Source organism: Hydra vulgaris, chromosome 13 (genome assembly GCF_038396675.1).
Source record: "Hydra vulgaris chromosome 13, alternate assembly HydraT2T_AEP".
Taxonomy (NCBI): domain Eukaryota; kingdom Metazoa; phylum Cnidaria; class Hydrozoa; order Anthoathecata; family Hydridae; genus Hydra; species Hydra vulgaris.
Genome location: NC_088932.1, coordinates 22,844,344 through 22,910,000, shown reverse-complemented (window position 1 = coordinate 22,910,000; position 65,657 = coordinate 22,844,344). Strand labels below are relative to the sequence as shown.

The following is a 65,657-nucleotide window of genomic DNA, read 5'->3' as shown; positions in this document are numbered from 1 at the left end:
CCCTATGAAAGGAGATTGCAGAAAAACAAATGTAATCTATAAATACATTGCATCTTTTCCAAACACACCCGACAAAACGTATATTAGTTCAACAGTGGGCGAGTAGAAAAATAGATGGGCAAACCACAAGCAATCGCTCAAAAATAAAAATACTTAAAAGCACAACCACGCTTTAATTATAACAATGTTTAAATTACCTAACGGGATACAGAGGGTAAGTTAAAAGCAACACCCATTTTATCATGGTCCATCATAAAAAGCGCCACCCCCCACCTACAACAACATATCTAAAAAATGCCTATTACAATTATATGAAAAGCTAATAATTTTATTGTATATAAAAATCCCAAAGATTTAATAATCAAAAAAAGCGAACTAATATCCAAGTGTCGCCATGAGAACAAATTTTTGCTGGATAACCATAAACCGAAAAATTAGATTTTTCTAACGCATTTTTCGCGTGTACAGAATTATTTTTCTACGAAGAAAAATTACATTAATTACCTGATTGATTGCATTAAACTTATTGTAAAACTTATAACTTATTGTAAAACTTTTATTATTGTAAACTTATTTATCATTGTAAACTTATTGTAAAACTTATAACTTTTTGTAAAATTTATAACTTTTTGTAAAATTTATAACTTTTTGTAAAATTTATAACTTTTTGTAAAACTTATAGCATAAAACTCATTGTAAAAAATAAGTAGTTTTATTTATAAAAAGTATATAAATACAGCTCTGTTTTAACTTAATTTTTTTTAATTTACTTTAATTCATTGAGCTCTCTCCTGAAGATATATGCAAGCACAAATACGAATGAACACACACACACACATGTTTGTGTGTGTTGGTGTGTGTGTGTGTGTGTGTGTGTGTGTGTGTGTGTGTGTGTGTGTGTGTGTGTGTGTGTGTGTGTGTGTGTGTGTGTGAATGCATTTACCCAGTGTGCACGGTACCAAAAAAATACGTCTTTTGAACGTTTAAAAGACGTTTAAAAGATTTTTTTTACGTCTTACACTCGTCCCTTACTTTCTAAGTATTTATAGTTGTATGTATGTATGTATGTATGTATGTATGTATGTATGTATGTATGTATGTATGTATGTATGTATGTATGTATGTATGTATGTATGTATGTATGTATGTATGTATGTATGTATGTATGTATGTATGTATGTATGTATGTATGTATGTATGTATGTATGTATGTATGTATGTATGTATGTATGTATGTATGTATGTATGTATGTATGTATGTATGTATGTATGTATGTATGTATGTGTGTATGTTTGTTTGTATGTATGTATGTATGTATGTATGTATGTATGTATGTATGTATGTATGTATGTATGTATGTATGTATGTATGTATGTATGTATGTATGTATGTATGTATGTATGTATGTATGTATCTATGTATGTATGTATGTATGTATGTATGTATGTATGTATGTATGTATGTATGTATGTATGTATGTATGGTGTATGTATGTATGTATGTATGGATGTATGTATGTTTGGATGTATGTATGTATGTGTGTATGTATGGATGTATGTATGTATGTATGTATGTATGTATGTATGTATGTATGTATGTATGTATGTATGTATGTATGTATGTATGTATGTATGTATGTATGTATCTATGTATGTATGTATGTATGTATGTATGTATGTATGTATGTATGTATGTATGTATGTATGTATGTATGTATGTATGATGTATGTATGTATGTATGTATGTATGTATGTATGTATGTATGTATGTATGTATGTATGTATGTATGTATGTATGTATGTATGTATGTATGTATGTATGTATGTATGTATGTATGTATGTATGTATGTATGTATGTATGTATGTATGTATGTATGGATAAGATAAAAATTTTATATTACTTTAAGGTGGTTAGGGTGCAAATTATTCTTTGTAAAACAAGCCGCAATGGTAATCCTCATTTTTTTCAGTTTAAAAATCTACTGTTAAAAAATTTTTTAATTATTTCTATAAATTTATATATAAATATTTGTAATTTTTACAAACATATATATATATATATATATATATATATATATATATATATATATATAAATATATATATATATATAAATATATATATATATATATATATATATATATATATATATATATATATATATAAACAAATAAATATATATATATATATATACATATATATTAGGTAACCAAAAAAGTTCGTGCGGTTTTTGGTAATTGAATTGTTTTTAGCATTTTTTACAACACCCACATCGCACAAGGCAAGTAGCTTTGTTGCGTAATAGAACGCGTGTGTCACGCGCGGTTGCTGCATATATAGTGTAGGCTTGTAACGAGCTTACAGGAAAGGTTTTGTGTATAGAAAGGATGGCAACCCAACCAACAATTATTCGATCTTGCTTACTTCACGAGTTCAAACTTGGAAGGAATGCAACACAAGCGGCCAAAAACATATGCACAGCATTTGGAGAAGGTACAGTAAGTGAACGCACAGCACAGAAGTGGTTTCAGCGATTCTCTTCGGGAGATGAGTCCATCGAAGACCTGCCGCGTTCTGGACGCCCATTGTTGGTTGATGAGGATGAACTGAAGGACGCTGTCGAGTCTGACTCCAGCCAAACTTGCCAAGAACTTGCAGTGAGGTTTGCTGTGAGTGTTGATACCATCCGCCTGCATCTGCATGCGATTGGGAAAGCGTGGAACCTGAGTCGGTGGGTTCCGCACAAATTGTCGATCGACAACAAGAAGCAACGGCTTACGATCTGCACATCACTCTTATCACGCCACAATGTTGAGCCTTTTCTTGATCGTTTATTGACATGCGACGAAAAATGGATTGTGTACAACAATACCAAGCGTTGCTACCATTGGTTGTCCCCCGATGACCCCATCCCAAAGACACCCAAGCCCAATCTCCACGAGCGGAAGGTTTTGCTCTGCATTTGGTGGACTACAGCTGGTCTGGTGCATTACGAGCTGCTCCCAACAGGCCAAACCATTACTGGACTGGTCTACTCAGCACAGCTGCAACGAGTTCACGACCTGTTGCTTGTAAAGCAGCCTGCACTGGTGCACAGGAGAGGAGTTCTGCTTCTCTACGACAATGCGAGACCGCACACCGCTCGCGTGACTCAGGACAAGCTCCAAAGCCTTGTTTGGGAGAGTTTGCCTCATCCACCATACTCGCCAGACCTCTCCCCTACTGATTTCCATTTTTTCCTTTCCCTGGGAAATCATTTAAAAGGACAGCAGTTCCGAGACCAGGACGCGGTTAAAATGGAGTTGAAAGCTTTTATAGACTCAAAGGACCGAAAATTTTTTAGAAGTGGAATAAATAAGCTTGTTTTACGTTGGGAAAAGGTTTTAGATGCTAATGGTGACTATTTTGATGAATAAATGTACTTACTTTTGTCGTTTTGTGTGTTTTTATTATATACGGAAAAACCGCACGAGCTTTTTTGGTTACCTGATATATAAATATATATATATATATATATATATATATATATATATATATATATATATATATATATATATATATATATATATATATAAAATTGTATCTTTTTACATTTATATATATATATATATATATATATATATATATATATATATATATATATATATATAATTAAATATTAGAAAAAACAACTTTTAATGGAACTTCAAGTTTCATGCCTATCGGCAATCATCAGCCATGAAGTAGAAAATCAAAAATATAAAAAACCGTTTAAAAATTACAAACTACGGTAGAATGAGTTCTGACGTTATATTACAAGAAGACGTAATGGAAAACTAATCTCCGTTATCAAATAATGAAAGGAGAAATTTATTTTTGTGTCTGCATTTAGAAACTAATTCACCTCTTTTGTTTAGCAGATTTTTCCCTTTGTAAAACAATATTTCGAATTTCTCATTTAAACAAAGCTTACAAATTTTTGACGCAGGATTGTATGATTTACAGCGTTTAATAATTTTCCATTTGATTGAAGTTGTAAAATTGTTTTCTTTTAACTCCCATACTTCCTTAGACAATTCAGTGTCGTTTTTGTATTTTTTTATATGTAAAAGATTTTTGATGGTTCGCATAACGTAGCTTAAATGAGGTTTCACTTATCCCAATGTATACTTTATCGTTGTATTGAGGTTTGTTTGAGCTTACGGTGGCTTGGTAAACGATATTGTTAGACAAGCAATTGTTGTTCAGTGGACAAAGAGATTTTTTAATGCAATTGCAGGCAATAAAAAACCCGACCCAAATCTAAAGAACGTAGTAAATAAAGAAAGTAAGCAAATTTTCACAAATCACGATATTTTTAATAGAATTGAGATAAATGAAACTGCCGATTGTTTTATAACTTTAAAAGATCACAAAGCCAACTTCATAAACAACTCTACTGTGCGTCTTTTAAATCCAGCAAAGAATGAGGTAGGAAGATTGTCTAAATTTATTTTATCCAATATCTACTCGGAATTAAGAATCAGGCTCTGTTTAAACCAATGGCAAAATACGCAGAATGTGATAAATTGGTTCCGAAAAATTGATGATAAACACCTTTGTAAATTTTTAGTATTTGACATAAATGATTTTTATCCGTCAATTGATGAAAACATGCTAAATAAAGCAATTGCCTTTGCCGAGCAACATATAATTATAGATGAGCAAAGCAAATCCATTATACGTCATGCAAGAAAATCTTTCATTTTTAACGATGGCATATCATGGATTAAGAAAAAAGCAGGATTGTTTGATGTTACTATGGGAGCCTATGATGGCGCGGAAGTTTGCGAACTAGTTAGGATTTTTCTTTTAGATCAACTTTCGCAGTTTTACCGCAAAAATGTTTTTGGTTTATATCGAGATGACGGGTTAGCTGATTTTAAGAACAAAAATGGCCATCAAATGGAACAAATAAAAAAGCATGTCGTTCAAGTTTTCAAACGTAACAATCTCAACATCTCTATCAATTGCAATCTTAAAATTGTTAACTACCTTGATTTAACTTTTAATCTTACTCAAAATTCTTTTCAACCATACTGCAAGCCTGAAAATAACCTAAGTTATGTGCATGCTGATTCTAACCATCCACCTAGCATAATAAATAATCTTCCAAAAAATATCAAGCTAAGATTGTCCGCCAACTCATCAAGTGAAGTTATTTTTAATAAATCGACACACCTTTATGATGACGCATTAAAGCAATCGGGTTACATTTATAAATTGATATATAAACCAAGCATAAATAATGTTCCAAAAAATAACCGCAAACGAAACATAATCTGGTACGATCCTCCATTTAGTAAAAATGTTACAACTAAAATTGGTCAACGCTTTTTAACCCTAATTGACAAGCATTTTCCTAAAAACCACCAACTACCCAAATAATTTAACAGAAACACAATTAAAATAAGCTACTCCTGTATGCCTAACATCAAATCTATTATCAACTTATACAACAAAAATATTTTATATGGTGATCTAAAATTATCAGAAAAAGCCTGCAATTGCATTAAAAAATCTCTTTGTCCACTGAACAACAATTGCTTGTCTAGCAATATCGTTTACCAAGCCACCGTAAGCTCAAACAAACCTCAATACAACGATAAAGTATACATTGGGATAAGTGAAACCTCATTTAAGCTACGTTATGCGAACCATCAAAAATCTTTTACATATAAAAAAATACAAAAACGACACTGAATTGTCTAAGGAAGTATGGGAGTTAAAAGAAAACAATTTTACAACTTCAATCAAATGGAAAATTATTAAACGCTGTAAATCATACAATCCTGCGTCAAAAATTTGTAAGCTTTGTTTAAATGAGAAATTCGAAATATTGTTTTACAAAGGGAAAAATCTGCTAAACAAAAGAGGTGAATTAGTTTCTAAATGCAGACACAAAAATAAATTTCTCCTTTCATTATTTGATAACGGAGATTAGTTTTCCATTACGTCTTCTTGTAATATAACGTCAGAACTCATTCTACCGTAGTTTGTAATTTTTAAACGGTTTTTTATATTTTTGATTTTCTACTTCATGGCTGATGATTGTCGATAAGCATGAAACTTGAAGTTCCATTAAAAGTTGTTTTTTCTAATATTTAATTATATATATATATATATATATATATATATATATATATATATATATATATATATATATATATATATATATATATATATATATATATATATATATATATATATATATATATATATATATATATATATATATATATATATATATATATATATATATATATATATATATATATATATATATATATATATATATAAATATATATATATATATATATATATATATATATATATATATATATATATATATATATATATATATATATATATATATATATATATATATATATATATATATATATATATATATATATATATATATATATATATATATATATGCTAGTTATACCTATTTGCGACTGGAACTTTTCTAATATTTTCTTTTATAAGACCTGCTGTTTTCTTCGTATACTAAAAAGGAAACAATCTTTAAATGTTTTTTTTTTCCAAAAACAAATAAATGGTATTAACTCATACGCTCGTACATCTCTTCCAAACAACAAATAAAGAATGGAACAATCATTTTGGAAGTTTCCGTGTTATGACAACTTAGTGGATGGTTCTAAAGTTTAACACTAACATATTTCAGCATTTTCTCTACTTTATTTTTAATTTTTTTACAATTTTAATGACAAGTGTTGAAGGATTTTAAATGATCTTTTGAAATAATAGTATCACGGAAATTTTTAAGCAAAATAAAGAAATATAAATAAAAGCGTAAATACTAAAATATATATACTTACATATATACATACATATATATATGTATATATATATATATATATATATATATATATATATATATATATATATATATATATATATATATATATATATATATATATATATATATATATATATTTATATATTATATAATTAGCCACTACCAAGTTAAAGTCAACACTCGGCTCACTTTGGATAATGTACTACTTATATTCAATAAAATTATTTGCAATTTAAAAAATTTCAAAACTTAGTCGTTTTTTTGGGAAAAACAAAACAAATTACATTTTCATGGTTTCATTTAAGTATTGCGAAATAAAACAAAACGTCGCTTAAAATATTATTTTTGCATCATAAATTAGTATAGTAACAACAAGTTAGCCATTTTTAAATGTGTTTCCATTTTTTCTTTTGGAAAAGGATACTTTTTGCAATGTTTTATAATATAAAATAATAAATAAAATCTAATACGGATAAAGTATTTATATTAGCCATACATTTTGCTTCTGTATTTATGATATTTTCACATTATGTTATCTTACACAACAAGTTTATAAAAAATCTTTTTCAGACTGAATTTAAATATTAAAAAATGAATGCAAAATGTGGATCTGGGAAACCAACAAGAAAAAGAACGCATAATATTATAACTAGACATGAAAGTGAAAGATATGCTGGGCAACCAAACGAACTACCTGTTAGTGACCTTCCAGCATATAAACAGATTATTCAATATGCTTATTAGGTCGAAAAAGAAATGATTACAACTAAAAAAATTGATTCTCCTGCCATTGTTTTAAAAGTAAGTGAAGAAATTTTAAAAATTTGGAAAAAAGTGAATCCAAATCTTCCACTAATGAAAGAGAAACCTCTAAGAAATAAGTTACAAAGAACATTTCAAAAAGTAATTGCAGCTGAACGATCTAAAGCTTCAAAACATAAAAAAAGTGTTTGTTGGTTACAAAATCACCTTTTAAAGTTATTTGATATATCAACATGCAGATGTAAACTTCCTCTTTTAAATTGTGATGACAGGTTTGAAGTTACATTTTCATAAAGCCACAATATTAAACAATATGTTTGTTCAAAATAATTTGTGACTAAACTGCAAAAAAATTTTACAGCTGTACAGTTTTTTATTTCTTCTCAAATTATGGCATTATATTTTATTATACATATTACCCTTTAGAAATGTTCGATGAAAGGGTTGCACTAACAAGCACTATGTATGTGTCGGTGAAGAAAGCAAACAGGTGATATTTTTTTTTGTATTATTATTTTTTATGTTTTTTATTATTTTAAATACTTTCTATAAGCTATAAAATGAATTTTTTTAACTTAAGGTTTCAGTTCTAGAACGAGAATATTTAAAGAATCAGAAAGTAAAGCAAGGGCTCTTTGGAACCTGGCAGATAGATCAAACTGATAAGAAAGAGACAGCCAAGATCGCAAGAAAAAGAAGTAAGGAGAAAATTAATGTAATAAGTGACATGGCACTTCACTCAGATAATGATTGTATCGGTGAAACTTATGATGTAGAAATAGATAACAATGATGATTATAAAAATCAGAATCATGAGTTTTTTGCAAAACCACTGTGTAAACAAAATTACACAGATTTAACTAACATTGCCAAAGCTGCTATCAGGTTCGAAATTAAAAAGCGTGTTTCAACCATGATTAGTGAAAAGCATAGTTCAGAAGTTTTTCATTTGAAAGTCATTGGAGTAGATAGTAAAAAAGATAAAAATACACTAGCACATATATTAGGATATGATCATTATGCAGAACCTATTGTTAATAGAACAGTAAAGGGTGAACATCACTTAACTTTCACTGCAGAAAATGGACCTTTTTCTGAGAAATATTTAACTCATATTAAAATAAAAAATGGAACAGGGATTACAATGGCAACTGAAACACTAAAAATATTCGAAAAATACAACAGCATTAGTAGTTTGGAAGCCATTGTTCTTGATATTACTTCTGCTAATACTGGTGCAGATAATGGCTTAGTTGTGACATTACAAAGGCTTTTGAACCGACGAATCCATTTAATAGGATGTGTACTTCACTAAAATGAGTTACCACTTCGCCATGTCATAGCTGAAGTAGATGGTAAAAGTAACGATCCAAAGAAATATATGGGCCCTATTGGTTAAAAAGCTTCGGCAAGTGATTTGCATAATTTACCAATAGTTGATTTTGTTCCAATTCATTCAGAAATTGATTCCTGCGTAAACTCTAATATTTTATCTGATCTTAGTACAGATCAACGTAAACTTTACGAATACTGTATCGGTATATCTAAAGGCTTCATATCTCCAAAATACTCAATAAAAAAACCAGGACCTGTTTACCATGCCAGATGGTTAACTCTAACTTAAAGAATAATGATGGTTTATGCAAGAGTGAAGAATCCTACAGATGAGTTGTGTACAATTACAAAGTATATAGTCCAAGTAAATTACCCCATGTGGTTTGCCCATAAATGGTCTGGTCTTTATAGAGATGCTCCTAGAATTCTTCATAAGACAATAGAGCTTGTTAAAAATAAGGCAGAAAATATACAACAAATTGTTTTTCAAAATCTTCAAGGAAACTCTTATTGCTGTCTTCATGAAAACTTTTTATATTCTATGCTGCAAGATGATAAAAAAGATATAAGGGCTCAAGCTATTAAGCAAGTTTTTCACATAAAGCAATCAAGAGACGTAAATCCTGAAGTCAGACCAAAAATCAAAGCAAAATTAATTTTCCCTATTAACTTTAACGCTTATACATGGAGTAGTTTAGTTGATGTTTCTTTAATTGAGTTTAAACCTCCAACTTCTATCCTAATTTTATCATTTAAGTAAGAGAATGCTTTGCAAACTTCTAAAAAACCTATTCTTACAGATATACCGAACAATTCACAGTCAGTGGAAAGGTCTGTGAAGCTTGTGTCAGAGGCAACAAAGATAGTTTATGGTCAAGTAAAGAGACGTAATTTTATTCTAAATAAAAACCAAAGCAGAGCAGAAAATAAATGTAATTCATCTAAAACTGATTACTTTATACTTTTTTCTTGAGAAAATGTTTTCTTTTTCAATTTAATTTGGTTCACGTATCTAAGTCCAAAGGCATTCTTGATTTGACTACTGTCAAGAATAACTTTTTTTAAATGATAAATCTCTCTCAACCTTTAACTTTGAAATCACCCATGTGCAAAAAAACGTGTTTAACGCGGTAATTTCAGAAATAAATAAGGGCTAAGGCAGCCAGAAACAAAATTTGAATAAAAAAATAAAGTTTTAGGGGGGGACTCGTGCCCCTCAGCCCCCTGTATATATATATATATATATATATATATATATATATATATATATATATATATATATATATATATATATATATATATATATATATATATATATATATATATTATATATATATATATATATATATATATATATATATATATTTATATATTAGGTATATGACAAAGAAACCCTCCTCAAAATTTTAATTTTCCTGATGTTGGATTTGATGAACTTTTACCAATAGATCACTGTTTTGAGGTTTATTTGATTGGATCACAAAAAAACCTCTTGCACCTAGCACCTCACCACTTTTAAATTTTTCAATTTTTCACTTGATTTTGTTCCCAGTTCTTACTTCCTTATGCTTGACTTTGATTTTTAAAACTGTAAATATATAATATTGTATATTGTATAGTTGCTCATATCATTCAAACAATTTATGTTTATTTGCAGTATTAATTTGTAAGATCTGCTGTTTAGTGCTTTTTTTTGATAGCGATAGTGAGGATTCTGAGGAAGGAAGCAGCAGTGTTGACTCGGAGGCAGTTCTAGGAGATTCTTCCAGAAAGCGTGCAACACGCCAGTCAACTAAGTCTGTTGCCAACCTAGTCACTCTTTGTCAACCATAAAAACGTCACGGGTGCTTCAAAGTCTGGCTGAGGATGGAGTTTGTGTCCCAAAACCATCACAGTCTGGAGTCTGGCGTCGAACAATCAGAGATGCAGAATAAGTTAAGAACCGCCTTATGGAACTGATCTCTGAAGAGAAATTTTCTTTGCATTTTGATGGTAAGAAAATTGACAAGACTGAGTACCAAGTTGTGTGGTTGAAAAATGACAAAAGAACATTAAAACTTGGCATTTTGGTTTGTGACAGTGGATCCTCTGCAAACATATATAAAGCACTACAGGACCTTCTTGATGATTACAATGCATGGAACAGTATTCAGATGATCATCTCTGATACAACAGCTGCAAATACTGGTGGCAAGAATGGAGTTGTAGCCAAGCTTCAGAAAACATTTCAAGACAAGGGATTCGATGAACCTCAATACATCGGCTGCCAACACCACATTCTTGATCTTGTTCTACGACATGTGTTGGACTTCCTTTTCCCTATACAGTCATATTAACATTAACTACAAATTTACAGTCACATTAACATTAACTACTGTCGCCTAACATTAATTACAAATTTATTGATGAGATTATGGAGCATTATGATGACTTAAAAAATGCCTACAAGGGCACAGCAGTGGTAGCAGAGTATGAGAACCTTTGCTGGAGAGATGACTTTAAATTTCTTTTTCAGCCTTGTGAAGCATACAAGTTTTAAAAAAATGAGGAAAAATGGCCTCGTATCAAATGGCACAAGCTGCCATCACTGCTCAGTGCCAGGTGGAACTTAAGTGGCATTTTTGCGCTTATTGGATTTTTCATTCTTCCAAACTAGCGAGAACAGCTGAGGATAACTTGCGATTTCGAGGCGACAGCAGGTCTTCATAAGAGGCGGCTTATGAAAACCTGCTGTCAGCAATATCCCAACTTAAGTGTTCCAAAGCTGTAAAATGCTTCTCTATCCACTGGAAGAAGGAACCGTCAGTGCTTGATGTGCCTCGATCCAACATAGTAGCCGAGAGAGCTGTAAAGTTGATGGAGGATATTCGTTCTTCTGGTAGAACAAACAAATATCTTTACTGTAAATTTATTAATACTAATACACAAATCTGAAAGATTATTAACATCACTACAAATGCTGTAGGACAGTGTAGGTACTCATTCTCATGTATTTCTAATGTGTATTGTATATAAAGCTGACATATTATAATTAATAGCCTTTGGGCCGCTATGTGTTGTATGGTTAAATATGAAACTGTCTTAGGTCAGGAGGTTTTTTCACGGTATGGTGAAATCAATGTCATTTCTGTGATTTATAGGCAAAAGTTTATCATTTAGAACCCCAGGCTAATTGATTTAAAATTTATCATATACCTAATATACATATACATATGTATACATACATATATATATATACATGTATATATATATATATATATATATATATATAAAAGAGAGTGAGAGAGAGAGAGAGAGAGAGAGAGAGAGAGAGAGAGAGAGAGAGAGAGAGAGAAAGATAGATATATAGATATATTGATAGATAGATAGAAATTATTTAACTTTAAAATTTTTATATTTATAAAGCAGACAAAAGTTAAATGTTTATTTATTTGTAATTGTTATTATAATAATATAAAAATTATTACTATTAATTAAAATATATAAATCATTGACTCAAAACATAGGTTTATAACCGGAAATGCAAAACCAGAAACAGTATTTGCAAAACTTTTAATATCTACGTTTTGTCAAAAGAAAACTTGTTCACCAAACGGATAGAATTTAAAAAAATAAAACATCTGTATATACCAAACTTTTTGTAATAAAATGTTATCTTCAGTATCGCAGCGAATTAAAATTTTATATTTACTTTATATTTAACCTTTGAAACATAATTTTTTGAAGAAGTAAAGAAAAAAAAATTATTTCAAAACAAAAACTTCTAAGAAACTTAAGTAAGAAGAAATTTGAAACATGTCGTATTTGAAATATTCAATTATGTTTTATTAAAGAAATCTGTTTAATTAACTAAATAATTTATGCTAATTTTCAAGTATTGATGGCGTGTTCAAGTTTTTATAAAAAAATTTTCGAATAGGTACTTTTGTTTAAAACAGACTTATTTCAAAAGTCAGTTTTAAACAAAAGTACCTGATTTCAAGAGGCTTTTCTTCCGGAAAGCATCTTGAAATAAGTTAGTTAAAGATGCGAAGTCTTTTCTCGTCTTGTCATTCGACAAAAATCCCTACTAAAAACTTTACTTAATGTTGATAAGCTATATTCAAACAGCAAACACAGCAACTCCTGAAAAAGACATCTTTAATGCATCAAGTGTTTACTGTAAAAAGCTTATATCATATATATTAAAAGCACTTTTGCAATTAGATTTTGGAATCAATACAAAACTTTTTTGGAATCAATACAAAAATTTTTTTTATATAATATTCTAAATCTTTTTTTTCTTCATAAATTTTAAATTTCAATATTTTTTATTTCAGTTTCTTAAATTTAAATAAAACATCTGCTTCTTCTTCTTCTGCTTCTTTATCAAGTTCTTCACATTCATTGGTCCATTCTTCACATTCATCAGTCAAGTTCTTCACATTCATTGGTCCTGATGCAAAGATTAATATCAAAAAAAAAAAAAAAAAAAGTAAAATAAAAATAAAGTTTTGTATTTAAACAAGAATTAATAACAAAAGTGCCAATTTATCTTCGCTAGTAAAAATAACCACTTAAAAAAGAGATGATACTTATGCAGAATACATTTTTAAAGCAAAGAAACCATTCAGTTTCAATTAGAAAGCAATTGATGTTTTATGTAGCAGATAAAATCTAAAAGCTTTTATCATTTACTTGATTGCAACACTTAGGCTTTTGAATAAAAAAAGATTATAGTTTTTTAGTTGTAGTTAACAAAGTTTTACCCCAAAGTTGCTCTAAAAACACAAACTCGCCCTAAAGTTGCTCAATCAAACTACTGTACTCAAACCTAAATTTTTTTATAGGTGCAAACCCTAAGTTTTCAAAAATTCAAAAAAGTTTGATTTTTGTACGCTTTATGCAAACTTTTTTATCACTATTAAGTGTTAATTTTTTATTGAAAATACATTTATTCCCCAAAACTTCAAGGTAACTAATAAACTGTTATATATCTATATAAATTTAGTATCTATGACAATATGTCATTTTAAATTTATTTTTATATATTCGTTATTATATTATATATGTTAATGAGTTAATTAATTATTTTGTTTAGAAATATTTGTTTAAAAATGAGGTATTTAACAAAAAAACATTTATTTATAAGTTATTTAACTTAAAGAGGTGCAAATTCCAAACTTTATGGTTAACTTTGTGTGCAATAATTAAGCAAAATAATTTCAAACTTATAAAAATGAGGTATATACTATGATTGTATATAGACTGGAGAATTATAATCAATTACTTGCGATTAAAAAAATATATTTAAGAATAAAGCACCAAACTACGTAGCTTGTTCATGGGTTTTTTAATTACATTGATTAACAATTTATCATTAATGTAAATATACAATTGAAAATAAATATAAAATAACAATTGATAGCTACTGTAAATAAACAAATAGTATAAAAAAGTAATGCATTATTTTTTATTATAAAACAAGCACTGCAACAGAAAAGTAAACGCTGCTATATGGTTGTTTGATGAGCAACTGAAATTCAAAATGGGTTTACACACATTAACAAAAGTATTTTATTGTTCATCATCTTATTTTCATATCTACTTATAGAACCTATTTTGTAACTATTTGCAACTACGACAATCGTACTCAATTCAATTAAAGTCACTTTTTTCACCGTTCGTAAACATATTTTTTAACGAATATAATCTCAAAATATTTTATAAAAATTAATAACATTTATTAGTAAAAAAGATAACTTTAAAATGTTCATTATATTCAGAGTTGATAATATGGCTGTTTTGATTAATATTAACGCAGAGTTAATAATATAAAAACCAATACTTTTATTTAAAATTTGACCTTTAAATTAATATTAATAATTGTTTTAAAGAAGCATTTTATCAAGAAGTACTTACTCACGAAGTATTTAACAATGAGGTTTAACAATTGAAATGATGTATTTAATAATTTACTATTATTATAGTAATAAAAAAAAATAGTTTTCTGATATTAACAAATGATTATGTTATAAATTTTGATTACAGTATAATATTTGATAAAGAGGTAATTCTAAAACATACAAATCGAAAGTGTTTTAACTATTTAAAACATAAAATCCGTTAAAAACTTAATAAAGAAAAAAATAAGGATTTAGCTACATAAAGCAAAACCATTTGAGAATTTTTTATTTGTTCACATTGTTAAATATTGTACAGTACATTGTTATACATTATACAGTACATTGTTATACTGCATTATACTATTTTAAAAAATTTCTGTTTTCATTAAAAAACAAACTACTTTGTAACAATAATAATTTCCTGTTGATGCCATCTGATACTTAAACATACTAATGATTCTTGCATTCTTTTGTAACCCATTAAATCCTCTTACCTAAGATTACAGATATGACTCTTTGCAAATTAACTTTGAATACAAAAAGTTTTGCAAGCGCGTAACAAAAACTTTTACAAAACGTTTTCATTTGAATACAAAAACATTTTGCAAGCCCGTAAACCATAACTTTTATAAAACGTAATCATTAAGATGGTCCGCCACCAATTATTCAAAAATGATAAAACTTAAAAAAAAAAAAACGATAAGTTTTATATCAATAAATATTACATTAACCTAGAAAGCTATTTTATACCTCATTTTACTTACGATTACTTTGCCTCGAGTTTATCGAAAAACATTCATTTTAAATGGGTCTATTTAAAACACGATAACCTGAAATACATCAACACAAAATCTATGAAATTTTTTACCTTTGTTCTAGACATGTAAGGTATGGTATCGACATTTGGATTTTAAAATTTTTAAAGTACATAAAAAATTATATCAACTTTTTTTACATCAATTAAAAAAAAAAATTTTTTCAGACCTTAAAAGTAAAAAAAGAAAGATTGGAGCAGAATTTAAAAATTTCGAATATCATTACCTAGATACATGTATAATAAACATGAACATTTGAAGTGATTTGCATTTCTGCTTCTCAAGATATCATGTTTACAATTAGACAATGTTTCTCAAAATTTGAAAACGGAGAAAAACGCAATAGAAGTTAAAATTTTCTCGTCATGCCAATATAAACTTTTTTAGTTAATTTATCAAAAAATTAAAAAAAAATGGCAATAAGTTTTTATATTAATAATCTACAATAAATTGTCTATCAAATATGCGAAATATCAAAAATTCACTTTTTTTTTCAATTTTTAGAAAATATTTGGTATTGTACCGCCTTAAGCAAAAGTAAACTATAAACAATCAAACAAAGTAAACTATATCTGATTAAAAAAGATAAGGAAACAACATTTAACATCTGCTTTGGTTCTCAATAAAAACAAGACCTAAAAATGTAAATGGTTTTTTATTATAAAGATTGGAAGTAAACGTGATAAAAACCGTTAAGTTTGTTACAAGAAACATTCTGTTAATTTTCATGAAACAATTTGTAGTTTTTAAAAGTGTAAAGGTAATATTTGTGAGCAAAAAAGTTTTTTATATGATGCTACTATAATAAAGTAAATACCTTTATATATATTTATACAGGTCAAGTCACTTAGAATTTTAGGAAATTGTTGCAGTTTATAGTACCACGCCCTCTATTATTATCCCCCGTTAAAATAATCTCTATTTTTTTCTAATTAATCAAAATTGATAATAATAAGTTTATGTAAATAGTTTAACAATTAATATTATTTGAACCATTTTTTTTTTCTTTTTGTTAATTTGCAAAAGTTAAATAGTTATTTAATATTACAGTCATATGATGAACCGTACCGGTTGAATAATGAACCACCTTGGTAGAAAATATGCTAACGACTAGATAGAAATATTTGTAACATAAGAGAGAGCAATTTGGTCCGAAGGACTGCAAATCCCATAAGCAAGTTACTTGTTAGTAACAGCTCAAACCAATAAAAACAATTTAAAAACAAGTGTTCAGTTATTTGATGAAGCAGATTTCTAGCCACATTATATTGGCTTTAAGTATGCAAAATAAGAGACGATTTAACCACTAAAATTAAAACGTTGTTAAACACCCAATACCGATAATGCTGTTAAACACTAACAACTTACTAAGGTTGGTTCACATTAAATAACTTGCCTAGGGTGCCCAGAATAGTCTTTTTACGCAAAAAAGTAAGTATAATAAATTGTTGCGCTCCTACGAAAAAAAGAGTATTCCGGTCACCCAAAACCTGCCATAGCAAATTTTTAAGAGGTTTTTCGCCAAAACTATATACTGTTTAATTTTAGTTTTTTAAGTCTTTCCAATAAATTAACATAAAATAGAAACCGTTAAAATACCTTTTTACATTATTTTGCTTTTTCCTTAAACTGTAAAACGAGTTGGTCCTTAACTGTATTTGGTCGCAATTTTTGAGGGTATTTTGTTCCAGTTCTAAAACCATGTAGAGTGTGTTTTACATAAAGTTTTTTTTTTGTTCAATTTAGAGGCTACTGTCTCTGAATTAAGTCGTATTTGCGCTTATCTTTTGCAAATATAATAATTATAATGGGAGAAAATCATATACGAATTTGACAAATACGACAAATTTAGACAAATAAATCTTTACGTCATTTTAATTATCTATGTCTTATAGCTCGTTTATATAAAAATAGCTTGTGCGAGTTTATAAAAAATGAATTATATAAAAATAAATAATATTAAAATAACTTCAATAAACAATCTCTACAAAAAAACCTCTACAAAACAACCTCTACAAAACTTATATAACAAACAACTTCTACAAAAAACTCGGTGTCGTGTTATCAATATCTAATGCACTATATTCAGTGCCGTAGGAAGGTTTTTAAATGTTTAAAATAACCAACTTTTAAACAAAAAGAATATTGAAAATTTATATGTATGACGAAAATATTCTTCACAAGAAAAACTACTGTGATAGGAGAATGGGAACAAGAATCCCTAAAATCTGAGCCCCCCCCCCCTACCCTAAACGTGAGGGCAATGAGTTGAATTATTTATTTTTCATATATATAAATTAGTTATGTATTCATTGACAGATTTTAGATTTTATACTTAAATTATTTAGTGTTTAGTTTTTATGACCATGTAAAGAATAACCCCCCCCTCAATTTGAGGGGGCCACAAACTTTACATGGTCATAAAAACTGAACAGTGCATAATTTAAACATAAAATTTGAAATCTGTCAATGAATACATATCTACTTTATATTAATGAAAAAAATAAATAATTCAACTCATTGCCCTCACGTTTAGGGTAGGGGGCTAAGATTTTAAGGTTTCTTGTTCCCATTCTCCTATCACATTTTTTTTTTTTTTTTTGTGAAGAATATTTTCGTCATACATATGAACGTAAAAAAATTTGCAATATTTTTGTTTAAAAGTTGATTATTTCAAACATTTAAAAACCTTCCTACTATTTATTATTAATATATTTGAATGCAAAGTCTCGTGATAATATATAAAATTATAAATTTTCATAATCACTTCAAAGTGAAAAGAATATACGCATGTTAGTAAAAAAGAAAAGAAAAACCGAAAAGAAAAATTGAAAAAGTTGTGTGTTTATTTTAAGCTATTTTAAGTTCTCTTTTTTTATTAATAATTTTTCTAATTTGATTTTCATATTTGTTTTGTAATTCGAAAAGTCGAGGAAATGCTTTTTTATAGGTTCTTGTTATATATTGTTGTTTGTTACTTAAGTACTAAATGCGATGTTCAATAAGTTTCCTATCAATCCGGGTTTGTTATTAAAATATTATGATGTTTTTCATGAGCCTCTTAAGTCTGGTACCTAAAGCTACATAGTTTGCTTGTTCTTAGTTCCATATGTGTGATTCTCTGATAAAGAATTTGTTTGATCACGAGGTTAGTTTTTGAATTTTAATTTGTGCTGAGCTTTCTTTTTGTTCGCGTTTGTTTTAGGATACGATTTATTCGCCTTATTAGTAGATTTTGCTCAGAACTATCAAGATTAAATATTTTTAATGTTGGAAATTTTAAGTAACACTAGATATACTTGTTGAAAACAATCTTAGATTAAACAAAAATTCACTTATTACGCGGTTAAATCTGCTTAACTGCATGTTAAATAAATTTATTATGCAGTTAAATAGATTTAACTGCTCTATGCTCTATATTTAACTGCTCTACGTATAATATTTGGGGCAATTGGGGCAATTGGGGCATTAAAACATAAACTTCTACTACTTACCAAACAATTTTAATTTGTTGCTCGCTGTTTTAATTTTAATACAACGTTTTTTTTTTTTAATGTCTATATGGAGCTATGGAGCCATCGGTTAAATGCAGATTTTATAGTTAGTTAAAAAGCTACTATGTGTATCTATTGACATATCGTAATAAAAATATTTACTATAAAGCTGCGATATGTAGCTATTGTCATATCCGTACAAATTAACAAAATTTTAATGTTAAAAATTAAATTATATTTTTCAATAACTTTTAAAAGGTTAAAAATAACATCAGACATTGATGTGAGAAATTTTTTAAGTGTTTTAACTTTAATATGTCTGTATTTGAAAGATCAAATAAGCATCCAAAGTGCTTAAAAACTTAACTGTGTTTTATAGTCTTTACTAGCATATTCAGTTGAGGCAGAAAAATGCTTTGATGCTATGGGACATACTGTAATCAAGTAGAGAACGCAATTAAGTGATAAAATGATTATTGCATGATGCAATCTAACTTGCATGCAATACATGATGCAATCTAACCCGAAAAGCTAGGTTATGTTACTTTTTTTAGACTCTTTACAATACTATCAAACTAAAATGAATATGTTTATTGTTTGGAAATTAAGTAATTTTTTGCATTATGAAATCGGCTAATATTTCAACTGATTTAGAACTCTAAGATATTTATCGTTTGAAACAAGACTTGGTTTTCGATCATTTTTTAGACCATACATTATATTATTTAAACTCACATAATTTTATGGTCTTTTCCAACTTTATTTACAGGTACTTAAATTGACTTATAAACAAGTTTAAATACGATTTATCTGATATGGTTAAAGCATTTTGCTCTAATTACTGTATATCTTTTATATAAATTAGTCAATTAGTAATTATTAATCCAAAAGTAGTAGTAAGATTCTAGTTATATTTGCATGTTCGTCGTTTTATAATTCAAATTTTTTAAGTCTAAAGAATATTTTATATTCATATGTATCTCCATTGTTATTGAGACGTAATAACGATTTTCTTGCAGAAGTTGTAAAAAGGTTATGCCTGAAATCTTGTATCTTAGCTAAAAATTATTTTTTTGATAAAACATTTTAGGTTATTGTGCTTTATTGTTGTAAGAAAAAAATTAATTTTAAAAATACCGAAATGCATTAAAAGTACCATAATGCATCAGTAAGTTTGCGAAAAACAAAATTTGCGTATTTTCTTACGCGATACAACGATAAAAGATTTATCTTGAACTATTGCTAGTTTGCTTTATTTATAAAAAGTATTTATATTTTTAAGACAGTATTTTTTATCCTCTTTTAGAATCTGGTTTTAAAAAAATATCTGGAATTGAATATTTTGAATAGTATTAATTTCAGTAATATAACTTTTGTGGGCCATATCGGGACAAGAAGCTATTTATGTAATTGAATATATTACTACCTTGTGGTGAAGCTGTTTACAGTTTAATGATTTTGTTTTTAATCTAAAATATTATTTTTCTTATTTACAAAAGCATTCTTAGTAATAATTAGTTAATAAAATAAAGTTCTTATTTTTATAACTTAACTTCGATTATTAATAGTGCTTAAAGTATACAAAGAAGGAAAGAAATGATTTAAGAAAGATCAATCATCCAAAATGGGATGAAATGCAGTTTTATATGCGAGTAAAAAGGAACTTAAAACTAGAAAAGCTGTTGATACAAATGGCTTATTTGAGTTTGCTCTACATTGGCATATTGCTAATAACCCAGCTCATCAAAAATGTTGCCAATTAGTTTCAGGATATTTTTTGCGTGATTTATGTGATCCATAAAATTTTTTTGTTTATTTTCAAATTTTATAATATATAGGTTAGAGTTTAATGTCGGAACATATTTAGACGATAAATAGCGTTCATTTTTCATCATTTTTAAAGCATTACATGAAAGGATAACCCGCTGTTTTTTAACTGTCCCGTTTTGCCCCACCCTCTTGCAAAATGTAAAAGTTTTGCTTGTCTAGAGTTTCGTTACTTTGGTTGTTGTAACTTATTTAAGAAACTTTTTTTTATTTTTTCATTTTCTTATATTAATGAATTTTAGGAAATTTATAAAAAGCAGTGTTAACGATGATTAGTTTATCCGCAACTAGCATTTGTTTCTTAAGTGTCTCTAAATGCCCCACTCTACCCTTATACTTCTTTTAATAGTTGTTCATTCATGTTTAGCTTTAACAAAAAGTTTGGTTTTTTTAATTGGCTTTACTTTATAATCATTTTTTTTTAATAAAATTTTTTTGAAAAACCTCAAGATGTACTTAGATTTTTCCATTTAAAACAATAATTAAAAAAATCTTTATCAGTAAAACTGCTCTACTTTGAAATTTAAATGTTTAACGTCGAGATTATAGAGACTTTTGAATTATAAAAAGTTATTCAAAACCTTTAGTCAAAGTAATAAATAGAAATGAAAGAGATAAGCAAATAGACCTTCTGAAGCATAACTTCCATTTTGATTATTTTATAATTTTTTTTTAAAGTTATTTAGGTGGTCTAAAAAGTCCTAACGATCTTATCACAAAACACCACTAAATAGCATTTAAACCAGGTAAATCACACCTTCCTCCTGACCAATGTTGCATATTTGGCAATACTTACTTCTTTCTCATACAACAGAGAATTCTTACACGAGAGAAAATATTTGTCACTGCTAATGACTTTATAAGAAATCGTTGGAGCCTAATCACTGGTATAAAAAACTATATTTAATATTATAGTATCTATTTATTTTATAATTTAAACAAATTTCTGGTTCAAGTTTTTGAAACAACGCAAAAATAACGTTTTGTTGGTTATTCTACTGTCTAAAAGAATAAACAATGTACTATTATATAAACAGAGTCGCTAGAGAAAAATTAATATATTTCTTTTTGTATTTGCCGATCCCCATCTGGTACTTTATTTTATAATAAAAAGTGCTTAAATGACGATCATTAAACTCTAAAATAAAAACTGTATTTTGATATTTATATTTATTTTTTTCTTACCTTTTACCGTTTAGAACTTTTTTTTACTTTTTACAGTTTCGATTATTATTATTATTTATACTTTACTTTTGTAACATAAAGTTTGCCGTTATATAATTAATATAAGGAACATAAACATAAAAATAAAAAGTCACATATTTACAATAGAAATAATAAATATAAAACCATATTTTAATGAAAAAATATTTTAAAGAAAAAATCTAGAAAAAGTCTTCTAAAGATATTTTTTCAGACTTTTTGTTAAAAATAACGTCACTTTTTGTTGAAAATAACGTCACTTTTTGTTGAAAATAACGTCACTTTTTTTCTTCTTAAAAACTGTTAGCCGGGTATTGTGGAAAATTTTTTTTTAATTTTCTTTGCTATTGTTTTTTTTATTTGTAGCAGTATAACAATCTTTGTTATTATAAATACAATATTTTGTTTTTGCTAACAATAATGTGGCATTTAAATAAAGCGTTTAAATAAACTGTAAAATATTATGTAAAAATATTATTTTATCCAGGTTATTATTACTTTATTGATTTATATTAATATTACTTTATTGATTTATATTAATATTAATTTATTGATTTATATTAATATTACTTTATTTATATTAATCTTACTTTATTGAGATTAATATTACTAGTGCTTTTTGCTCCTTTTAAAATAAAAAAACATTTTTTTCTTTTTATCATTGAGAGCTTTCTTTATTTTGAATAGATGTAGCAATATCTTCAGCTACATTACCAACAATAATTTATATTGAAATAAACAACACCTATTCATAAGTTTGTAAGGTTCCAAATTTTTAATTTTTGGGTACTTATTGTTTTAATTTAATTCATTTTATGTAAAATCCATAATAATCAAATTTTGTTGCATACTCAGACAACTCAAGTTTTGCACAAAATAGTTTTTTAGCTTTTTACTTTAAATTTTGCAAATCTAAGATATTTTGGTCCATTTTTTGTTGAGTTTACAAATATATTTCAAGTTGAAATTTAACTCTGTTGCTGTGAATTAATAAAATACTTTTTTACATAGTTTTATTTGATTTGCTTTTTTCTTTTATCTATCCACTCCTAACTCCTTACCCCCTCAGATAAAGAAAAACTAACTCCAATTTATTAAATTAACTTACCATTTCTACGATATATTATTAATGCAGTTTTAACTTAGGAAAGAAACTTAATAGAGGAGAGTCTGATGACAAGCGAAGGTCAGAAACACGCACACACACACAAAAATGGAACAAGTAAAGAAGACTGGGGGTTGTCTAGAAAGCTGATCGGAAATATGGATATTTCCGATCAGCTTTCTATGATATCGCAAAATCAAAGGTTTTTGGTATTAACGCTTGTTTGTTTTCAGACACCGTTAAAAGTATGCAAGATGACATTTAGAGCTAAACCATTCAGTATGAAGAACATTGAAGTCACTATAAGTAATTAGCATTTCTGGGATGGTAAAAAAAAAAGCTAGATCAATTGCATTAAAAAGAACATTATAAATGAAATGGTTTTGGAAGAGAGCTAAAGAAAATACAAACTTAGAAAAAAGTGATAGATAAATGATAATATGATAGAGAAAGCAAAAAGTTTCTTAATAATAAAGATAGAGGGGAAAAGATTGGGGTAAACATCTCCTGACCAATTATTTTGAAAAATGTTTATCTTTGTTTAGCGTTGCTGTTCTCCAAGTTTGCTTATCAGCCCTAGTAACCTGCAGTTAATGCCCCATCATTCTTAAGTAACATCAAGTTTTGCATTTCTATCTATTGCGCATTACAAAATATTTGTATTTCTAGCTTTGCAACGCAACACTTTTAATATGTGAAAACATTTTTTTACAGATTTTGAACTCCTTCCCAATATTGTTTTTAATCTACTAATTATTAATGATTATCTGATTATCATAATCAGTAAAACAGGTGAAATGAGAGACTTCTAGAGCACTGGTGAACGTAAAATAGAAGGTTGATTTTTTAAGTTTCCATTAGTAGGTTTAGGAAATATACTCGTGTCATGCCAAGCTCTTGTTATGATTAAACAAAGTTTTTTTTTTTTTTATTTCAACGAGGTTAAGTTCAATCAGTGATCGCAGAAACAAAACACTAATTAAGTAGTTAAATTAAGTTTTAGGATTAGATGAAAAACGAATTGGCCGATTATTATATATATATATATATATATATATATATATATATATATATATATATATATATATATATATATATATATATATATATATATATATATATATATATTGGTGTGATAATGCAAATACAAAACAAAAGTTTTACATTTTGGTGTAAATGAGGTCACGGGTATTAGAGTCAAGATTAACATTTACTATTTTATTGTAATGCTTCCTTTTTTATATTTTAATTAAATTATTAAATTGAACCTTATTAAGTTATTAAATTATTATGCTATTGCTTTATCATTACCTCCTAATAAATCCAAAATTGTGACAAAAAATTTATATTTGGTCAAGACAAAAGTATCATAGGAAAATTTCCTGTTTTTTACTGTTGATGCAGAAAAACCAACTAATATACGACCTTCTATTTTGCTTAAACCAAAAAAAGTAGAATGCTAGTTCAAAAAACATAAATTATATTGAATAGACAAACTTAGCTAAACTATTTTAATTGTTAGCTATAAATTTTAAGTAAGTAAATCTGGCGCTAGATAAACATTTTTGAGTTGGCTAGATTGAAGTCTCAAGTAAAATATATTAAACTTTGTATACTTAATTGTGGCTTCTTTTAAATAATATCTGCGTATGAGTTAATTTACAGCAACAATTTTGTAATCAAAATATTTGACTATTTAATCATCACGGTGCATATGAACATGCTCAAAGACATTACAATACATCCTCTGAAATTTTTTTTTATATATTTATCATCAGAAGACTCTTCCTTGTTCCAAAAATTGAAAAAACAACTTTTTCTCACGGGGGCCTGGGAAGAAATCACGTATTTTGGCGAGTGCCCAGTATTTTTGTTGTTGAAGATAAGTAACTAAGGGCATGTGGCATACTTCAAGTTTCTAGTATTGTGATACTGGTATCAAATGAGAATGACTTGCATAAGGTTTAGAGAATTTAAGCTAAAATAACCCGTACTGACCCCTAATTACCCCTTTCCTAGACTACGTCTCCTAAAATCATAAACATTTTTTTCAAGGTTTATTTGGAATTAAATCAAAATTTATCGAAAAATTTTATATTTTATCAAAAAATCTCTTTTTGTTTAAGATTTATGGCCATAAGAAGTTCAAAATTCTGCCCCCTATTTACCCCCTAAAATAACTTTAAATGATCGTAACTTTTAACAAAAAACTTTTTATTTGATAAAATTTAACATCTATCGATGAATTTCAATCTAGTTTAATATAACAAAAAAAATTTTCAAAAACTTCATTTAGAAATCATACCGTAGGGTTGAGGGTGGAGGTGGTTAGGGATCGGACAATCTTTTTAAACACCACAAACGCCCGCAAGCATGTGTTTTGAAACTCAAAAAAAAAAAACAATCAAGATAAGGCCTCGAACATTATAAGCATCATGTTTGCTCACATACCAGTTTATTTTTATCAAACAAAAACATTAACAAACTTTTTTTAATATGAATAAACAACTTATACAAATTTCTACTTGGTTTAAATGCAATAAACTAACCTTGATTATTGACAAAACAAAGCGGGTCCTTTTCCAGTCCTCAGCAAAAAAGCGTTTTTTACCTAATAATTTACCAAAACTTTATATTGACAAATTAGAAATAAAAAAAGATTCTGTTTTAAAATTCCAAGGTATTTATCTTGACGAAAATATGACATGGAAAACTCAAATTGATTATATATCAACAAAAGTTGCAAAATGTATTAAAATCCTCTAAATGGCCAGAAATTATTTAAATATAAATAATTTAAAACAACTATACTACTCATTTATTCATAGCTATATAAACGATGCAAATATTGCCTGGGGAAATACAGGTAAAAGTAAGTTGCAACGTCTTTACCGTCATCAGAAACATGCAATGCGAATAATATATTTTTGAAATTGTTTTTCAAACACAAAATATTTATTCAAAGATATGTATGTATTAAACGTTTATGATCTTAACTTGTATAATACTTTATGTTTTATTGTATGAACAACCCATTATTAAATATTTTTGAAGATCTATTTACCTATAAAGTAAAGAATAAATATAGTTTGCGAAATAATAACTATTTAAAGGAACCCTTTTGTCAAACAAAGTTTAATTAATTTTGCATAGATTATAGAGCACCTTATCTCTGGAATATAATTGTCCAGCCTAACTTAGATTTAGCTATCTCTTTTTCTGTTTTTAAAAACAAGTTAAAGAATATTATTTTTTCATCGGATAATATATTGAAAAATTTTTGAGATTTTATTTTAACCATTTATTTTTTCAAATGTTTTGGATTGCTAATTTATTACAAAGTACCTCTATTATTTTATATTAAGCGACAAGATCGAATATGATCTTCTTCCAGACTCCAAGTTTATATGTTTATATTACACAACATGTAAATAATGTAAACTAAAAAAATAAATTGCAAACTGAACTGTTAACGAAAAAAGACTATTCAAACCTTATCAAAACTATATTTTGGAAAGATTGTTCAGCTAATAACTCAGACCTTCCTATCATGCTTTGCTCAAAATGTAGAAAAACTTGCTGGGACTAACCTTTACTTCACTATGCGACCGTGTTATGAAGGTAAATTATACATATTTATATATAATGTGCTTTATTTAAAATTTAGCTACATTATTATGGCAATTATAGTTACTAGACATACTATAAAATTTAGACTTGATTACCAGAGTTATCAGAGGGAGAAAATGTGAATGTTTTACATGTGAAAATGGGCGCAAATTAAAAATGGAAAAAATATTGGCCCCTATGGTTCAATGTTTTTCGAGAAAACCTGTATATAAAAGATGCTTTAAATAAACCTGCAAAAAGACTTTATTGTCCAGATTGCTATGTTCAAGTGTCATAAGTAATTCTACATCCCTGTACGAAGTTAGAACGTCAAAAGAATTTGACGGCCATTATAAGATCAACATCTCGACACAATGCAAGAAAAAATTTTGTCCAGTCCTACCAACTGTTTGAGCACAAATAAATGACGGAACACTTTAGCTTTGAAAACTTCTGGTTCAAAGCAACTTGTTGTCTCAGTTGGAAAGACTGAGATTAAGAAATCTTTCTTTTCTTTGGATGAATAAAAAACTTCAACTTAAATTACATACCAAGTAAGATTTTAATGCTTAAAATTTTTTTTATAATTTAATTAAGAGTTCAAAGCCAATTTTGAAACAATTTTGTTATGACTTCCAAGTAATCGCAATATGATTGAAGTTGCACACTTTCTGACGAGTGAAGGATAAACGTCCATTTTTATCAATGAAAACAAAACGTCCATTGTTATAAGTGAAAACAAAACGTCCACTGTTGTAAGCAGTAAATGAAAACAAAGTAAGTAGTTTATTACTTTGAATTTTTTAGGTGACTAAAATACAATCTGTATCATTCAATTTGATTTTTTATGCATGTATAGAAAAAGATTCTCTTATGGTGTATTGCAATGACGTTGAAGAGTTTGTAGCAGTGATGCTTCATCACAGACATCAAGAAACAAATAATTTTGATATCAAATTATTGATAGCAAAATCATTTATTTGATAAAATAATTTTAAGGGATTTATTAAAGTTTCTTTATCAATTACCCTAAAACCAGAGTTAGAAAATAACAAAATCCCAAATAAGTTGAAAAAGTGTGACGTATATCTGTTCAAAGATTTCAAAGATTTAAGTGTACGCAAAATTATTATACTGGCCATTTCAACTTCATTCAACAAAAAAGACCATATTCTGCGGATAATTTTGGTTAAATTGAACTTTTCTTCCTTAGATTACACAGTATTTGAAAATTTAAAGGTTTTGCTTCAAATAGTTGGAAAACAAACTACACCATCAAAGCACCCTTGTCCGTTTTGTATGACCTTTTCTCAAAACATTCAAAAAGCTGATCATTATTCTTTAGAATCTTTGCGCAGATTATACGACCAATCGATATCTAATGGTGCAAAATTAAAAATTGCAAAATTGTACAAAATTTTGTTCAACCCCCTTTATTAACAAGGGAAGAAAACAAAAAAGAATAGAGTTCATATTTCCGGTGTACATATACTGTAAACAAAGTTTTTATAAGAGATTGAAAAAAGTTTGTCTGAAAACAAGGAGTGTTGGCTACCCTTTGTCAGCCAATACCTGCTTACAATAAACATCTGCAGAGCATCCTATCAAGGACAGCATTGTTTGGAAGACAATGCAACAAGTTGCTTAAAAACATAGACAGCTTTGAGTTGTTTTTTCAGGAGTCCAGTCTTAGAGATATTGCTGCCAAATACATAAAGATTCATAGAGATTTTTAAAAAATAGTCCATGGCTGTTTTGGAAAATCATTAAGCTCTACTTATATCAAAGATATATAGCAGTTCTCTGCGATCTATAGAAATCTAAAAGCTACAATTCCTTTAAAGGTACTCATGGTACCTTTAAAGGTACCATGAGTACCTTTTAACTGTAAAAGTGTTAAAAAGTACATTTTAACACTTTTAAAGTAGGTTTCAATATGCAGGTAGCTTGTAAAAATTACAATAATAACCTCCTACGAACAATTCTTTAACATATGATACGATGATAATTGTCATATATAATCATATCATATATCAATAAATTTTTTGATATATGATACGATGATATATGGCAAGCAAAATATAAATAATATTCTAACCTCATAGACCAGAATTTTTTTTTTACAGCAATAAATTAATTGTTACTAACCCTATTGGGCTCCTTATAGTCGACCCCTAGTGTATGGCTCCTAATAGAACTTATCAAAAAAAATTTTGTGTGTTATAATAAACTAAATCAAAATTCATCAACATAAGTTAAATTTTATCAAAAAAAATTTATCGTTTAATAATTAAGACTATTCAAAGTTGTTTCAGGGGGTAAATGAGCGGTATTTTAAACTTCTCATGATCATAAAGACGTAATTCCAGGGAGGGGGCAATTAGAGATTTCGACGGGGTTGGGTTAGCTCCAATTACCTAAACCTTTTGTAAATCATCCTTATTTGATACCAGTATCAACATATTAGAAATTTGAGTAAGCCAGATGGCTCTTAGTTACTTATCGTGAACAACAAAATAACTGGACCCTTGCCAAAAATACACGTATTCTCCCCAGAACCCCGTCAAAACAGTTGTTTTTTACATTTTTGGAACAAGCAAGAGTCTTCTGATGATAAACAACAACAAATTTCTGGGGATGCGTTGCAATCATGTTTTTTTTGCACCGTGTTATAGCGTGCTCGGCGTATGTATTTATTGGCGTAAGGAAATATTTTGTCGTGTTATTTTTTAAAATTTCATATGAACATACTTTATTAAAAGTAGAATAATTAGAATAATTAAAAGTAGAATAATTAGAATAATTAAACTTTAGTTCTTAGTTGTAGTTATTACTTCTAGTTAACACCGAAAAACTTCGTTATTTATCAAACACTAAATTCAAATTAAAAGTTTGTTGAAGCTTTTTTTTTCTACAGGGCCTGATTTAAAACTATATTTTTCATGTTTATACCAAACTTTATCAAAAATTAGTTTTTATTAGACACTCAATTTTTTTATAATTGAATAAGTACTTAAGTTAAAATAATGTGCAAACAAAAATAAAAGTCCATAATAAAACTACCGTTTGTCGAATGTGACATTCTAAAATTGTCGCAGTTTTACCAAGCAACCCTTGTAATCAAATATTAAAAGATTGAAACTTTTACTTATGTATCTATATCTAGACTAAGAAAATTATCAAATTAAAGAATTTTCCAAGAAGACGAACATCAGAAATTTGTATCAAACAATGCTAGTAATGATTCTAGTTATTTGCCCCTGCAGTCTCTGATTCACCAGCAGGATATTTGATCTGAACTACTCGTGATATGAAACTTTTAAATTCATAAAGTACTAGAATTATATATATATATATATATATATATATATATATATATATATATATATATATATATATATATATATATATATACATATATATATATATATATATATATAAATTTTTAAACATCTTTGCTTACAACAAGGCAGCCACTAATTAAAGTTGGAAGTTACTGAAAAAGAAAAGATGAATATTGTAGAGCAAGATAACGATTGACGGACAACTTAAAGGATTGAAAATTAAATGAATCAGGAAAACAAGATGAAGGAAGCAAATTCAAAAGAGCTGATGTTCGAGGAAAAAAACTAGACGAATAAGCGTTTTTGGAGCACTTAGGAACAGCCACAGAAAAAGGATGAGACTTAATTGAATAACGAGTAATACGAGAATGAACTTTAGTAGATGGCACAAGAGACGCTAGCTCTTTAGAGCAGTGCCCATTATAGTATTTGTAGAAAAGAGAAAAAGAAGCAACATTACGAAAATGTGATAATGGTTGGAGGTTGGCTGCAAGAGCAGGTCCAACTATGATTACAATGCGTTTTTGCATCTTGTCTAAAAGAGAAAGGCCATCGTTAGAAGATCCGCCCCAGATATGGTACAGTATTCCATACAAGGTCGGATTTGAGATTTATAGAGATAGAGAATAGAATCCGAAGTAAGAAAGTGATGAGCTCGATAAAGAGATGCAACCTTAGCAGATGTTAATTTTTCAACTGATTTGATATATGGTTTCCAACAGAGATTGGAAGTAAGAGTTAATCCTAGAAGATGAAGAGTAGATGACTCATCGAGTACATCACCGTTCATAAATATAGGAAGATCTAAATTATTGCGATAACGATTGGCTGAAAAAAATTGAGTTTTATCTGTATTGAAGTTCACCAGCCACTGTGAGTCCCATGCTGTAGCTGAAGTGATATCCATTTCAAGCTCAAATGCCCCCTCCAAGCAATCATGAGTGTTGGTTTCTTATCACGACAAGAATAAATAGTAGTATCATCAGCAAACAATTTCACCTTAGATGTGAGAATATCTGGAAGATCGTTGATATAAATTAAAAAGAGTATAGGGCCAAGGATAGAACCTTGAGGAACCATTGAAGTTACAGAATAAGAAGAAGAGTGCTGTCCATCAAGGACAACTTTTATGCTACGATTGGAAATGAAGGATTCAATAATCTTAAAGATGTTGCCAGATACACCATAAGAAGAAAGCTTACGGAGAAGATCAGCATGCCAAACTTTATCAAAACCTTTTGAAATGTCAAGAGCAATGACCTTAACCTCTCCACCTTTATCTAATGCACGATAAAACTTATCAGTTATTACTGTTAGCAAATCAGCTGTAGAACAAGAAGATCGAAATCCATATTGATGGTCAGAAAGTAAGTTATTAGATTCAAGATGAGAGATTAAGTGTTTGTTAATTAAAGATTTAAAAATATTATGATAGGAAGAAGACTAATGGGTCGGTAGTTAGACGAACCAGATCGCTCTCCAGAATTTTTAAAGATAGGGATAATAAATCCCGCTTTCCAGCAGGCTGGAAATCAAGACTCTGATAAGCACTTGTTGAATAGTTTTGAGAGTATAGACGACAGCTCCGGAGAACACTTCTGCAAGACAATAACAGGTATGTTGTCCGGGCCACAAGCTTTAGAAGAGTCTAGGCACGAAATCACTTTAGATACAGAAGCTGGAGTGATACGAATGTCAAGCAATGGATCAACCTGTTTGTTGGCAATATCAGGTAGAACGCAACTAGTGGAATCAAGAGATGATATTGATGAAAAGTTTTAAGCAAATAATTCAGCTTTGGATTTAGGTGAGGTGACAAAGTCTGAACCATACAAGAGAGGTGGAGTTAAAGATTTGCCCTTATTATTGATACTATTAAAGATTCTCCAGAAGTCTCGAGAGCTTAACTTTAGAGATGAGATGCGAGATTTCATGACCTGAGAATAGCAGGCTTTGGCTTTAGACAAAATCTATTTTACAATAGTTTTTAGCAGTAATAAACAGACGTCTGTTTTCTGGAGAATTGTTTTGCTGATAAATATGGAAGTCACGGTTTCGATTGGCAATTGCAGCAGCACAGTGTGAGGAAAACCATGGAGGAGAGTGAGGCTTGACTAGGAATTGTTGAGAGGGAACAAAAAATTCTACGCCAACCTGAATCCATGAAGTTATGTAAGATGCGCATTTGTCGACAGGAAGACAAAAGATTTCTACCCAAGGGCCATCACAAAGAAAATCACGGAAAGAATCCCAGTTAGCTTTACTGTAGTTGTAAGAAATTCAATAATAGGGGGATTCAGGTGATGAAGAAGAATGAGATAATAGTTTTAGAGAGATCAAACTGTGATCAAAAGCACCTAAGGGTGAATGTGGAGAAACTGAGCACTGACTAGGATCAGAAACAAGACATAAGTCGAGTAGAGAAGGTAAATGATTCGGGCTGTCTGGAAAGCGAGTTGGAAAGTTGACTATTTGAGTTAGGGATTGTGAAAGGCAAAAGTTGTGGGCTTTAAAGCGTGCAGAGTCACTGACACTAGAGCCAAACCATTCAGAATGGTGAGCATTAAAGTCACCGACAACAACTATATTAGCTGATGGATAAAGAGAGAGGGCTTGGTCAATATGATCAGAAATAACATCAAAAAGAGTGCAGTCTTGAGATGAAGGAGAGCGATATAGAACAAATAGAAAGGCAATAGAGTGAAGTGGTGCTAAACGAAAGCACATGAAAGAATAGTCTGTGGATTCAAATCTAGTTTCATGACAAATGGGTGAATTTTTACGAATGTAAATGCCCAGGCCAAGCATTTGATTATTGGAGTCTTTACGAATTAAAGGAAGATAACCATCAACACTAAGATCGAAAGATAAGACAGCTGAACTCAAATTAGTCTCACAAAGAGCAAGTAGGTCTGGTGAACTTTGCAAGAGATAAGACTCAACAGAAGTAAAGTTACTTCGAAGACCACGAATATTAGTGAACGATAGGTTTAGAGAACTTGGTGATGATGATGGTTTTTTGTGTTTTATAGTTTTTGGTACTTTATTCATTTTAAAATTAGATTGAAGAACTTGACTTAAAGCATAGATAGTACTCAGAACACCGTTTAATAGCCCAAGCAATTGCCTCATTACTACTAATAAACCCTAAGCCGTAACAAAGGGCTCCAAATGTGGCCTCCGCAATGCACACCAAGAGTACAAACAGGGACACCATTCATGCGCAACATGGTACTGTTAATACTTTGATATTTTTCAGCTGTCGATGGCTCAGAGAGGCTGAAATCAGCCTCTCTGAGAGCTATCACAGAGTTCGGGAAACCTGACTACCAGCTGGCCTCAGAGCCATAAAACTGAGTTTTAGAGCTGTACCCTCATTAGGAGATAATAGAATGAGTTGCCTGTCATAAAAACAGAGACACAAGCAAAACTCATGCATTGAATCAAAAAGATCCAGCATTTAACATCCTAAACTGGAAACAATGTATTAAAAATACATCTGCACCAGCCTAATAGATGAAGAAGGGGTGCGAAGCTGGTCAACAGATAGAATCTGTTTACCCCTTAAGTCCTTGCCTAGGAGGCCTTCTACAAGACAGTAGCCGGATGCAATTTAACATCTACCCAAGATGAGTATTTTTATCGATACACCATCTCTAATCTTTACTCAACCAAGACAGGGGGTGTTTTAAGTCGGAATTGGCATCTCCTAGCCTTTGCCTAAAAAGGAGTATCCTACAAGGCAGCAGGACATGAAGCAGATTGTACTATGTTACAGGTTACCAGTAGCAGGATAACCTGACCTGACAAAAATATAAAAAAATTAAAAATCTCTTCAGTATAGTACTTTAAAGTGAAATTATCAATATTGAACAGTTATACAAAGAGTTGTTCTTATTAGTAGCAAATTTCTGATATATGGGTTTGTTGAAAAGACTCTGATCAAAGTTTTTACTTAATCTAAATATTTTTATTTTGATACCAAGTTATAGTCTTTTAAGACTATAACTTGGTATCAAAAGATAGGTGTAAGATCTAGCTACCAATTTTCATTAGCTTCTACCCACTGCACAGTGGTTTAAAATAATCAAAAAGTGGCATTAATTCAAGATTTGCGAAAATCCGATATAAAGTGTTGTGGTTGTTGCAAATTAGTCATATTTTGATGTTCTGAAAGAATTTTTCTTTTTAGACCACTTGGCGCTTCCACGGAATAAGAAAAAACATGCAAAATAGAAGAACTGATATCATTTAATAATAATGGTTTCGATTTGTTTTAATTAAAAGTAAATTTCGTAGTTATAGCTGAGTATTTATTCGCTATCGGATAAACTGCTATCGGCTTCTATATTAACGCAATCTATTTCTCGATAAACATCATTTAGTTCAGGTAACTCTTCATTAACATTCTTACTTCTTGCGTAATTTTTAATCAGTAAAAGTTGCAACAACTCTTCTGGTAATACTGAATACAGACTTCAAACGACTTTTTAAAATAATACTGGAAATATAAGGATCTGATTTCTCTAAACCTTGACAAAAAAGATCAGTTCTGTTGTTAATTCTTGATTTTTTTCTTGCATGATCCATACGATCTTTTCTATGACATTTGCGAAGACTTTCTCCAGCATTTTTGCCAAAAGTTTCAACTGGCAAAATTAATTCAATCATTCAATTAATACATTCAATCATGATTTGAGCTCCACGAGCTAAAACTTTTATGAACACAAGTAAGAATTTTATACCATGAATATTTTTCATTGATAATTAAAACTGTTTGTAGACAATAATTTTCAAATTTGATTGGATCAATTGAAATTTGACAAGACAAACATATTGATACTGTTCTTAAATGGACAATAAGATTTACATCTTTATCCAAAATTTCTGATAACAATATTGGATCAGAAAAAGCTCGCCGTGCAGTATTGCCATTATTAGATAAACCAGTGCCAACTGGATGGGGTTTGTCTACGTGTAAATTTAACTTTTCCTAAAACCTTTTTGTATTAGACTTTTTCGAGCTTTTACATAACCTTTATTTATTTTTCCTTTTGCCTGCCATTGTCTAATATTCAACTTGTACGACAAATAAAGGAGATATTCCATGAAACGGATCCAGCAATAAAGTGGACTGATTCCAAAGAGTAAAAATGCTTTCTCAGTGCTAAATAACTTGTTTGTGTAGTTTTTAATGTGACTCATTTCAGTAGGTGTTGCTTTACAAAGCGGGCACAATATATAAGACGGATTTTAGTGATTTCCGCTAAAACTTTTCTATCATAGGCTGTTAAAAATAAAGAGCTTTTGATATTAAGAACTTTTCCATTTGGTAGCCATATTATAATATCAGAAAGTTCATTTATATGTCGTTCAACAAAAAATTTTATTGCGAAAATAAATTCTTTACATTTTTTAGCATACTCTAAGATCATTGGTCTGCAAAATCTAATAGAATTAGGTGTTGGGTTTGCCCAATACACATCCCAGTCATATGTTTGAAGTCTTAAGGGTACAATGGTAACATAAAAAAGCGAATCGTCTGATAAACTTTTAAATAACACTTTAAACTTTTGATTAAATTGGGAAAAATTACTGGCTCCATCAAATACTCAAATTACAACAAAAATCAACTTAATTGAGTCCTTTTCTTTATTAGTAATTTTAAATATAATTTGCGCCGCTTGTGATTCTTCTATTCTTTAAACAGTACGTATTAGAAAACTTTGTAATGACGCATTTGACTCCTTTTCAGAGATGTGCATATTATCTGGTTTTAGATTCTAGAATATCGCTGAAAAAGCGGATAAATATCTACACCTCTCTCTTTACTTTCCAATCTAATCTCCATGTACTGAGATTCAGTAAAACCATAACTTAATAGAAAAGTCCTAGAAGTCCCTCTTCTAGAGTCATTATTTTCATTTCTTTGTCAATGTTTTTATTGATATCATATGACAATTGTTGATCTTGTAAAATGCACATGATAATTTTTTCTAAGTTCTTATTACATATTTGTTTGACTGTGTATCTGGCTGTTTCGAGTATATACTTTGTACCATATTCAGCTTTTTCAGACAGATTAGAAATTGCTATTCTTTTAGCTCGTTTTCCTTTGTTTTTAAAAGGCAATGTATGCCGCCCTTTCTTTAATTCTGGCGTTTCTAATACGTTTGAGAGTTTCCAGATAACTTCTTTAAATTCAAAATTAAATTTATGTTCTAACCAGGAAATTGACTTTCTATGAAATTTATACTTGGAGTATTGAACGTTCTTCATTTTTTGTTTGTACATGGTTTGTAATGTTAATAATAACTTTCTAATTCTTTCCTTGAGTACCTTCAATTTTCATAACATTTTTCTTCTCCAAATATTTTAAACATGCCGACATTTTAATAACATCACCAGTCATAAAAGAAATAACATCTTTATTCTTTAACTTCATTCAAGACGATTTGTACTTTATTGTTTATTTACACAATTTTAAATCGACAATAAGATTTTTTGTAAATTCTTTCAACTTGCGGAAGCTTTTGAGGTTGTATTAATTTAAAGGAAGTATTTTGAGATTATATTAATAGTAGATCTTAAAGTTACCACAAATATATCTTTTTATGACAATATTATACAATTTGATTGAAAATGACTGTCATGTTTAATGTAAAAAAAAAAAAAAAATCAATTTAAGTAGAAACATTTTTAAATTGAAAATAGTTGTTCTTGGGCGGGTCCAGGCGGCATCAAAACCTATATTGGATTAAAGGAGGAAGGGTCGAAGTTTGTCTATACGTATTCAGATTTTTACAGAAACAAACAGAATTTAATAAAAGTCACATTTAAGTGTGCTATTATTTCCTACTCTATAAAAGTTTTCAAAATGTTTTATAAAATATTCTACAATAAACTCTGAAAGCCTGTTTAATATTCTTTCGATTGATATATAATTATGGAAGTTCACAGTTGCGGTTTTAGAAATAAAATAAAAGTAGGAAATTATTGCTTTTTCACTAAATAATTGTTCTTTAAAAAATGGCAACTTTGAGCATCTGCGGGGAAGCAGATGCTCAAAGTTGCCATTTTTCCTCCCCCCTTCCTCCCAACGGTAATAAAAATTAGCTACCTAAAGTGCGTGAGTAAATAAGGTATGTGAAAATTTTTTTTAATGAAACTAGGTAGGTTTGTAAAAAATGTGTAAACTTGAATGAAAGAATAGGTCAGAAAAATGAAAGAGTATTTCTTCATTTTTCTAACATTTACTGAATGCTTAAAGTTTTTTATTCAACAATTACTGAAATTGGTTTTAATTTAATATTTCTAACGGTTTTATTTGTCAATAGAACCGCTTGTTAAACTATTCATTGCAATCATAAATCACACAATCGTAAAGTTTGATAATTCTTGTTTTCGATAAATATCTATTTTAATATGAAAGTCTTAAAAATAAGACGTTTATTACTCACCAGCAAAAAAAACCATAAAAAAAAGAGTAGCGCAGATTTTTAGCACAATTTTTGGTTCCGTAAAACGCAGACTTCCGCGTACCAATGTACGCGGATTTCCAGCGCACCTATATCTACCATTCCAGCCTACCAGATTTCCGCGTATCTATGTACAACATATAAATTTTTGGTATGTGACTAAAAATCTACATGTCAAACTTTTTTATAAATATCTTACAGTTTCTTTACAATCTTGATTCAGATTAACCCACCAAAGTATGTTAAAGAGAAGTATGCTGTAAAACTTCATTTCACATTATAGCATTGAAAAAGAAATTCTGTTCTTAAAGACCTTAAAAGTGTCTAAACAAAAAAACAAATTTACTTGATCTACAAAAATTCTTCAGTTTGCCTTGATGTTTTGTTCATCATTGCAAACTCATTTATTGCTGAAGGGACTCCCACTTCCGTCAATATTACTGTTAGGCAAGCTTTAATCAGGTGATTCTATGAAAGTTATTTGCTGAATATTCTGATATAGGTGTAATTAGGATTTGAAAAGGTAATGAGTTTTATAAAAGCATTCTTTTTTTAAGGTCGTTGGTTTAAATGTTTCTTTTTCTACAAGTTTGCTTGAATCACATGGTGAAAAAGGAGATGGAAAAAAAAATTGATGAAGAAGTTTGAAATGTTGCAAATTTTGTTGTACTAAATACTGTCAAAAAGAATTAACTGATTACAGTTATTTAAATAAAATGTCCGGAGACGATTAACAACTACAACATTATACATTATATTATATCATATCAACATTATATCAATTAGAGTATGCCTGTGACAGATTTGCTATGCTAAACTTTGTATTTTAATAACACCAGAAAGAGAATTAGTAGTTCTATTGAAAGAAAATCAAAATATTTTATTTCATATTTTTAATCAGTTTGCGTTAGTTTTTTTTTGTACTTTTAAAACTTATGTTTAATAATTTGTGTATTTTTTATTTCAGTTCTTGAAAACCCAAATATCCCCAATTCAGATAATCTAGGCCCAAATATCCCCAATTCAGACAATCTAAGCCCAAATATCCCCAATTCAGATAATCTAGGCCCAAATATCCCCAATTCAGATAATCTAGGCCCAAATATCCCCAATTCAGACAATCTAAGCCCAAATATCCCCAATTCGGACAATCTAGGCCCAAATATCCCCAATTCAGACAATCTAAGTCAAGTCTTTCTCAAGTCATTTTAGATAACTATTATGGATAATAAATGCTTGGTTTTTTTTTAATAAGCGCAGCGTTTAATAACCATAGTTACTATCTATTACTAAAAAATAGTCACAACTAAATAAACAATGTTAAGTTGTGATTTCGATTTCGCCAACTCAAAAATGATTTTAATGTGCCAGATTTATTTAAAATTTATAGCGCAATAATCAAAATATTTTCAAAAAGTTTGTCCACCCGGTAGAGTATGTATTTTTTTAAATAACCTTCTATTTTTTTTATTTTTTATTATTATTATTATTATTTTTTTATTATTATTTTTTTATTATTATTACTACTTTTTCTTCGATTTAAACAAAATAGAGAAGCCTGTGTATTTAAGTAGGCCATGTTACAACTACAACAACTAACGACAATTAGTGAAAAATATATTTATGTAATTGATTCTATTTTATTAAGTGTTTGGTCTAAGTAATAATACATTAGTAAGATAAGTTAAACTTAGTTAATATGTTCTTAAACAATATTTAGATTTAAAATCTTTTAATTTTAGAAAGTGATATCTTTCAAAGGTGAGCTGGTTAAACAACGGCTATTGGTAAAATGCAGAAATTTTCAACCGGTAAATTGCGGAAATATATAGGGTTTCAGTACATACGTTAACTGATTTACGGAATTTATGCAAAAGAATGCTGCTATATTAACTGAGTGTTTGGGTTGGGGCGGTAATATACAAAAAATAAGGATAAGGATGATAAGTAGAAACTTTTCACATTATTCTTGCTTTCTCTTTAATTCCCGGAACTACCCATCAAAAATTTCCTCATTTTACCAACGGCTGTTGTTTAACCAGCTCACCTAAGAAGGATATCACTTTCTAAAATTAAACCGACCAATTAAATTACTCCCGACCTTAAAACAATATAGTTTTTTCTTGACAAATTGAACATAGCTCTGTTATTAATTGAAAGTTCACTATCAAAATTAGTTATTAATTTACATTTTAAAACGATTTTTTTTTACAAACAACCTTATAAAAAAATAATGCAACATGTTCTGCTGCTTTAATTATAATTGCTTCAGTTTCAACCTAATAAAAAAGGTAATCAAAAAGACCCTTCCGCATATTTTTATATATACAAATATATATTTTATATATAAAATATATACAAATAAAAATATATATACAACTACATACTTTCATTTTTGTTAATCTTGAAGATGAAAGAAGCAGGACCATTTAAAAAAAACTATAGGCCATTATAGTTCATATAAGAATCAATGATTCTTTATTTTAAATTTTAATGTTTTAACTATTAAATTTTCTTTTCTTTCTTAACCGTCTTTTGACTGGCAATACTACAAAAGAAGTTGTGTTATCATTCACAAAAACTAAAAAAGTAACAAAAAAAGATTTTAAAGCAAGGAGGAGTAGTTTAGATAAAAGCTGAAAAAAACTTTTTTATCAGATTAAATTTTTTAACAGTTAGTTCGTCGTCAACAACTTTAGGATTAGAAAATATACTATATACTACAAGAGGAGTTTATTAAATATTTTATTTTAATTTCTTTCTAGTTGAAAAAACAAAAGTTAAACGTTTATTAAAAAAAAAACGACATTCACCTTTAAGATTTAAAATAATTTTAAATTTGAAAATTTTTTTTTTGACAAATAAGGTTTTTTCTCTAATTAGAAATGGCTACACATCATGACGTCGTAGTAATACGGTTTCAGTTTTTAAATCAAAATTATACATCGACCTTTATAGAAATCGATGATTCATACATAGATGAGCAACTTATTTAAACGGTCCTAAAACCAGTGTAAAGTTTTTGAATTACCGTGTTAAAAGTTTTTTTGCACAATTTTTTTTAACAGTTTAAACTTTTCTTTGCAGTTTTAACGTTTAAGTTGTAAATAGTTTTACGGCCATTCACAAAGAGACACAAAAGGTGTCTCTTTACGGCCATTATCAAAAAAGCATGATTCATGAAAGTTCTCCGTATATGCAGTGGATTTTCATTTTTCATTTTCACTACGTATACGGTGTATTTTAAAAGTTTTAACTTAAAATATATTAAACATGACATTAATACATTCAGTTAAATGTTATAAAATATGCAAGTGCAGTAATATATTAAAATATGTTTTGTAATCGAACATTTTGCTTCGTCCCTGAAAGTAAGGCGTGTGATATATTTCTCTGCGAATCTTTTGTTTTAGAGTTGCAGGACCCTGTAACTACAAAACAAAGACTTTATAGAGAAACAAGTTGTTTGCAGTACTTGCGGAGACATTGAGACAATTTTATATTTCTTCTTACTCTACAGGGTTGCCAGAAGGTTGCAATAAAAATGTATAACTGAATTTTTAACGGTGCCATAGATGAAAGTCTTTATTAGAAGGTTATAAGAAAATCAAAACAAAACAAAAAAAGTTAAAATGATTTATTGAAATATGAAAGTAATAATACAAAATAATAATTGTCTTTTAAATTTTGTATTTAAAAGACAAAATAAAACCTACAATAACGTGCTATGAAATCTATAAGAAGAACTATTTATTATTTAATATTCTGTTACTTATATAAAAATTTACTTGAGATTCCTAATTTTTATTATTTAAGAATAGCATTTTATAAACTATATTTAGTTAATTTTTACTGATGTATTATTAATATTTATTTTTCGATGACAAAATACTTAACAAAATGCAATCATCAGCATATAATCATCAAAACATTTTGTAAATTTTCGATAGTTGTTTAAGTTATAGTAATTATAAATTTATTGTTTCAAATTCACCCGTGCAATGAGGACAAATGGAAACCGTGCAATGAGGACAAATGAAAACCGTAAGGTTCTTTTTTAACAACTTTGTTTTGTTGTTATATCATATCAATTTGAAGTTGTCGCGATACTAAACTCTCAACCATTTGTTTGAAAAAATCGAACAACAAATGAGTTTTATTGAAAATTAATTGCGATGATTTTTATTAAAACAGCAAAAAATTTTAAACATTTTGGACTTAATGTCTTTTTTTTAAGAAAACATTTATTTGTTTCTTAAATATTGGATCTTGAACTTTGGCCCATTTTGTAAAAATACTTTTACATCGAGTACTATTTTATGTGGAAAAATTTGCAACGTAAATATGGCCGCAATATTGTGTAAATTTTTACGATTAAAACCCTCTCTAGTCCCGTTCGATGATAGTTTTGGCTTCAAAAATCATTCTTTGAATCAAACTATCTCAAAAATATCGAATCCCTGGCTAACTATTCGAAAAGTCTGGAATTCAGATAAAGCTGAAACATGGCAGTGAGCAGAAGGCCAACATACCCATCGAAGTCAAAAAAGGTAGACCATTTGAAAGGAAAATAATTGGAATAATTTTTAGTTCTTTTTTAAATGTTTTCAGCGTAAATATTTCTATTATTAAAAAAATAAGGATTGAAAGTTGCTTTCTTTTTGTGAGGCTTTTTTGCGACTTTGATGAGAAAAATGCCCACAAATTCAAGAATATCTACAGACCCTAAGAGTTTTGGTTTAAACCACTGCTGTATTTTTTATGGGCAAGGAAAATTTAGAACCTTTTATGTATATATCTTTATATGCAAATAGTATCAGTTGCCTAGCTACCGCAAGGCCAGTGTAAGCAAAACTTACGGTCCCTCAAGCAGCTGGGCTCAGGGCCTTAAGGTTTAGGATACCTAAGATATGTTTAAAGAGTTTGCTTTTTTGTTTTGTTTCAGAAAAATTATTGTTCCGGAGAAACAGAAATTGGCACCTTGGACACGTATGCCTGTTGGCCAAAAATACTTTGTTACGCCACTGTGTAATATTAGTATAACCCGAGATAACACGTAGTACCGATTTATAATTAAATTAAGAAATAAAAATTGTAGTGCTTGGAGTCTGAAAACAAAAATACCATGAAGCATTGAAGCATTTACCATCTCTAACCCAAATGTGAGGTTTAAACACTAATTTGGATAACAAATTAGTAATTTTTATTTTTTTACTTTCTTACATAGATTCAAGTCAACATGTTTTGAAATTCATTTAGAAATTGTTTAGTGTTCAAAAGTTATGATTTTGTAAAGTTTACACCCTCACCAAATGAGGTGGTTGTTTCAATCGTTTTCTAAACATTCTAATGCGATATAAGCAAGAACATGCTTTAGTTTGGCACTTAAGTATATTCTTGATTAAATCCCAATATAACATTATAACATATTAAAGAAATAGGACACTATCAAGAAAGTGTTCCATCAAGTATATATACTAAGATAGATGTACTATTGAATATAAAAATTATGCTAAGTTCTTTAGATTTAACGTACCGAGGTTGGTATAGGGGTTTATCCTCCTCCTTCGGCTAATTGCCATATAGAGGCCACATACCAAGGCCCGCGAAGGCAAGTTCAGCTCATCAAACAGCATTATAACCTGACCAAGAGTAATTGAATTTAAGAAGAACGAAGTATATTAGAGTAATAAAGTAATATTATATACGAGTTGTTTTAATTTTTTTATTTTTTATATTTTATATATATTTTCGCAACTAAAATTTTTACACATCATAATATAAGCAAAATATGCTTACAAAATATAACCAAATAATGCTAAAATACATGTAACAAAAAAAAAAAAAGTAATAACATTCAGTTAAGAAAAATAAAAAATTTTAATGTAGGAAGCATTAGCTGAATATATTATGAAAGACTTCATAAGATAGATTATGTTACACATGACAGTTAAATTGCTGTTAGTTTTTCAATTTCAACCAAAACCATTGCTTTTTCATAATTATTTTAATATTACATCTCAAAATTTATGTTATTAGACATCATTATTAGACATTATAAAATTTGTTACTCTCACGCTAATGACATGGAAGGGATGTAAACATTTACTAATGGAAGGGATGTAAACATTTGCTATGGAAGGGATGTAAACATTTAAGAGTTTTATTGTTCCAAGACTCCAATTATCGTAATTTTTTTGCAATGTTTTTATTTTTTAGTTTGCTTCAAGTTGTAACATAAAGTTAAGTTCTTAAATAAAAACAGAGTGGGCCTAATTTTAAATATGTGATTGGAATCTGGTTGTTTAAATATTGTGGTTTGCATTTTTGTTATTTTTTTTTCACTTTTTAATTTTGAAAATTTAAAGTAAAAAAATTAACAAAAATTTACTGAAAAAAAAAGTTAAACTTATGTAATTTTATTATATAGAACACTTTTCTTCACAGTCAACCATATAATTTTAAATTATAAAATGCATTTTTTTAACCACTCGACTGCATTCGCTATACTGAGCAACTGATGCGGTTATCAAAATGCATCCATTTTTTTATGTTAATTCTTTTATTTTTCAATTTTATTAATAAAATTAAATTTAATGTTATTTACATCACTTATTTAAAAGTGTGAAACTTAATTTGTATTAAAAGACTGTATGGTTTATTTTTCTTGCTTTGGAAGTAGCTCTGCATTTTGCAAATTTATTCAAAGTTTCGTATTTTTGCTTTTTCTATTCAACGTGGTTGTTGTTAAAAATCACTCAAATCGAAACGAAAGTTATTTCTGGAAAAGGCTAACTGGAATAATTGTTGTCTGGAAAGGACTAACTGACACTACTTCGTTTTAGACAAATGTTTTATGAATATATTTCTTAATTAATAAACAAACAAAAAGTAATCATTTTTTACCTCGGTTAGAGTGATTGTTAACAACAGCCACGCTGAATAAAAGAAGCAAAAAGCAGCAACATATAAACAATTATGCCCGGCTACTTTACGTCAAATTTTGATTAGGGCCACTAACCTATTTTCCATCGAAAGAGAAATAAATTCTAAAACAAGTAAATTAGAAAAATGCGTAAAATACTATTTTAATTGAATAAGATTTTATTTTTGATTTTCCATAGGGTGGGTTAGACACCAACGCTACAAAAAGAAGGTTATTAGAGTGCTCAGAACCTTAAGTAGAAGATTGAACGGCTTTCTTTACCATCGTTTTTTAGATTATATCTTATAAAAAGCAATAAATTGTTATATCGGATAAATAGTCTTCTATCAGATAGATTATATTAGATAGTTTACATGACTTTTTTTATAAATTATTGAAAACTGTTTAGTAGTCGATGTCTCTACGGATACGAAACATGTTTTATTGCGTCGAATTACCATTACAAAATATTTGATCGAAAAACGAAGTGCAAAGAAAAAAAACTGTAAAAAAAATGCGCTCTAACGGAACAGTGACTTAATCAATGTTTGCATGCATAGGTAGCAATCAGTAGCGTAGCAAGAAATTATGCCAGCCCTTTCCCCCACCCCCGCCAAAGTTTCGTTACAACCACTAATATATTTCTGCTTCATAAAAAATGAAATAAAAAATCAATGATTATTTAGGAGCCCTTGCCTTTATTAGCTCTTTGGCTCTAACGCTGCTAGGAGTTTGTCTCTACTCTACTTGTATACCAGCTTGTTGACATTTTTTTCATCTAATTATGATAAAACTCATGATACGTGTAAAAAGAATTCCTTTTACAATGCCCCACTACATACACTGCCCTCATACATCAGAGTAATACCAGAAGTATCACCCAGAAGTGCCCACAAACAGTCAACAGTTTTAAATACTCTACCTATCTCAAAATTTATACTTAGGCTACTGCTTTTGTAACCATCTAAAAACGCGCTAAAGTTTATTTTTGTACGTTTACTGCTAATTTTATCTAGGAAATCGATGTCATTCAAAAACACTTATTAAAACATTGTGCAAGTGATGAACTTACCAGATTTCTTGACAACCAAAAGTGTAACCATGTTGATTTTTTCAAGTTACGTAAAAACTTTCATTGTTAAACAGAAAAATTACAAAGAAGGGCATTATTTAATATCAAGTATCTTAATTTTTGTCCTAATATCGTACTTTTATCAATTGCGACAATTTCTAACAAAATGAAACAATTTTTTTTTTTTTAATTACTACTATTATAATTTTACCGTTTAAAATAATTGCAACTTTCGTATTTGTAAAATATACAAATGGCGGGGGCGAGAAGAAGACAAAATAGTCTTATCGCCAAGCCCCTTTCAGGACGCAATATTTCTGGAATGAATAGAAATTTCGAAAGACGTAACAAAAGCATCAATTTTCACAAGAATAAAAGATCAATATTATGTTATGTAACGTAAATATGTCGATTTAAAGCAAAGTTTCCTTGCTTATAAAGTTTTGAAAAACTTATTCTTAAGGTAAAAAGGGGTTTTTCTAACAAATAATACGTACGTAAGCAGAGGAGTGGGGGAAGGTTGTTAAAAGCATACAGGTGCGTACAAAAAGGGAGAGGGTTCTAAATCAGTGGTTTTACTGAGTACGTACTTTATGGACGCCCTTTTGATTTTTAAATCGTGAGCTCGCAAAGTATTACGTTTTTAGATAAACTCAAACATTTTTTTCAAAATATTTTTTACAATAATAGGGTATTCTATCTATTTATATTATCTTTTGTCGTTTCCAGGTTTGAGGATTTGCTTTACGTTATTTTTCTTTCTTGTTTCTGAGTCACTCATGATAATTAAACAGAATTTTCCGACAATATTTCAAAAAATTGTTCATTAATATTTAACTCAAATTAAACAAAACAATAACGTTAAGTATTTATCAATTACCTAGGCTTGTACTAAACTGACATCTTAAAGACATAGGCGCATAATGGTGATTGAATTTATTAAACTTGATTTGGCGCCTTATAAGAATTGAGTAGAAAATGAGTACTAGTCCTGGACTAGTTCTTTAAATCAACTTTAAATCTACTCTTTGGCAAAATATAATGAAAGAAAGATGGGCTAGTATTATTTTTGTAGAACATACAGAGATCGACATAAGTTAAAAGAAATTATTGAAAAAAGTGCAAATAACAAAAATGGACTAGTACTGCTCTTCTTCTCACCAATTCAATTACTTTTTGCAGTTTTTGCTAGATGTAAAAAGCCTTCTGTAAGATTAAAAAAAGAAGAAAAGATAAAATAGTTTAACTTTCCTAAGCAATCCTTTTAACTTTGAAGAGATGAAATCCTCTCCTTCCTTTGTGAATCCTTTGTGCAGTTATCTTGTGAAGTTCTTTGTTTTAACACAATCAAAATAATCTAAGAATTAGCTGTAATCAACATAATCAATATAATTATCATATATTAACATAATCAACATAAATAGATAGCAGCAAAATATTTTTATTACTACGTAGCTAAATTAAGATGCGTCAGCGCTGTCCCTCAAGTAGTTGATAAATAATAAATCAATCATCCCAATCCCTGCCATAAACGAAAATCTTTAGTTTTTGATAAAATTTAGAAACATTTAAAAAGAAGGATTAAACGTTCTTTTTGCAACAAGACTTGGATGTAACAAAATCAAATTTAAAAAATCCAGAGCACGTTACTGTTTTGACTCGATTTCTGGAATGAAAGTTAGAAGTTTTTATTTGCTTTGGGTCCTTTTTTGAAATAAATTTACGAAGCAGTTACATTTTTCAAACATATACCGGCTGTAAATTAATTTAAGAATACTTAGCTAGGAAAAAAGTCAATGTGACAAAACCCAAGAACTGTTCTACAATATACTAGAACTATAAAGTCTGATTCATTACTTTGAAGGTAAAAACCATGAAAAATCTTACAGTTTTTTTATAAAACTTACTACAGTTTGACTTTTTATTTAACGTATATATAGCAACTTTACAAGTCATTAAAAGTAACTACATCAAAAGAAAGTGTCATACTTTCTGTAATATAAATGTATAATATTTACACATGTTTTGATAAATTTTTGAATGCTTATGATAACAATCAAACTTCTATATTAAACTTATGTATTTTCAACTTAATGATATGCTAAATTAATTAAAAACTAATTCAAGTAAAAAAAAATTTTGCATTACAATGTTCTCTTGTTTAATGCTTAGTGCCGTGAGGTAACCATGAAGACCCATGGGTTAACAATAAAACGAATATGGTGCAACCAGACCCATCAAATTAATACATGAAGTAAGTTGAGATTGATGGAGGTGGTAGTTTTGTAAAGCTTTTTTAAATATATAAAATTTGAACATATTGTAGAAAAGAAAAAAAGAAAATATAGGTTTTCTTATTATAAAGATACATTTTTTTAAGCTTCAAACATCCTTGTAGTGAAAGTTTTAATTGGACACTAGCAGTGGATATAAAGCATGTAAATGTTTTTCTAAGGCTCAGCTACTTCAACATATTATTATACTTGGTGGGAAAAACTTAAATAGAGTTTTGAAAACTTAATTTTTCTAACAAATCAAGTTAGAGAAATTAGGAACTCAAGAAAGGAAGGGAGGGAGGGGGGCCGAGGTGGGAGAGCGGGAAAGGTGATTATATTTTATATACATATAATCAGATGATTTTCAGTGTTCATTTGAAAAAATGAAACTCTCCGCAGTAAATTAAAACTATTTTCCATATCTCTTTCTGCGATGTTTTTCTGATAAAGCTAAAAAGTTTTTGGTATTTAACAAATAATGGAATTGCATTTAGCTCTTTAAAACTAATAGACTATTTAAACATTTAATATTCTTAGTCAGATCAACTCTTATTTTTGTTTGAAAGCGGTAATACAAACCTAGAATCTACAGGTCACTGAAGCATGAAGAAGTTAATGAAAGTTAATGTAGACATTTCCTAGACAACATTTGCTTATGAAAGAATTTATTAAAACCTCCTATTTTCTTTATTGTTGCTTTTAAAATGTTCAATGCAGTCAGACAAAAATAATTTAAGAATGACCTCCTACAGGATGTTATTTGTTTTTTTGAGAGAACTAACAAAGTTTTCGGACTTTCAATTACACCTGATGAAAGGATATTATAAACAAACAGACATATAAGCATGAAATTACTTAGAAAAAACTTTTTCTCAATCTACTAAAAATAACTTCTGAACGTTTTGGGTTTAGGAGCAAACAATCTTCATAATATATATATATATATATATATATATATATATATATATATATATATATATATATATATATATATATATATATATATATATTTATATATATATATATATATATATATATATATATATATGTATATATATATATATACTATATATATATATATATATATATATATATATATATATATATATATATATATATATATGTATATATATATATATATATATGTATATATATATATATATATGTATATACATATATATATATATATATATATATATATATATATATATATATATATATATATATATATATATATATATATATATATATATATATGTACATATTTATTCTTATTAGATATATACTTTATATATAATTCTAATACATTTAGCAACTTTCATGGAGATATTATTGTTTATTATTTCCAGTATGAGTTTTCGTCTACAAGAACTCCGAGAATTTTTTCTCCGAGAGTTTTTTCTTTTTAGTATTGTATTATCAATAAAGAGGCCGAGCATCGTATTTGGCTAACATTTTTATCTGGGTATTATATGATGTATATATATAGAAACAATTTTAATCTTTACAAATACTGTTTTTATAAAATCTACATTTCAGCAACTCCATACTCAGGCTACTTTGACTGCATTTGTTTACTCACTATAGTTTGGAAATACATTTAACTCTAATTCTTTTAAACTTGAAAAATGAGATTTCATTTATTAAAAATTTTTTTTTTGAGCCACACAATTTAAAATAAAATTAAGATTAAAATTAATAAATGTATTCGGTCTACTTTTACATTAAACCTTGTTGCTATCAGATAGATAGTATTGGAGTCTTAAATTTACCGTCACTTCAACTGTTTATAATTCCTCGCTCTGGAATGGTAGCCATAGTTATTTCAAAAAGCTTTTACCTGTGAATGATTGTTATTGCAAAAAGATCAAAATTTTATCAATCCATTAAATAGTGTCATATGCCCAGCTAGCACATTAAAATCGCATTTTTCAAATAGGAGGTTTACTATGGGGGTTTACATTTTTCAAATAGGGGGTTTACTGTGCACTGAGTTCCAACTGTATATTTGTCATTGCTCTAACTCACAAGTTGAAAAATTGTTGAAAACACCAAAATAATAATTTCATAAAAATTAAAGTTTTAATAAAAAACAAAACAAAAATAAAAAGCTAACATAAATCTTTTGCACAATGTTTGGAATATAAACTTTTTATTAAATTTATTTTTTAAAGAAACTAACTTTAGGAACTTAAATATGATTCAATATATGAATTAAACGTTATGTAATACGTTCTAAAAATATTCTGTAGCCTATAATCTTAGAGTTTGTTGCATTACTAGAGAGTCTGCTGAATTTATGTTTGAATTTGAATTCATTTGATACTTGATATCTGGAATTCATTTGATGTGTGAATTTATTTAATGTTTTGCTGTGAATTATATGGATTGACATTTTTTAGCTTCAAAAGGTGTTTTTATTTTTTTTTAATTTTTCCAATATATTGCGTCATCGGAATGACAATCTTTACAATCTGGTTAGTTGATTCTTCAATCATGTGTTGACATAAGAAGGTAGTTAAAATGTGCACGCAAAAGTTAAAATATTTAGTTTGATTAATTGATTCTTTAATTAATAAGTTGATTTTTATCAATAAAAAGTCGCTGATTTGTTATCAGATTTTTTTTTTTAGTATTTCTCTTTTAATTTCTTCCGGGAAATAGAACATTACTTTTAGAAAAGAGCAGTGTTCAATTTTCATTTCTCTACCTTAGTATAATTACTCTAAACCAAAGAAATAGGTTTTTTAAAAAATTTTAAAAATCTATTTCTCTAGTTCTAAAAAAAATCTAGTTCTCTATTTTAATTTTATTTTAAAAATAGACTTTGAACCGGATAACAAAATATGTCAAAGAAAAAAAAAAAAAAAACAATAACAATTAATAAAAATTTGAAACTTTACATGAAAATAAACTTTTTAAAGTAAAACAAGTAAGGTTTATTTCTTTTTTGCTGTTATATATGCTTTTTGTTGTTGTTGTCGTTGTTGTTGTTTTTCAAGTTGTTGCCATTAATAGAATTTTTTTATATATTTTACATATTTTTAAAAAAGTTATCTATTAATGGCTACACATTTTTTACATACTTTTCATTTCTTGTGGTGACAGTAATATTTAGGATAAAATAAATTCAACTCTATTAACCTAAATAAATTTGAAAGTTATAATGGAAAAATTTCATTTACTTTATGCTTAAGCAGTCAAGTTAAAATTTCCATAAACAAAATTACGTAAATATATATATTTTGTATTAAAGTTAATCATAAAACGTTGATATGAAACAAGTTCGGTGTTTGTAAAACATATATTATAAATAAAATTTCAATGAGAATTTTTATTAATTTAATGATAACTATTGATAATTATCGATAATGAGAATTATCGATTGTTTATTTTCAAACTTATTTTAGTCGATAGATTTAATTTTATCCTAAAAATTACAGTTTCCACAAGAAATGTGAAAAAGATTTTTTTTTAATTTCTTAAAAAAAGAGAGAAAATGATCTACAAATGGCGACAACTTTAAAAACAACAACAAAACAAAAACAACAACAGCAACAACAACAAAAAAAAAAAAAACTTTTGAAACACCAAAAACTTTAAAGGTTGGATTATATCTTTCTCAAATCTTCTGTCTGCAACCATGCAACTCCCAAAACGTTGTTAGTTTTATAATAAACATTTTCGTAGACGTTTAAAGTGCGCCAGAACAAAAAAAAAAAAAAAAAGAGCAAAATTTTTTCTTATTTTAAAATGAAAATAACAATTATGAACAGCTTCATTTCTAAATAATTTATTTTGAAATTCTTTTGTTGCGTTACATTTATTACGACTTCTTTAAATATTACGTAATCCTCCCCCAATATTAAAAGCTCGAATAAACATTTTAAAAGATCTATTTTTACACTTTGAATGATTTTTTATTAGTCAAAAAGGTTGCGCTAATGTACTATTTTAGTTTGATAGTCGTTTGCTGTTCGAAGAGAAGAAAAAAAAAAAAAAAGATGGAAAGCTAGAAGCGATATCTTACCTTATTTAAACCTAGTTTTTATTTTATGTTTTTTTACTTTATTTTCATTAAGTCTCGCGGTTTGTAATAGAAAGTTGCGAGGGACGAGAAGAGGTCGAAAAAACGGGGGAAAAGATAATTTTTTCATTTTTTATTTATCATACACACAACAATAAAAAAAGATAATTGGCCTTTATAAAGAAAGCCTGATGATAGTTTCAAGACTAAAGAACTAGGTATTATAGCTTACAAGGTAACTGACCATTAGTAATAATAATAATAACAATAACAATAATAGTAATAATAATAATAATAATAATATATATATTTATATATATATATATATATATATATATATATATATATATATATATATATATATATATATATATATATATATATATATATATATATATATATATAATATTTATTTTACAAATAATGGCGCTATATTTTATGTATTTTCTAATTACATTTTGTGTATTTACATAATATATGTATATTTTATTTACTTAGTTTTTAAATTTTGTAGTGATGAAATACTGCACATTTGTATTTTCAAATGTTTTAAAATACTTTCTATTTATAATATTTATATTTGTAACATGAGTATTAAAAAATTTATCTTATTTAATTCAATAGTTGAAGATAACAATTTACAATATATAAATTAAATATATAACTATAATATATAGAATATGGTTATAATATATAATACTTAAACAATTAAACTTTCCTAGTGGAACCTCAAAACTTAGAAAAAATACTAGAAATGTTTCTTTTTTATGTATAGAGTCGCAAGGTATATAAATATTTAAACATACGCGCATGGTTCATATATTTGAATATTGGTAAAATTTCTCACGAACTGTACTTCACAAAAAGAAACGATACTTAATGCTTTTAAAAGAAATGTTTAAAATGCTTAGAAATGTTAAAATACTTCTTAAGTAAGGTTAAATTTTTTGTTTTTGTTGTTTTTTTGTTTACTCACCTCCTCAAGGCCGAGAAGGCCATTACAGACGATGAGGCTACTTATTTGTGGTTATAACCCTCTCTCAACTCTATAACTCCGAAACATGAATCTTGACGAACAATGTCGCTGCACAGTGGGACAGAGTGTGCCAAAATACCTAAAAATCAATGTCGGTATTACACAGTGAAAATTTGTGATAATGGTGAAGAATGTTCATTAGAGGAAATATCTAGTTAAAAAAACATTAAATATTAATTTGAGCGTAATTTTATGCGGTTATTTACACGTTAATTTAACATGTGTTCCAAAACGCTGTTTTGCATTTTTTTATTTATCAACTTTCTTACGCTACTATTATTTTAAATTAACTTTATTTAATTTCATTTTTAAATATATTATTTTAATTAACAATGTTTTTTTCGCTCAGACTTTATGCTTCGAAAATAGACAGTTTTTGATATTTTTTTTTTGCTACTAACCTTTACTATTAGGTATCAGATAAACTATCCTCCAATATCGTCCAAACATGTAAATAGCAATAAAAAAAGTTATAACAAAAGATTGGTAAAAAAACATGAAAAAAAGATGTTTTGTACACAAAAATACCGACAAAACCTTTCATTACTGTTATAATATATAAGTTCTTAAATATAAATCTAAAAAAGTTATTTTATGACAAATACATGCATTGAAAAGTAATATTTTTAATATTTACACAGATAAAAGTTGTCTTGTCCATTAAAAATATTTCGTATTTTTCACCAAAGTTTAATTTTTTTAATACTTCTTTTTATATTATATAATTACATGTTTATTACTTTATCTACGCATTTTATATATAAATATAGCTATTCAAATAAAAAAAAACTACGAAAATAATTTTGGCACAAAAAACTCAATTTTGTCCCACTGCGCGCTGCGCGGAGAAACGATTTGAGCGCGGTACTACCAGGAACGTGGTAGGATCTAACAATGGGTAAATAACAATTATGAAAAATTCTTTTATATATCGTATAATATAAGTTATTCTTATTTTAGCTTTCATAAAAAATGTCTGATTTAAAAAAAGACATCGGAGTTTCCACCGATAATACTGAAATTATGACAGCCGATAAAAAAAAAGCGGATTATTTTCACGAAAACCTTACAAAAATGGTCTCAGATAATCGGCAACTTGGAGATATTGTTTCTTCAGACCGCATGCTTGGCTACACAGATTCCATAATGGCAACGTGTGCAACATTTCTAGTCATTCCGATAAAAAAGATACACACTACAAACGCTAACCAAACACTTGCTTTATCAAGTTTTATTGATGATATGCAAGCGGAGTTTATTATGTTTTTTTTGGGATTTGCCGTTGTACTAACCATTTGGGAAAACATCAACGTAAGGACAATGGTGGTAAAGCGTGTAGATGATTATGTTTTGACTTTTGTTATTTTGGAAATGTTAGCTACCACTGTTCTCCCATTTTCTTTGGCTCTTCAAGGCAATTATCCATCCGAAAAAGTATCAATAATTTTAACATGTTGCGTTTTGGGATTTATTCAAATATTAGACATACTACTCATCTGTTATGCAATTGAAACACCGAGAACCCTTCATATAGAAATACAAACGTGGTCAAAAACAGAACTTCGTAGGTTTCGGAATATAGTTCTCATCAGACCTTTGTTAAGTCTAGTTTTAGTTGTTATTGGAGGTGTTCTTTGTTTAGTTCATTACGCGGTCTCTTGGGGATTTATTGCTATTTTAACTTTGATGCCAACTATTCGTAATTTATTTTTGTATGTTCGTCGACGAATGAAAACTTCTAAAAAAATGGAAAAATATGAGTTTTATTTCTTCTTTTCAAAAGGAAACATACCCAACGAGCGCATTGAGGTAATGAGTGATGCAGCAGTCGCAGTCATAGCATGCCTTCTAATTCTGGATATAACAACGGATGAGTTTCCACCTTCCAATATAGTGTCTGAAAAGGGTTTAAAACATGTGCTGGAAAATATGAAGTCTGAGTTTTACACGTTTCTTGCAACATTTGCTATGGTTTCTACACTTTGGTATGTTAATCACTGCGTGTTACATTTATTTCGTACCATAAATACTGTAGCGCTGTATTTGCAGAAATTCTTTCTTGCGTTTTCGTGCTTATGTCCTTTAGCCGGAAATATGATTTTAAAATACGGAGCTAAAGGTAACGCAAGTTCAATAACTAGTATTCGTTATGCTGGATTGATAGTTTTTTGCGCTAGCATGGCAAACTTTTTTCTATTTTTCTACGGGTTTTTAACTCAAGAAAAATATTGGTTTGAATGGGCAAAATGTGATCGCAGCTTTAAAGCTATGCCTCGGCAATGTTTGTATATTGTTTTCAAGACATTAAATGTACCTTTTTGGTCTTTGCTGTGTACATTAGGGAGCTTAGGCTCCCCTAAATTTTCTTTTTTTGTGTTGTGTACATGTTTTATTGCATCTCCGTTAACGTTTTTTTTTGCAAAACTAGCATTTATGAATCATATTGGTAAAAATAATCAACCGAGTGATAATAACATAAATGTGTATTTAAATAGCCGCATGAGCAATATTAATAAAAATGAAGAAAAAAAACAAAAAATTACTAAAAGATTTGAAGAAAGAGAAATTGGAGATATAATTTACGATAAATGTATTCAGAGCAGTGTAAACAATAATTTATTGTTGAAAGATTTGTACGTTGTTCAAAATAATGCCGCGTTGATATCCTACAAAACGAACGTTAACTGTTATTTGTAACACTTTAGTCTCATTGTGTATTGTATGCATTTGAAATGAATAGAAAAAGGTTTGAATACTTTTATTATTTTCAATGTAAGGTTCCTCGCAAGAGCAATCAAAAATGGGAAACTAGGCTAATAATACATGAAACAATACATGAAACAATAAAAACTGCACAGATAATAAAATAACCAAAGTCACACAGAGAAAAAAAAATATGTAATTGGAAGATGTGGTGTATTTAATGCTTCATTGAGCTTTTTTTTTATTGATATGATTTTACATACATCCTATTTGCTAATGACTGTAAAGTGTAATATGCTTACACAGACTCTATGGTGATAGAGATTTAACTGATATCCAAAAATGTACCCTAAACATGAAATAAAAAGTAAAAAATACAGTTTATTTATACACAAATCGAATTTTTAGCTTAGGACATTATATGATACAGAGAGATTGTATTGTTTTAAAATAAATAATCAATTAGTTAAAGAAAATTTCAAGAGCATCTGTTTTTCTTTACATTAAAACTTTTAAAGTTTGTAGGCAACTTGATATTATTATATAAAAACTATTAGAATCACTTATAATATTATATGCAGTTATGTTATTTATGCAATGTTACGAATGAACGTTTATTTTTATATTCTAACTTAGCCATGCTTTTTTAGAAAAAATATTGTAAATATTTATCACATAAAATGAAAATGTTAGGTACCTTTTCTGTTACGGGAATGTGCATTTAATTTGAATTATAATAAAAAAAGTTTCAAACTTTTTATGTTAAACAATTTATGTTTGATATGAATGTTTTTTTTTTTTTTTTTTTTGAAAAGGTTGCTACGTTACATTTTTCTTTTAATATTTTAATTAAAATCATATTTTATTGTCTCAAATTTTTTTTTGATTTTAATGATTTATAACTTTTGGTCTTTCATGAATTAGACATATTTAAAAAAGTTTTTATATGTTATAATATTTCCGAAAATTAAATTTTGTTATATGTAGTTACGATATTATAGTGTTTGTATTAATTTATTTGTATATAACCAAACTCAAGCACGTGTGCTTTCACATGTTGAGCTTTCTTTTTAATAGTTTTTTTTTTTTATTTAACTTTGTTCTGAGCTTTAAACTTTAAGAAATTAAAATATTACATTTGGTCTTGTCAAAATATAAACTTGTAAAATTGATATTTTTTACCTTAGGTAAGTGAGGTATGACATTTTTTAAAACCACTTTCTTGTTAGTTTAACATCTCTTAAAGAAATACGATTTTTTTTTACTTTTGTTTTTTGTGGGAGGATATTCAGGGAGCGAGGTAAATGGAACCTGTAGACTGTGCCAAAACCACACAGATATTTAAAAGTAGTAGTAGTAGTTTCATTTATTTCGCCGTTAAGAATATATACAACGTACAAATATAACAAAAGGAAATGTCTGGAGCAAGAAGAAGGCATCAATTAGCCTTATCACCGAGCCCCATGACAATCGCATTTTACAATTCCGTAAAATATTAAAAAATCTTTACAAAACGTCAAGCATAAGAAGTTAAGAAACAAGAAAGTACTAAAAAATTCAAAGTAAACTTAATTAAGAAAGATATAAAATGTATAAACCCGCTAAAAAATGAGGCGTGGATTTGATGTTGATTAAATGTTTCTCGTCAACATTGATTCCATATTGATTTTTTGTCCAAAATGTTAGCCACTTATCAACGTTGATTTGGTGTTTACAAAAAACGTTGATCGAATGTTGCTTTTCAACGTTTAATCAAAAAACATTTATTCTGGTGATTCAACACTGATTTTTATAATAGCCGACGGCATTTTGATATCGCTTTTTGATGTATATATCAAAAAAATATATATCAACAATTTACGAACTATATATATTTATATATATATATTTAAACAACTTTAAAATGCATTCTACAAAATAGAGTGCTCAATGTTCTTAAAAGAACAGAGCAATTATAAATTAGTAGGAAACCACTTCACAAAATTTTTTTTCATTTAACACTGTGTTTCATCAATAGAAAGACTCATCAGAAATGCTCTTATCAATAAAAAAACTCATTATTTTTGATGTGTCTTCTACTAATTTATAATTTATATATATATATTATGTATGTATATATATAAAATATTTGAATATAAAATTTATGCATATTGCTCAAATCTTTATTTATTTTGTAAGAAACAGGATGTAAATAAAGGATTTAGCAAAAAATTTATTGATAGAGCAATTCAAAGCTAACTCAAAAGAATAATGAAAGAAAGTAGGCACTGCGTTAAGTAAGAAAGTTTTTTATTGAATTTTACCATAAAATTTACATTTTCAAACAATTTATTTAGCGTTTGCAGCATTATTCATTTTTAAAACTTTTCGATTGAGTCGTGTTCCTGATTGCGATAAAAATTTCGAAATGCCTGAGTGACATTCGCAAATTTTTCGCATCTAAATCAAAAATTCAAATCAAATTTGAAAAAAATCAAGCTGCAGAAATTATAGCAAACAGTTACATAAATGACTGACTGGGACAAACAAAATATATTTCCTGTAAAAAAAAAAAAATCTAAAAAAATGCATAAAACCATTCTTACCCACTATCATATGATACAGGGTGTATGTTTTAAAATTTATCTTCAATGAACCACCAGAACCATTAAAACAAGCCCCAGCGTCCTCGCTCATCAACAACTTTCCAAAAGCAAAAGCCGATTTATATGGAGTATTACCTCCACAACGACTAAGAGAACTCATCTTTTATTAAAAAAATAAAAATTACTTAAGGGTCAGAATACATATTATGTTCATTCTATATGAATGAAATTATCTTGATTTCAATACACGGATTTGTAAAATTGATTCTTGAATTACTTTTCTGATTTGATTCAAAATTTTGAAAATTTGTGGGGACTATATGTAATCCTTGATATTAAAATAAAAAGCAACAGTAGTACCTTTTTATCTATTTTTGCCATCCAACTCAACGCAACTTTTTGAAAATCTTAAAAAAAAAAATGTATTAAAATAAATAATATTATTATTATATATGTACAATATTTTTTAAAAAATTGTAAACCATGAAAAATTACCTAAATGGAAAAAATAAGTAAAACTTTGATTAACACATTGAAATGTACATTCTTAAATTTACCCTGGCAAGATAAATATCTTTCTCTGCTATCCTCTTTATCCAAAACACAATTTTTAGAGCCATTTTCTACCTAGGTGTAGATAAATTATACATACAAAAATTTAACAAAATTTTTAAACATTCTATAGTGATTTTTATTTAAACTTGTCAACAAACATATATTTATAAAATATTTGTCAACAAAATTATATTCAATAACATATAGTTCTAATTTCTATTAATTTTTTTACTGCACACACACACAGATTTTTATTAGAACAAAAGCAACATTAGGACTTTTTTTTACCAATATATTTGAAGACAACATCATTTTCCCTTGAGATAGATTAGTTTCTTTCGAGAAGTAAATGTTATTTTCAGCAACTGAAAAGCATGCTATTTCACTGTGCAAATGGGGAGTTGATATCGATTTAAAAACATCTATAATTCAGTAAAAAAAAAAGCATGTTTATTTTAACAAACCATTATTTTACTTTTACAAAAATAGTTAACCTACTATATTTGGAATCACATTAGATGTTCTTTGGCTATTTGAACTATCAAAATAATGTCTTCCGTATAGTCCTTCATCACCGACCACAATACCTTCATCACTTTCACAGAATGTCATTGCCGTATTTCTCCTTTAATATAAACTTTACTTTTTAAACAAAAAAAGTGCATGATTTGTGTAACTCTTCATTGCAAAATTTTTTATTTATTAAAAACTAATTTTAGTGAAACTTACTTTCGCTTTGTCCCTTTTTTCTCTGCGGTGTCAGTATCAATATTTGAAGTATCTGCTGCTTTTTTTAAGTGTGACTGAGCTTCTTCATAAAAATCTAAACACAAATCTATGTACGTAAAATCATTTATCAATATCTAATGAAAATGTAATTGAAATGTTTGCGGCAAAAGCAGGCCCTATGAGAACGGGGTGACTTTTAGTGTTTTTTAAAAACTAAAAAATTAATGAATTTTTTTAGTTTTTAAAAAACACTAAAAGTTTAAAAAAAAAACTAAAAGTTTAAAACAAAAACTAAAAACATTGTTAAAAAACCTTTTTTTTATAAAGACTCCAAAATAAAAATGTTTTTCTCAACGATTAAAAAAACTTTTTTTAATCGTTGGAAATCTTCTTTAAACATTCTAAAGACATTCAAAACATATAATTTAAACAAATGCCTGTTGGAATATTGGATTTAAAATAAGTAATATTAAATGAGAGAATAGTCATATTGTAAAGGGGGTCCCAAAATAAATTTGCACCAGCTAATGTTTATCCTCTCCAGTGCCCTGGTCAAAACATACAGTTCAGTATTTAATTCAATTATTTTACATTTTTTTATATTAATATGCAAACCTGTAGTGTATAAAATCCTAGCTGAGTATTTCTTCCAATAAGAGGTTGGTGCCTGCAAGGTTGTGACAGCTTTACAAATTGCAGCGGAACTTTTAAATGGTGGCCAGAAGCAATTCCCACCATTTTTCATTTAACTTGACATTTTAATATTCTGGTGCAATTTAATTTTAAACAATCTTATATAAGTTACAAAATAAAATTAAAAATACATTAAAGAATAAAAACAATGAACTTTGTAAAACGCTTTTTAGATTTATTAATTTAAAACACCAGCGTAAATATTTTATTATTTCTATAAACATACCAGGTATTTGTTTCACACAAAAAATTTATAAATTCAAATGCATTCAACTCACTTTAAAATTATTCAATAAACTATATATTTGACAAATTTATAACAAATTTTACAAAATGACACATGCACAGACATTCTTTAAAACTTGATGGGCTGCAAGTATAATCAAATTTTGTGTTTTTAATTCAAGAAATCAGTGATCATAAGGAATATCACAATGTCTAAGCAGAAAAAAAGCATAACCACCTTTTTGAACAGATATCATCAAGCCTTTTTTCAAAAGTTCTTTTTTTTCAGAAAAATTGTTTTTAGGTTAACTAATGAATTTACATAACAAACGTGTAAATAAGATGTTTCAGAACAATCAGGAAAAAACTTTCGAACTGAATGAGGATTTAGAGCCTTGCATTTTACAAAATCTACCAAAACCTCTTCTACTAAAATAAACCCTTTGTCGTCAATGAAATAAACTTTGCCTTGTAGATTTGATGTGATTTTATTTACCACTAGGACAGAAATTTCTTTACCATTCCTTTCTCTAAGAAAAATATCCAACTATTTTCTCTCATCTAGTTGATTCACTATATGGGCAACAGTCCTATGTGATTTTTGCACCATTTTTTTAATTTGACCCAAAAAGTTTTCAAAAAGAAAAGCTGATAGATGATCAAATCTCTCCCCAAAGTTAATACAATCATCAGCTAAATGAATCCTGGTATGAACATTGTATGTTACAAAGATCTCCCCATACAAAATTTGTACTTCTCTAACAAACCATATAAGCAACTGTTTAGCATATGCCACTTACAATTCATTTTTCACCATTTTATCAGAAAGCAGTATGCGCATAGCAATTGAAAGAGAAATAAATAAGTCATAGCTAGTTTTATTTATTTTTCCTTTTTAAAACAACAGGCCCAGCATAAAGCAGAAAGAATTGAAACTCTGTTGCTTTTCCACTTCTCAAGTTCATTTAAAGAATGTGGTCTACATTGAAAATTGGATGGTGTATAACTTTGTAAATTTATGAGTTCATTTGAAATACTGTCTTTAACAGATTGAATTATTCTAATACATTGGGGACTTTTACACCAGTTAATTAGAGGTTTTTTAACTACCCCAAGACATACAAGGTGCATATAGTCCAATGGAAATCCAGTTACCATTGGGAAACTTAACTGAACAAACAGAGAAAGACTTTCTAGTTGGTGACCTTCTTTTTTATACAAATTATTTTTAAAAGCCATGTCAGTACAAAGTAAAGCAGTTGTTTTCAATAATCTTACACCATCTTTTTGTGCGCCAACTGCAATACATCTTTCACAGCTATGGTAGCCACTATGCCCTATAATGCATTTAACAAATGCTCTTGCAGGCGCATCACAAACAAAAGCTTTAATAGTCACCTGCAGCTGTTTATACCCATTAATTTGCAATTTTTTCATTTCAAGAATAAAATCTTTAAAGTACTCATCCAAATTGTTTGGTTTTCCCTGACCATGCCAAATTGCAACAGCATGTGGTCTTTTTCTGTTAATTGTAATTAGTATAGGCCAAATGGAAGGGTTTTTACTATTGTACATAGGTGCACCATCAATACTTACAACTAGATCAAGCTTTTCCTTATTTCCAACTGTTGATATATAATAATCAATTGCACTTTCAACTCCAAGATATATATAATCGCCTCCACTGACATATAAAACATTAACTTTTTGAAGAGATTTTTGTAATGTCTGCCTGCATTTTGGTATAGATGGAGTAAATTTATTTAAGTGAAATAAAAGTGCATTTAAAGCATCATCTTTTATACAGTATTCTAATGACCACTCATATAAAAAATCTTTTGTTGAAGTTAGAGTATCAATACTACTGTATAAACTATTTTCAACAGCAATGTCGCCAACATCACCATAATTAGATTCAACTTTACTTAAACAAAATTTATTTTCAGGCGAAGTGATTGAAAACATCAATATATCGCTGTGCACACCTTTAGAAACTTTAAAATCTTTTGAATATCTGGATCTAGATGAACACAATTCCATCTACCAACAATATTGCACTCTACAAGGAGATATTTTATTCTTTTTTCAGTATCTTGTTTTTCTTTCATAAATTCTCTCATGTATGGGCTTCTGCCACATTTAAGCATTATTATCTTTATTTCATTACATCACAAAAAAAAACAAAAAAAAAAACAATAAACGAATTATTATTCTTATACAGAAAAAACCAATTTAAATTGCATTTTGTACTAAATGATTTAAGTTTGCAGTCAGAATTTATCAGGCAAATACTTGCATTCATAAACATTACTAATTTGCTATGATAATAGTAATGTTATTATAATAAGCATTAATAAGCCAAATTGCTGCTAAGTTGTGACTTTTATATGTTAAGTTGTTAAAATACTTATATTACGATGTTCTATTACCCTCAAATAGTTAAAGAACTACCCTAATTTCATTAGGATAACCTTTATTCAAGAACTGAAAATATAATTACTTAATAAAATATATGTTTTTCAATAAAGTTTATATTCATTTCATACCGTAATATAATTAAAATTTAAACAAACGTTTTATTACCACCAAAAATAACAAAAAAATTACTGTTAGTAAACGGCTCAATAAATTTGCTTTTTCTCAACAGAAAATCAACGAACGCTCTATGTTTGTAAATACGTTCATTTGCTGTTGATAATATTGCCGTTACTACAACATCCATCTATAGTTGATCGCCGTTGATAGCTAATGTCAACGCAAAATCAACGTTGATCAACATCAAACCAACGCTTCATTTTTTAGAGGGAATATATATGTGTATATACACATAAACACATACACATATATACATATTGTCTCGTATTGTCGTTTTTATAATAAAATGAATAAAGTTCATCCACAACAACATGAAATATATAAAAGTGTCAAAAATAAAATAAATATAAGATAATTTAGATTAAAGGAAACAAAAAAATAAAACTTTTTAAACTAAGAGACTAAATATTCATAAGTAAACATTTTTAAAGAAGTGTGATAAAGACATTGATATTCTTAATAATAATAGTTGATTTTCTTCTTATTTTTAGTTTTTTTGGTAGTTAGCATGTTCAAGTTGTTTAAGTTAATGTATCATTAAAAATTTGATTTGATAACTTAAAAAAGACTGGCAATATTTAGAATATTAAAATCCATATTTACTAAATAATATTTTAAATTGGCTTTGAATTACGGAAGTTTTTGTTTTTTAATATGAACAATTTGTTTAAAACTTTTTCATAAAAAAAGGTCCCCAAAGTGAATAGAATAAGAAAATGACTTTAAGATTAAATATTGCACTTACAAAAATTTTTCTGAAAATCTGGTGGGGTATTTATGACTTATTTTACTAAAATATTGATTAAATATTGTTGGAGATTGTTCGTTTTTTATTTTATGCATGAATTGTAAGACTAGGTATATATTAATTTTGTACGCGTTTAATGATCCAAGCTTACTTAGAAGTGTCTCGCAAGGCACATTTCTTGTTGCTCCAAATACAATTCCGCAAGCATTTTTTTGTTTCAAGGTATATATTAATTTATACTAGGTATATATTAATTTTGTACGCGTTTAATGACCCAAGCTTACTTAGAAGTGTCTCGCAAGGCACATTTCTTGTTGCTCCAAATACAATTCCGCAAGCATTTTTTTGTTTCAAGGTATATATTAATTTATACTAGGTATATATTAATTTTGTACGCGTTTAATGATCCAAGCTTACTTAGAAGTGTCTCGCAAGGCACATTTCTTGTTGCTCCAAATACAATTCCGCAAGCATTTTTTTGTTTCAAGGTATATATTAATTTATACTAGGTATATATTAATTTTGTACGCGTTTAATGATCCAAGCTTACTTAGAAGTGTCTCGCAAGGCACATTTCTTGTTGCTCCAAATACAATTCCGCAAGCATTTTTTTGTTTCAAATAAATTTTTTTCAACTTTGTGTAATTTGTGCAGGCCCATACAATATTTCTGTAAGTTAAATAACGATGTATAAAAGAAAAATATAAATTTTTTAAAGACCTAATGTTTAAGAACGGTTTTGCTTTATACATTATTGCAATATTTCTAGAAAGTTTTCTTTCCAGAGAGCTTATATGAGTCTTCCAAGATAAATTTTCATCTAAAATAACACCTAAGAAGTTTACAGATGTTTGTCTAATAATATTTATTTTATTTATTTTCAGATCAGGTAAATTTAGGGAAAGATTATCTGTTTTATTTTGTTTATGAAATAGTATATGCTTAAATTTTGTTACGTTAAGCGATAGTTTATTACATGTAAACCATTCGTTTACTTTGTTTAACTCTTCATTAACCACTGTAAAAAGCGTTTTAATATCCCTATGTGAAAAAAACAGGTTGGAGTCATTCGCAAATAAAATAAAATTTAATAAGTTTGATATAAAAGATAAATCATTTATATAAAGTGAAAATAATAGCAATCCTAAAATCGAGCCTTGAACCCCACTTGTCAATAGATTTTTTAGACGTTTTAACTGTTTCAAATCGTATTAACTGTTTTCTGCTTGATAAATATTCTTTAAACCATAGTAATTTATTGGGTTTTTTCCCCATAATTTTCAAGTTTTTTAAGAAGAATGACATGGTTGACGGTGTCAAGGCCTTAGACAAATCAATAAAAACTCCTAATGTCAAGCAATCATCATTGCAGGCATTTATTACATGGATTACATGCTCGGTCAAAGCGTGATCAGTTGATTGATTTTTTTTAAAATCAAATTGCTTGTTGAACAACATGTTGCTTACCGTTTAGTAGCTGTTAAGCCTATTATACATTATGCGTGCGAGTAACTTTGAAAAGCATGGCAGAACCAATTGGCCTGTAATTTAAAGTATTTGTATCATCATCAGATTTAAAATAGGTGAGACTCGTGCAATTTTTAATTTATCTGAAACAGTACCTGATTTAAAAAAAAATATCAAAAATGTGATATAGAGAGATATTTATAGACATAAATTGGTGATTCTGTCACCCATATTGTTATATTAATATTATATGATTATTATGTATTTATAGTTTTTTGGTATTAGAAGTATTTCAGGCCAATGTGTGACAAACACATATAA

The 65,657-nt window shown here is 28.0% G+C and overlaps 3 protein-coding genes across 4 annotated transcripts; 2 read left to right on the top strand and 1 right to left on the bottom strand.

Moving 5' to 3' along the window:
* Nucleotides 1–2,386: 2,386 nt before the first annotated feature.
* On the top strand, nucleotides 2,387–3,415 carry LOC136089736 (histone-lysine N-methyltransferase SETMAR-like). Its single transcript, XM_065815812.1, has one exon. It carries the CDS (start codon nucleotides 2,387–2,389, stop codon nucleotides 3,413–3,415), a length of 1,029 nt encoding a protein of 342 aa, XP_065671884.1.
* Nucleotides 3,416–41,615: 38,200 nt separating this feature from the next.
* On the top strand, nucleotides 41,616–56,775 carry LOC105848315 (endosomal/lysosomal proton channel TMEM175). Its single transcript, XM_065815443.1, has 2 exons — nucleotides 41,616–41,744; nucleotides 53,997–56,775. Exon 2 carries the CDS (start codon nucleotides 54,009–54,011, stop codon nucleotides 55,731–55,733), a length of 1,725 nt encoding a protein of 574 aa, XP_065671515.1. The 5' UTR covers nucleotides 41,616–41,744; nucleotides 53,997–54,008; the 3' UTR covers nucleotides 55,734–56,775.
* Nucleotides 56,776–58,011: 1,236 nt separating this feature from the next.
* Nucleotides 58,012–63,273, bottom strand: LOC136089405 (uncharacterized). 2 transcript variants are annotated; one of them, XM_065815374.1, is made up of 8 exons: nucleotides 60,224–63,273; nucleotides 59,609–59,702; nucleotides 59,378–59,504; nucleotides 59,168–59,301; nucleotides 58,820–58,951; nucleotides 58,685–58,731; nucleotides 58,325–58,484; nucleotides 58,012–58,178 (listed from the first exon to the last, which is right to left on the bottom strand). In XM_065815374.1, the coding sequence occupies exon 1, from the start codon at nucleotides 62,564–62,566 to the stop codon at nucleotides 61,409–61,411; it is 1,158 nt and encodes a 385-aa protein (XP_065671446.1). In that variant the 5' UTR covers nucleotides 62,567–63,273; the 3' UTR covers nucleotides 58,012–58,178; nucleotides 58,325–58,484; nucleotides 58,685–58,731; nucleotides 58,820–58,951; nucleotides 59,168–59,301; nucleotides 59,378–59,504; nucleotides 59,609–59,702; nucleotides 60,224–61,408. The 2 variants fall into 2 exon arrangements, with proteins under 2 accessions (XP_065671446.1, XP_065671445.1); XM_065815373.1 differs by having other exon boundaries at nucleotides 58,882–58,951.
* Nucleotides 63,274–65,657: the final 2,384 nt, after the last annotated feature.

What these genes read in the sequence shown, in the direction of transcription:
- LOC136089736 (XM_065815812.1), top strand. Translation starts at nt 2,387, where the DNA reads ATGGCAACCCAACCAACAATTATTCGATCTTGCTTACTTCACGAGTTC.
- LOC105848315 (XM_065815443.1), top strand. Translation starts at nt 54,009, where the DNA reads ATGTCTGATTTAAAAAAAGACATCGGAGTTTCCACCGATAATACTGAA.
- LOC136089405 (XM_065815374.1), bottom strand. Translation starts at nt 62,566, where the DNA reads ATGGAATTGTGTTCATCTAGATCCAGATATTCAAAAGATTTTAAAGTT.